Below are 72,089 nucleotides of genomic sequence, written 5' to 3' on the forward strand. Positions count from 1 at the left end.
TCATTATTAAATTATCAAAAATATCATCTTTATTTTTCGAGGCACCAAAACGTTTGCCATCCTTAATCACTTGATTGTACAGAAAGTCTGGCTCCTCATAAAAATGTTTCCATATACGACGATAATCTTTATGTTTAGAATTGGTAGTATCCTCATCTATGCCGAAACCATAACCATTTTCTTGAGTGTTTTGTGTTTTCGCTATAATAATATCTTGAAATTCCATAACATCTCTTCTTGTTAAACGGGCCCCTATAATACCCACTACTACTCCCGATCTCTCTATAAGAGATTTATTTTTCTCTATTACTCCACAATTCTGACGATTACCATTGTTAATCAGCTCCGTATGAGAAGAAACGCTTAACAAAGCCGATAACTTTAGGGGAAAATTTTTTCATATTAATATAATCTCACAGCTGGTTTGTGATCGCTTACCTTGACTTCATCATAGCTTAAAACATTTTTCAATATTAAAGGTGGTTTTTCATGTGCTTTGCCCACATCCATAAAACCACTGCAACCTCGCTCACGTGACAACAGTAAAAATTTATCATTACGACCAAAGAAACTGGCACAACGCTGTGTTAGAAGTCGTTGTATGAAAGTGGTCAGTGAGAGTTTTTCATAGAGTTCTTTTTCTAGGGCAGTGCCTGGAAAAGGATTTTCAATTAAGAGGGAAATATAAGCTGAAGAAAGTGTAAGTCAAATTTGCAAGAAAATCAAAACCCTTTATTGCAGCTAATTCAGTTTCAGTGATTCAGTTATAAGTTTCCAAAATAATCTGTACTTTTTATTCGATTAACAGTTTTGTGGTCATCTCAATGTTATATTTAAACTATTTGTGGTTTAAAAAGCTTTAAATGAAATCGGATTTGTAAAGTCTTTCAACATTATTTATTACATACAAATATGAATTCTTTATATAAACCGATAAAATAAACCAAATTCTAGAGTTTAAAGACGCTCGTTCTTAAAAGAATTAAATCCCCATATAAATTTCATGAACGCTATATTCTACTCTATAGTCTAGACTATACTTCAGCATATAACCCAGACTATGTTTTATTCTATATTCAGGACTAGAGTCTACACAATTTCCAATCGTATTTCAGAACTTTCTAATAGTATTTTAAAAATTGTATTTCAGAATTTTCCTTTTGTAGTCTAGTCTATAGTCTAGTCAATAGACTAGTCTATAGTCTAGTCAATAGATTAGCCTATAGTCTAGTCTATAGTCTATAGTCTAGTCTATAGTCTAGTCTATAGTCTAGTCTATAGTCTAGTCTATAGTCTAGTATAGTCTAGTCTATAGTCTAGTCTATAGTCTAGTCTATAGTCTAGTCTATAGTCTAGTCTATAGTCTAGTCTATAGTCTAGTCTATAGTCTAGTCTATAGTCTAGTATATAGTCTAGTCTATAGTCTAGTCTATAGTCTAGTCTATAGTCTAGTCTATAGTCTAGTCTATAGTCTAGTCTATAGTCTAGTCTATAGTCTAGTCTATAGTCTAGTCTATAGTCTAGTCTATAGTCTAGTCTATAGTCTAGTCTATAGTCTAGTCTATAGTCTAGTCTATATTCTAGTCTATAGTCTAGTCTATATTCAGTCTATAGTCTAGTCTATATTCTAGTCTATAGTCTAGTCTATATTCTAGTCTATAGTCTAGTCTATAGTCTAGTCTATAGTCTAGTCTATAGTCTAGTCTATAGTCTAGTCTATAGTCTAGTCTATAGTCTAGTCTATAGTCTAGTCTATAGTCTAGTCTATAGTCTAGTCTATAGTTAGTTATAGTCTAGTCTATAGTCTAGTCTATAGTCTAGTCTATAGTCTAGTCTATAGTCTAGTCTATAGTCTAGTCTATAGTCTAGTCTATAGTCTAGTCTATAGTCTAGTCTATAGTCTAGTCTATAGGCTAGTCTATAGTCTAGTGTATAGGCTAGTCTATAGTCTAGTCTATAGTCTAGTGTATAGGCTAGTCTATAGTCTAGTCTATAGTTTAGTCTAAAGTCTAGTCTATAGTCTAGTCTATAGGCTAGTCTATAGTCTAGTGTATAGGCTAGTCTATAGTCTAGTCTATAGTCTAGTGTATAGGCTAGTCTATAGTCTAGTCTATAGTTTAGTCTAAAGTCTAGTCTATAGTCTAGCATATAGTCTAGTCTATAGTCTAGCCTATAGTCTAGCCTATAGTCTAGCCTATAGTCTAGTCTATAGTCTAGTCTATAGTCTAGTCTATAGTCTAGTCGATAGTCTAGTCTAAGGCTAGTCTATAGTCTAGTCTATAGTCTAGTCTATAGTCTAGTCTATAGGCTAGTCTATAGGCTAGTCTATAGTCTAGTCTATAGGCTAGTCTATAGTCTAGTCTATAGTCTAGTCTAGTCTATAGTCTAGTCTATAGTTTAGTCTATAGTCTAGTCTAGTCTATAGTCTAGTCTAGTCTAGTCTAGTCTAGTCTAGTCTAGTCTAGTCTAGTCTAGTCTAGTCTAGTCTAGTCTAGTCTAGTCTAGTCTAGTCTAGTCTAGTCTAGTCTAGTCTAGTCTAGTCTAGTCTAGTCTAGTCTAGTCTAGTCTAGTCTAGTCTAGTCTAGTCTAGTCTAGTCTAGTCTATAGTCTAGTCTAGTCTAGTCTATAGTCTAGTCTAGTCTAGTCTAGTCTAGTCTAGTGTAGTCTAGTCTAGTCTATAGTCTAGTCTGGTCTATAGTCTAGTCTAGTCTAGTCTATAGTCTATAGTCTATAGTCTATAGTCTATAGTCTATAGTCTATAGTCTATAGTCTATAGTCTATAGTCTATAGTCTGTAGTCTATAGTCTATAGTCTATAGTCTATAGTCTACAGTCTATAGTCTATAGTCTATAGTCTAGTCTAGTCTATAGTCTAGTCTAGTCTATAGTCTAGTCTATAGTCTAGTCTATAGTCTAGTCTAGTCTAGTCTAGTCTAGTCCAGTCTATAGTCTAGTCTAGTCTAAAGTCTAATCTAGTCTATAGTCTAGTCTAGTCTATAGTCTAGTCTGGTCTATAGTCTAGTCTGGTCTATAGTCTAGTCTATAGTCTAGTCTATAGTAGTCTGGTCCATAGTCTGGTATATAATCTAGTATATAATATAGTGTATTTTATAGTCTAGTCTAAGTTTTAAAAATTTTAAAAAAATTTCATTTTTTTCGATTCCTACAAATATTGTTCTTTACATCTGGCAACTTTCTTTCTACACTTTGTTTTATTTTAAACAACAACAAAATTATTGTCATATATTGTGAAATTATGTTAAAACAACAAAAACATATTATTAATTACAATATTTAACAACCATTCTTAAACAGGTACTTACCATATTGACATTTATGTTCCAAGAAATCCAAATACAATTGTAAAACCCTTTCATGTATGACCGGATAGGCGGAGGCAATTTGTTTTTGTATAAATGGATAACGTTCCTTTGGTTGGCTTAAAACACGACAAGTATTTGTGCCAAACTTTAAATATTTAAAACATTTTCATTAATTCATAGAAAAAATCTCTTAACTTTTTTAATAAACTTACCTCCAAAGGAAAATTTGAAGATTTTCTTTTAAATTCATTAACATCCACTTCTTTGTTCTCCGGCTTCTTTATTGTTTCACATTGTTTCAATAGTTTACGTCCAAATTCGCTTAATTTTAATTGTGTACCGGCTTTGGGCCATATCTGTTCAAATTCTGCTCCAAACATTGACATTTTTTCTTTAGATTATGTTTTTTGTTTTTCTTTAAAAAAATGATGAAATTATTTTATTATAAATTTTATTTCTCCGATTCTCTTTTTGTGTTATTAATCGGTATAGCGATTTTTATAAATTAAACTTAAAATTAATTTTCAATTCATTTATGTATCTTATAGATTGCTTTAAAAGTAAAAAAAATTATAAATTTCTATATCAACAGCTGTTCCATAAAAGATTTTCTTTTGTTGATAAACAAATGAGGTGAGTTTGAAAAAGCTTTTTTTTCTTTCTCCCAGAGAGCACATACATAAGTATTGCTGACTGTAGCGGTTTTTGGGGGGGTTACTAAAACTATACTTAAAAATTACTTAATAGAAAAATAAGTTAAAAATCGTTTTTTAAACGCAAATAAGCTTTTTTCAATTTAAACGTGTTTAACTTCGTTAAAACAAGCAATTTTTTCATATTTTTTATTAACAAAAAAAAAAAAAAAATCCATTTTTGAAAGAAAATATCAATGATTTCAAAATAAACTTTATTTTTAATTTTTCAAAATTCACTTTTAATGCGACTTTTCGCACATTTTCAATGGTAACGCTGGAGTTACATACTTGTTTCCTATGGTAAAATTAATATAAAGAGCTTTTAATGCTAAAATAAGCTTTCAATGTTGGAATGACGAAATTATTTTAATATGTCCCTAAAATTTCTCATATCTTTCACACTTAACCTGGAATTGTAAGGTATGGGAAAACATGTTTCTTAATTTATATAGTCTAATATCTGGAATCTAGCCTTAGTCTGGGCTATAGTCAAGTTTACAGTCTGATCTGTAGTCTATCTCTGACTAGTCTATCTATAGTCTAGTCTATAGTCTAGTCTATAGTCTAGTCTATAGTCTAGTCTATAGTCTAGTCTATAGTCTAGTCTATAGTCTAGTCTATAGTCTAGTCTATAGTCTAGTCTATAGTCTAGTCTATAGTCTAGTCTATAGTCTAGTCTATAGTCTAGTCTATAGTCTAGTCTATAGTCTAGTCTATAGTCTAGTCTATAGTCTAGTCTATAGTCTAGTCTATAGTCTAGTCTATAGTCTAGTCTATAGTCTAGTCTATAGTCTAGTCTATAGTCTAGTCTATAGTCTAGTCTATAGTCTAGTCTATAGTCTAGTCTATAGTCTAGTCTATAGTCTAGTCTATAGTCTAGTCTATAGTCTAGTCTATAGTCTAGTCTATCTAGTCTATAGTCTATAGTCTAGTCTATAGTCTAGTCTATAGTCTAGTCTATAGTCTAGTCTATAGTCTAGTCTATAGTCTAGTCTATAGTCTAGTCTATAGTCTAGTCTATAGTCTAGTCTATAGTCTAGTCTATAGTCTAGTCTATAGTCTAGTCTAGTCTAGTCTAGTCTATAGTCTAGTCTATAGTCTAGTCTATAGTCTAGTCTATAGTCTAGTCTATAGTCTAGTCTATAGTCTAGTCTATAGTCTAGTCTATAGTCTAGTCTATAGTCTAGTCTATAGTCTAGTCTATAGTCTAGTCTATAGTCTAGTCTATAGTCTAGTCTATAGTCTAGTCTATAGTCTAGTCTATAGTCTAGTCTATAGTCTAGTCTATAGTCTAGTCTAGTCTAGTCTAGTCTATAGTCTAGTCTATAGTCTAGTCTATAGTCTAGTCTATAGTCTAGTCTATAGTCTAGTCTATAGTCTAGTCTAGTCTAGTCTATAGTCTAGTCTAGTCTATAGTCTAGTCTAGTCTATAGTCTAGTCTATAGTCTAGTCTAGTCTATAGTCTAGTCTAGTCTGTAGTCTAATCTATAGTCTAGTCTATAGTCTAGTCTACAGTCTAGTCTATAGTCTAGTCTATAGTCTAGTCTATAGTCTAGTCTAGTTTAGCAAAGTTTAATTTCCAGGAAATTATTGTGTTGTAATTTGAAGAAAACTATGAATTTTAAGTTTTTGACAAGTTTTTCCTCATTTTATGTTAAAAAAAACCAAAAAGTACTTTTTCTACTACTTTTTTTAAATTTGACACTAATATAAGCATTTAACTAGGTTTTCTAAGTCGTTAGTATGTTAAAATACCAAAAAAGTACTATTTTCCAAAAGTACTATATTCCAAAAGTACTTTTCCCCAACTTCCCTTTTCGCAAAAGTACCTTTTCTACTTTTTAAAACTCACTAAATTAAATGTTTTTAAATTGTTTATAAGTTTTCCATTGTTTTTAGCTTAAAACGTGTTAAAATACAGAAAAGTACTATATTTCCAAAAAGTACCAATTCTACTACTTTTCTTTTTAAACTATCGCAAAACTGGTTTCTTTTAAAATTTTACTATGTTTTCATCATTGTTAGTCTAGTCTATAGTGTAGTCTATAGTCTAGTCTATAGTCTAATCTATAGTCTAGTCTATAGTCTAATCTATAGTCTAGTCTATAAGTCTAGTCTATAGGCTAGTCTATAGTCTAGTCTATAGTCTAGTCTATAGTCTAGTCTATAGTCTAGTCTATAGTCTAGTCTATAGTCTAGTCTATAGTCTAGTCTATAGTCTAGTCTATAGTCTAGTCTATAGTCTAGTCTATAGTCTAGTCTATAGTCTAGTCTATAGTCTAGTCTATAGTCTAGTCTATAGTCTAGTCTATAGTCTAGTCTATAGTCTAGTCTATAGTCTAGTCTATAGTCTAGTCTATTAGTCTTAGTCTATAGTCTACTCTATAGTCTAGTCTGTAGTCTAGTCTGTAGGTTAGTCTATAGACTAGTCTATAGTCTAGTCTATAGTCTAGTCTATAGTCTAGTCTATAGTTTAGTCTATAGTCTAGTCTATAGTCTAGTCTATAGTCTAGTCTATAGTCTAGTCTATAGTCTAGTCTATAGTCTAGTCTATAGTCTAGTCTATAGTCTAGTCTATAGTCTAGTCTATAGTCTAGTCTATAGTCTAGTCTATAGTCTAGTCTATAGTCTAGTCTATAGTCTAGTCTATAGTCTAGTCTATAGTCTAGTCTATAGTCTAGTCTATAGTCTAGTCTATAGACTAGACTATAGTCTATAGTCTAGTCTATAGTCTAGTCTATAGTCTAGTCAATAGTCTAGTCTATAGTCTAGTCTATAGTCTAGTCTATAGTCTAGTCTATAGACTAGACTATAGTCTATAGTCTAGTCTATAGTCTAGTCTATAGTCTAGTCAATAGTCTAGTCTATAGTCTAGTCTATAGTCTAGTCTATAGTCTAGTCTATAGACTAGTCTATAGACTAGTCTATAGTCTTGTCTATAGTCTAGTCTATAGTCTTGTCTATAGTCTAGTCTATAGTCTAGTCTATAGTCTAGTCTATAGTCTAGTCTATAGTCTATAGTCTAGTCTATAGTCTAGTCTATAGTCTAGTCTATAGTCTAGTCTAGTAGTCTATAGTCTAGTCTATAGTCTAGTCTATAGTCTAGTCTATAGTCTAGTCTATAGTCTAGTCTATAGTCTAGTCTATAGTCTAGTCTATAGTCTAGTCTATAGTCTAGTCTATAGTCTAGTCTATAGTCTAGTCTATAGTCTAGTCTATAGTCTAGTCTATAGTCTAGTCTATAGTCTAGTCTATAGTCTAGTCTATAGTCTAGTCTATAGTCTAGTCTATAGTCTAGTCTATAGTCTAGTCTATAGTCTAGTCTATAGTCTAGTCTATAGTCTAGTCTATAGTCTAGTCTATAGTCTAGTCTATAGTCTAATCTAGTCTAGTCTATATCTATAGTCTAGTCTATAGTCTAGTCTATAGTCTAGTCTATAGTCTAGTCTATAGTCTAGTCTATAGTCTAGTCTATAGTCTAGTCTATAGTCTAGTCTATAGTCTACTCTATAGTCTAGTCTGTAGTCTAGTCTGTAGGTTAGTCTATAGACTAGTCTATAGTCTAGTCTATAGTCTAGTCTATAGTCTAGTCTATAGTCTAGTCTATAGTCTAGTCTATAGTCTAGTCTATAGACTAGACTATAGTCTATAGTCTAGTCTATAGTCTAGTCTATAGTCTAGTCAATAGTCTAGTCTATAGTCTAGTCTATAGTCTAGTCTATAGTCTAGTCTATAGACTAGACTATAGTCTATAGTCTGGTCTATAGTCTAGTCTATAGTCTAGTCTATAGTCTAGTCTATAGTCTAGTCTATAGTCTAGTCTATAGTCTAGTCTATAGTCTAGTCTATAGTCTAGTCTATAGTCTAGTCTATAGTCTAGTCTATAGTCTAGTCTATAGTCTAGTCTATAGTCTAGTCTATAGTCTAGTCTATAGTCTAATCTATAGTCTAGTCTATAGTCTAGTCTATAGTCTAGTCTATAGTCTAGTCTATAGTCTAGTCTATAGTCTAGTCTATAGTCTAGTCTATAGTCTAGTCTATAGTCTAGTCTATAGTCTAGTCTATAGTCTAGTCTATAGTCTAGTCTATAGTCTAGTCTATAGTCTAGTCTATAGTCTAGTTTATAGTCTAGTCTATAGTCTAGTCTATAGTCTAGTCTATAGTCTAGTCTATAGTCTAATCTATAGTCTAGTCTTTAGTCTAGTCTATAGTCTAGTCTATAGTCTAGTCTATAGTCTAGTCTATAGTCTAGTCTATAGTCTAGTCTATAGTCTAGTCTATAGTCTAGTCTATAGTCTAGTCTATAGTCTAGTCTATAGTCTAGTCTATAGTCTAGTCTATAGTCTAGTCTAAGTCTAGTCTATAGTCTAGTCTATAGTCTAGTCTATAGTCTAGTCTATAGTCTAGTCTATAGTCTAGTCTATAGTCTAGTCTATAGTCTAGTCTATAGTCTAGTCTATAGTCTAGTCTATAGTCTAGTCTATAGTCTAGTCTAGTCTAGTCTATAGTCTAGTCTAGTCTATAGTCTAGTCTAGTCTATAGTCTAGTCTATAGTCTAGTCTAGTCTATAGTCTAGTCTAGTCTGTAGTCTAATCTATAGTCTAGTCTATAGTCTAGTCTACAGTCTAGTCTATAGTCTAGTCTATAGTCTAGTCTAGTCTAGTCTAGTTTAGCAAAGTTTAATTTCCAGGAAATTATGTGTGTTGTAATTTGAAGAAAACTATGAATTTTAAGTTTTTGACAAGTTTTTCCTCATTTTGAGCTGAAAATATGTTAAAAAAAACCAAAAAGTACTTTTTCTACTACTTTTTTTAAATTTGACACTAATATAAGCATTTAACTAGGTTTTCTAAGTCGTTAGTATGTTAAATACCAAAAAAGTACTATTTTCCAAAAGTACTATATTCCAAAAGTACTTTTCCCCAACTTCCCTTTTCGCAAAAGTACCTTTTCTACTTTTTAAAACTCACTAAATTAAATGTTTTTAAATTGTTTATAAGTTTTCCATTGTTTTTAGCTTAAAACGTGTTAAAATACAGAAAAGTACTATATTTCCAAAAAGTACCAATTCTACTACTTTTCTTTTTAAACTATCGCAAAACTGGTTTCTTTTAAAATTTTACTATGTTTTCATCATTGTTAGTCTAGTCTATAGTGTAGTCTATAGTCTAGTCTATAGTCTAATCTATAGTCTAGTCTATAGTCTAATCTATAGTAGTCTATAAGTCTAGTCTATAGGCTAGTCTATAGTCTAGTCTATAGTCTAGTCTATAGTCTAGTCTATAGTCTAGTCTATAGTCTAGTCTATAGTCTAGTCTATAGTCTAGTCTATAGTCTAGTCTATAGTATAGTCTATAGTCTAGTCTATAGTCTAGTCTATAGTCTAGTCTATAGTCTAGTCTATAGTCTAGTCTATAGTCTAGTCTATAGTCTAGTCTATAGTCTAGTCTATAGTCTAGTCTATAGTCTACTCTATAGTCTAGTCTGTAGTCTAGTCTGTAGGTTAGTCTATAGACTAGTCTATAGTCTAGTCTATAGTCTAGTCTATAGTCTAGTCTATAGTTTAGTCTATAGTCTAGTCTATAGTCTAGTCTATAGTCTAGTCTATAGTCTAGTCTATAGTCTAGTCTATAGTCTAGTCTATAGTCTAGTCTATAGTCTAGTCTATAGTCTAGTCTATAGTCTAGTCTATAGTCTAGTCTATAGTCTAGTCTATAGTCTAGTCTATAGTCTAGTCTATAGTCTAGTCTATAGTCTAGTCTATAGACTAGACTATAGTCTATAGTCTAGTCTATAGTCTAGTCTATAGTCTAGTCAATAGTCTAGTCTATAGTCTAGTCTATAGTCTAGTCTATAGTCTAGTCTATAGACTAGACTATAGTCTATAGTCTAGTCTATAGTCTAGTCTATAGTCTAGTCAATAGTCTAGTCTATAGTCTAGTCTATAGTCTAGTCTATAGTCTAGTCTATAGACTAGTCTATAGACTAGTCTATAGTCTTGTCTATAGTCTAGTCTATAGTCTAGTCTATAGTCTAGTCTATAGTCTAGTCTATAGTCTAGTCTATAGTCTAGTCTATAGTCTAGTCTATAGTCTAGTCTATAGTCTAGTCTATAGTCTAGTCTATAGTCTAGTCTATAGTCTAGTCTATAGTCTAGTCTATAGTCTAGTCTATAGTCTAGTCTATAGTCTAGTCTATAGTCTAGTCTATAGTCTAGTCTATAGTCTAGTCTATAGTCTAGTCTATAGTCTAGTCTATAGTCTAGTCTATAGTCTAGTCTATAGTCTAGTCTATAGTCTAGTCTATAGTCTAGTCTATAGTCTAGTCTATAGTCTAGTCTATAGTCTAGTCTATAGTCTAGTCTATAGTCTAGTCTATAGTCTAGTCTATAGTCTATAGTCTAGTCTATAGTCTAGTCTATAGTCTAGTCTATAGTCTAGTCTATAGTCTAGTCTATAGTCTAGTCTTAGTCTAGTCTATAGTCTAGTCTATAGTCTAGTCTATAGTCTAGTCTATAGTCTAGTCTATAGTCTAGTCTATAGTCTAGTCTATAGTCTAGTCTATAGTCTAGTCTATAGTCTAGTCTATAGTCTAGTCTATAGTCTAGTCTATAGTCTAGTCTATAGTCTAGTCTATAGTCTAGTCTATAGTCTAGTCTATAGTCTAGTCTAAAGTCTAGTCTATAGTCTAGTCTATAGTCTAGTCTATAGTCTAGTCTATAGTCTAGTCTATAGTCTAGTCTATAGTCTAGTCTATAGTCTAGTCTATAGTCTAGTCTATAGTCTAGTCTATAGTCTAGTCTATAGTCTAGTCTATAGTCTAGTCTATAGTCTAGTCTATAGTCTAGTCTATAGTCTAGTCTATAGTCTAGTCTATAGTCTAGTCTATAGTCTAGTCTATAGTCTAGTCTACAGTCTAGTCTATAGTCTAGTCTATAGTTTAGTCTATAGTCTAGTCTATAGTTTAGTCTATAGTCTAATCTATAGTCTTGTCTACAGTCTAGTCTATAGTCTAGTCTATAGTCTAGTCTATAGTCTAGTCTATAGTCTGGTCTATAGTCTAGTCTATAGTCTAGTCTATAGTCTAGTCTATAGTCTTAGTCTATATTCTAAACTATATACTAAACTATATTCTAGTCTATAGTCTAGTCTATAGTATAGACTATAGTCTAGTCTACATTCTAGTCTATTGTCTTGTCTATGCGCTTGTCTCTAATCTAGTCTGTACTGTAGTTTATAGGTTAATTCATAGTCGATATTCAAGTTCTTGATTTTTTTAATTAAAACACCAATTTCCTTTTTACATTTTCTTTAATTTTATATATATTTTTTTCATTTAATAATTTATTATATAACTGTTTTTTACAATAAATATTTGTTTTTTTTTTTATTTGATGAACTTGTTTTTTTCTTTAATACCTTTTTGTTCTGCTTAAACAACTAAATTATGATGATTTTTGGTTTTGTTTTTAAAGATTTGTTAACATTTATTTATTTTTGTTTTTTGTATTATTATTAATTAGTTTCAGAGGTTTTTGTTTATTAATAACTAAATTAAAAATAAATTATAATTGAAAAATAGTTAGAATTGTTTGAGGAGAAAAAATTACAATAAGGCTTTTTTAATATTTAAAAAAGTACTTTTGTACAAGTTTTTCCAAAAATTAGTAAAATTAATATAATTTTAAAAGTACTTTTGGAAAAAAGTACTTTTTTGTTACTCTTTCTAAAATTTAGCAAAATTGGTGGCAAATCAAAGAAAAATTTATCTAAATATATTGTGTTATGTTCGTAAGGGAAAATTTGTTAAATTACCAAAAAGTACCTTTTTGCAAAAAAGTACTTTTTTTGTACTTTTCTTTTAAACATTGAAAAATTGTGATATTTAAGGTTTTAAATGGTTTTTGTTAAGGCCTTTACAAAAATTATTAAAAAAGTACCTTTTTAAAAAAGTACTTTTCTGGTATTTTTTTAGAAATTTCGAAAAATATTTGGTAAATTGAAGAAAAAATAATATAACTTTTTTGTTTTGTGTTATTTCTCAGTAATATTAAGTAAAAAGTTGTTAAATTACTAAAAAATACCTTTTTCAAAAAAGTACTTTTTTGGTACTTTTCTTTAAACATAGAAAAAATTGTGAAATTTAAGGTTTTAAATGGTTTTTTGTTAAATGTTATTGTAAAATCCCAAAAAGTTTCTTTTTCAAAAAGTAAGGGAAAATTTGTTAAATTACCAAAAAGTACATTTTTCCAAAAAAGTACTTTTTTGATACTTTTCATTTAAATGTAGAAAAATTGTAAAATTTAAGGTTTTAAATGGTTTTTTGTTAAGGCCTTTAAAAAAATTATTGAAAAATCCCAAAAAGTACCTTTTTCAAAAAGTACTTTTTGCTGCTTTTTTAGAAAATTTAAAATAATAATTGGTAAATTGAAGAAATATTAATATAACTTTATTGTTTTATGTTATTTTTCAGTAATATAAAATGCAAATGTGTTAAATTATCAAAAAGTACTTTTTGCAAAATAGTACTTTTTTGGTACTTTCCTTTAAAATATAGGAAAATTGTGTAATTTAAGGTTTTAAAAAAATTATATATAAATTTATTATTTGAACTGGTTGTTGGTAATATTAAGTGAAAATTTTTGGATTTACCAAAAATGTACCTTTTGCAAAAAAGTACTTTTTTGTTACTTTTTCATAAAATATTGGAAAAATTATGAAATTAAGGGTTTTAACTGGCTTTTTGTTTAAGCCTATTTGGGAAACTGTTGAAAAAAACCCAAAAAGTACCTTTTTCAAAACGTACTTTTTTTTGGTACTTTTTCTAAAATTTTGAAAAATTGTTGGAAAATTAAAGAAAAATGTATCTAAATACATTGTTTTTAATGTTTTTAAGTGAATATGTGTTAAATTACCATAAAGTACCTTTTGCAAAAAGGTACTTTTTTTTGGTACTTTTTCATAAAATACTGAAAATTGTGAAATTTAAGCTTTTAAATGGTTTTTTGTTGTGGCCTTTTAAAAAATTATTGAAAAAATCCAAAAAAGTACCTTTTAAAAAAAGTAAATTTTGGTACTTTTTCAGAAATTTATGAAAAATTGCGGGTAAATTGAAGAAAAATTAATATAACTTTTTTGTTTTATGTTATTTTTAAGTAATAAGTATTACATGAAAAAAGTACTTTTTTGCCACTTTGAAAAAGTTGACAAATTAAAGAAAAATTAATATAACATTATTGTTTTATGCTGTTTTTCAGTAATATTAAGTGAAAATGTGTTAAATTTCCTAAAAGTACCTTTTACAAAAAAGTACTTTTTTGGTACTTTTCTCTAAAATATAGGAAAATTGTGAAATTTAAGGTTTTAAATGGTCTTTTGTTAAAATTATTCAAAAAAATTCAAAAAGTACCTTTTTAAAAAAGTACTTTTTTGGAACTATTTCTAAAAATTTTGAAAAATTGGTGGCAAATTGAAGAAAAACACATTTTAAATGGTTTTTCAAAACAAATCTTTTGTAAATTATTATAATTAGCTATTTTTTTTAAAGTTATTTTATTAGTTTTAAAGAAAATTATTAAGTTTTTCTAGGGGTTTTAATTGTGTTTTTAAGACTAAAGAAATTATTTATTTAATTTTTTTCTTGTTTTATTTGAATTTATTATTATTATTTTTGTTTTTTTCATAAGTTCATACGCAGCGCAGGTTTTCTTTTTTATTATATTTTTTAATATTTTATTCATTTCTTTTAAAGATTTTATTAAAAAGTTTAGAATGATTTTCAAAGGAAAATTATAAATTTAAAGTAAATTTTAAGTTAGTTAATTAGAATTTTTTAAAATATATTTATGGGTTTTTTATTTAGTATTTTTTTTTTTCTTAATATTTTTTTTTATATCACATATAAAAGTTAATCCAAGTTTTTATATATATTTTTATTTAATTTTTTATTAATTAGCATTTTAAATTAAATATTCGTTATTTTGTGAAGCTTTAAGCAATATAAAATAATTAATTTTATTTATTTTTTATTCAGAAATTATTTAATTTAGTTTTGAGTTAGAGAAAAAAGCCTGTATAGTTTACAAAATAAAATATTATAAATTATTTGAGTTTTTTTTTGCTGATTTTCCATATATTTTTTTTTAATTTTATTTAATTTTTTTTATATATTTTGTTTTTCTTTTAAAAATAAATGCTTTTTTCTGTTAGAAAAAATTTTTACGGAAGAATTTTTTTAAATAAATATATTATATATTTATTTTTTTCAGTGTTAAGGTTAATTTTTTTAAGCAAAGTTTAATTTCCAGGAAATTATTGTGTTGTAATTTAAAGAAAACTATGAATTTTAAGTTTTTGATAAGTTTTTTCTCATTTTTAGCTGAAAATATGTTAAAAAACCAAAAAGTACTTTTTTCAAAAAAGTACTTTTTCTACTACTTTTTTTTTTAAATTTGACACTAATATAAGCATTTAACTAGGTTTTCTAAGTCGTTAGTTAAAAATATGTTAAAATACCAAAAAAGTACTATTTTCCAAAAGTACTATATTCCAAAAGTACTTTTCCCCAACTTCCTTTTTCGCAAAAGTACCTTTTCTACTTTTTAAAACTCACTAAATTAAATGTTTTTAAATTGTTTATAAGTTTTCCATTGTTTTTAGCTTAAAACGTGTTAAAATACTGAAAAGTACTATTTTTCCAAAAAGTACCAATTATACTACTTTTTTTTAAACTGTCGCAAAACTAGTTTCTTTTAAAATTTTACTATGTTTTCATCATTGTTAGTTGTAAATAAGTATAAAAACCTGTTAAAATATTTAAAAAGTTATATTTTTTAAAAAAGTACTATTTTTACTACTTTTTAACAATCTTCAAATAAAGTAGCAAAATACTTAAAATTCCTTGTAATCTTTTAATAATTCCTTTAGTATAAACTTTACTTTTATAGGATTTTTTTAATACGTATATTGTTGTTGTTTTGACAAAGAATTTAAAACACTCGGTAGAGCTCCCAGGATCATTTTCTTATGCCGATATATACTTTAGATACATAATAAGACTCAGATAATGTGATCCCAGAAATAAATATTTTCAGAAAATAAATAATTGAGAGACACCACCCTGTGGGACTGCTTGTTTAAGTCTATGGGAATAGATTGGATGTTAACTTCATCGTGATCCTAGCATGTTTCTTCATCGGGTTGGAGAGAGGTTCAACAACATCTACGCTTTCCATATGATCAGGCTGTTTACTGACTGGCTCACCAACCATTAAAACAGTATTGATGGACTTTCTCTCTCTGGGTGCTCAGTGAAATATCGCTACAGTTGGATATGATATTTGCTAACCTGTAACTCTTTTCGTTGGGTTGGAGAGAGACCACAACTTACCAACTTCTAAGTTTAGTTTGCTTCAGTTCATTAGATGAACAATTTCTTAAAAAAAAAAAAATTATTTTCTTCAAAAAGAAAATATATAAAAGGATTTCTACCAGAGACTCTGTTCTGTTTCATTACTACGGTTATATGATCATGTATGTCCTGCTCAATAAGTTATCGTAAAATACACAGACTATAGTCTTGACTATAGGTCAACCAAAAGACTCATATATTCCATATTATAGGCTCGTATATAGTCAATACCATAAACTGGACTATAGTCCATATTATAGTCTTGCCCATAGTCCATACTATATATAATATTTTACAGTCTCGTATATTGTCCAGACTAAATTCTCAGTCTAAACAATAAGCTCGCAAACAGTCTAAACTATATCCTATCGACCAACCATATACTCTAGTCCAAACTATAGTCTCCTCTATATCCTATAGGATCAGACTTGTCTATAGGTCAGAATATAGTCTAGCATATAGGCCAGACTTTGGTCGTCTATAGGCCAGACTATAGTCTCGACTATAGGCCCGTCTGTAGGCCAGACTATAGGTCCGTCTGTAGGCCAGACTATAGGCCCGTCTATAGGCCAGACTATATTCTCGTGTATAGGCCAGACTGTAGTCTCGTCTATAGGCCAGACTGTAGTGTCGTCTATGGGCCAGACTATAGTCTTGTCTATATGCCGGACTATAATCTCTTTTATAAGCCAAACTATAAGTCTCGTCTATAGACCAGACTATAGTATTGTCTATAGGCCAGACTAAAGTCTCGTCTATAGGCCTGACTATAGTCTTGTCTACACGCTAGACTGTATATAGTCTTGTCTATAGGCCAGATATAGTCTTGTCTATAGTCGAGACTACAGTCTGGCCTATAGACGAGACTACAGTCTGGCCTATAGAAGAGACTACAGTCTGGCCTATAGAATAGACTACAGTCTGGCCTATAAAAGAGTCTATAGTCTGGAGACTACAGTCTGGCCTTTAGACAAGACTATAGTCTGGCCTATAGAGGATACTATAGTTTGGCCTATAGACGAGACTATAGTCTGGCCTATAGACGAAACTATAGTCTGGCCTATAGACGAGACTACAGTCTGGCCTATAGAAGAGACTATCGTCTGGCCTATAGACGAGTCTACCGTCTGGCTTATAGACTAGACTATCGTTTGGCCTATAGACTAGACTATCGTCTGGCCTATAGACGAGACTATAGACAAGACTATATCTGGCCTATAGACAAGACTATATATAGTCTAGCGTGTAGACAAGACTATAGTCTGGCCTATAGACAAGACGATAGTCTAGCCTATAGGCCAGACGATAGTGTAGTCTATAAGCCAGACGATAGTCTCGTCTATAGGCCAGACGATAGTCTCGTCTATAGGCCAGACTGTAGTCTCGTCTATAGGCCAGACTGTATTCTCGTCTAAAGGCCAGACTGTAGTCTCGTCTATAGGCCAGACTATAGTCTTGTCTAAAGGCCAGACTGTAGTCTCCAGACTATAGACTCTTTTATAGGCCAGACTGTAGTCTATTCTATAGGCCAGACTGTAGTCTCTTCTATAGGCCAGACTGTAGTCTCGTCTATAGGCCAGACTGTAGTCTCGTCTATAGGCCAGACTGTAGTCTCATCTATAGGCCAGACTGTAGTCTCTTCTATAGGCCACACTGTAGTCTCGTCTATATGCCAGACTGTAGTCTCGTCTATAGGCCAGACTGTAGTCTCGTCTATAGGCCAGACTATAGTCTCGTCTATAGGCCAGACTATAGTCTCGTCTATAAGCCAGACTATAGGCCAGACTATAGTCTCGTCTATAGGGCATACTATAGTCTCGTCTATAGGGCATACTATAGTCTCGTCTATAGGCCAGAATATAGTCTCGTCTATAGGCCAGACGATAGTTTCGTCTATAGGCCAGACGATAGTCCCGTCTATAGGTCAGACTATAGTCTCGTCTATAGGCCAGATTGTAGTCTCGTCTATAGGCCTGACTGTAGTCTCGTCTATAGGCCAGACTGTAGTCTCGTCTATAGGCCAGACTGTAGTCTCGTCTATAGGCCAGACTGTAGTCTCGTCTATAGACTAGACTGTAGTCTCGTCTATAGGCCAGTCTATAGACGAAACTATAGTCTCGTCAATAGGCCAAACTATAGTCTCAGCTATAGGCCAAGCTATAGTCTCGTCTATACACCATGTTTGAAACTATTGTCTTGTCTATAGGCCAGACATTGTTTTCAAGGCTTTAGGGGTGTCTACAGGTCAGAATTTAGGGTTGTCTATAGGTCCGACTTTAGAGTCGTCTATAGACCAGACTATAGTTATCATTCAACAGAAATCAAAATTTTTTTTAGGAATTGCTAGAGCGTTACAAAACAAAAACAACTATTGCAAGGAAAACTAATAAAAAACCAAAATGTTTATTTTAAATTTAAATTATTTAAAATTATATTTTATTTAAATAAAAATTACAGTTTTGTAGTTATAAGCCCAGTGTTTTAAATTCTTAGTTTTATAGGTGGTTAAACGGAAACTCTTTAAATTTGTTTTGTATTTTATTTATAATTTTTTTATTATTATTTTTTATTTGTTTATAATCTGAGGGATGGTTGGTAGGTTTTTCTTTATTTGTTTTTGTTGTTATTTAAATACTGTTTTATTTTCTTTAATATTTTTTTTCAAAAGTTTTGTATTTTTTTTTTAATATTTGTTTTTTAAGACTAAACTGTTAAATTTATTATATGTTTGTTTATCATAAATTTGACTAGATTTCATTTTATTTTGTTTTTTTGTATAATCGGTGTATATTTGTTTGTTTTTTTAATGTTTTTGTTTTAATTAATATTGTTTTCAGTTGTCTAAATATATGATTTTTATTCATTTTTCTTAAACATTTTTTTTAGTTTTAAACTTATTTAATAATTCTTAAGTTTTTTCTTTTTAATTTTACTTAAATTTAATGTTTTTTCTTTCAACTTATTCTAAGGTTTTTATTTACTTTTTTCTTTATAAATAATATAAATTAATTAACAAATTAATTTATGTATTTTTTAGTTTCATAAATTACTTAAATTTTTAATATTTCGATTGCATATTTTTTCAAGCCATTTTCTAGTTAAAGATTTCCTTTTTTTAAAAAAAATGTTTTCTTTGGCTTTAAGGGGGGCTTTTTTTGTTTTTAGAAAAATATTAGCTGAGTCCCAGTTTTAGGTTTCATGTTTTAGTAGTTAAAATTATTATTATTATTATTATTATTGTTATTTCAGGGATTTTTATTAACATCCTCTGACATTGAATTCTAGGCAAAGAATTCAGATTTTCCTTGTAGTTTATAGGCCTCTTCTTCCACTTTGTACATGTCTAAAAGCTATAGGGGAAAGGAAAATAGAAATTTTGAATTTATTAATAAAATTTTGCAAAAATTTATTACCAACAAAGACATTTTAAAGCGTTTATTACTTAATAACTAATTAAAATTTTTTAATAATCTAGTTCTAACTACTATTTACAATTCAAACTAATGATAATTTAATAAATATTTCGTACTTTTACTGCCTCCCATCAATAGTCCAAGCTTCAATACGAACTATAGTCTAGAGTATATTCTCGTCCAGAATGTAGTCCTAACCATAATCTAATCTTTAGTGTATTTTCCATACTATAGTTATGTCTATACTCCAAACAAAACTCTCGTCTACAGCCTCAAATATAGTATCGTCTACAGTTCTGTCTATATATTGCCCTTTACTCTTCAGACTAAAACTTCGTGTATTTCCCAGACTATCATAGTCTCTACTTTCCTGAATATAAAGTCACGCCTATTGTACATGTTTTTACATATAGTAATGGGTACAGTCTATAACGAGAGCATAATCCAAATTTTACACTTTATATTGCATTTTAGATATTCTTCCATTCTTTAGACTTGTCTGTAGCCCAGATTATAGTCTTGTGTTTAGTCCTTACTATACTCTCATATACAATGTCATCTTAGTATTTAGACTATACTTACAGTGCTGTCTCGCCTATAGTACAGACAATAGTGTAGTCTATAATACAGATCTTGGTTTCGTCTATAGGCCAGACTATAGTCTCGTCTATAGTGCGGACTTAAGTTTTGTCTATAGTCCAGAATGTCTACAATCTCGTCTATAGTCCAGACTATATTCTCATCTTTAGTTTCGTCTATAGTCCAGATTATAGTTTCTTTTATAGTTGAAATTATAATCTAGTCTATAGTTCTGACTCTTGTCTCGCCCACTGTTCAGAATAGAGTCTTGTCTATAATCTAGCCTATAGTGTAGTATATAGTCTAGTCTATAGTCTAATCTTAGACAAGTCCATAGTCTAGTCTCTAGTCTAGTCTAGTCTATAGTATAATCTATAGTATAGTCTATAGTCTAGTCTATAGTCTAGTCTATAGTCTAGTCTAGTCTAGTCTAGTCTAGTCTATAGTCTAGTCTATAGTCTAGTCTATAGTCTATTCTATAGTCTAGTCTATAGTCTAGTCTATAGTCTAGACTATAGTCTAGTCTATAGTCTAGTCTATAGTCTAGTCTATAGTCTAGTCTATAGTCTAGTCTATAGTCTAGTCTATAGTCTAGTCTATAGTCTAGTCTATAGTCTAGTCTATAGTCTAGTCTATAGTCTAGTCTATAGTCTAGTCTATAGTCTAGTCTATAGTCTAGTCTATAGTCTAGTCTATAGTCTAGTCTATAGTGTAGTCTATAGTGTAGTCTATAGTCTAGTCTATAGTCTAGTCTATAGTCTAGTCTATAGTCTAGTCTTTAGTCTAGTCTATAGTCTAGTCTTTAGTCTAGTCTATAGCCTAGTCTTTAGTCTAGTCCATAGTCTAGTCTATAGTGTAGTCTATAGTCTAGTCTATAGTCTAGTCTATAGTCTAGTCTATAGTCTAGTCTAGTCTATAGTCTAGTTTATAGTCTAGTCTATAGTCTAGTCTATAGTCTAGTCTATAGTCTAGTCTATAGTCTAGTCTATAGCCTAGTCTATAGTCTAGTCTATAGTCTAGTCTATAGTCTAGTATATAGATAATCTTGTCCATAGTTTCGTCTATATTGCAGACTTTAGTCGCGTTTATATTAGTCTGTAATCTCAAATCGTCTACAGTCCAAACTATATACTTGTACCATATATATTCCAGACTATAGTCGTCACTATAGACCAGACTATAGTCAGGAATATAGACGAATTGAGTCTCTATAGTCCCGTCTATATTTATTACTATAGTCTAGTCTATAGTCCAGACTATAGCTTCATGTATAGTCTGTCTATTATCCCTTTTATAGTCTCATTTATAGTTTCGTCGATAGTGCGGATTGAATCCCAGACTAAATTCTCTTTCTTCTATATCCAATATAGAGTGTTGTGTGTAAACTCTCCTATGTTATTGTCAGTAGTATTTTCTATAGTCCGAAAAAATTCTATATTTTGTCTTTAGAAATCTTAAATTTCTTTTTATACCTTAAAAATATATATACATGTTAAGCGTGGAAATAACAAGTAAAAATTAAAAAAAAAATTTCGAAATTATATGCCGATTTTAGCAGGACTGTTTACAGAATACTTAAACTTTGAGTGACACAGTCAGTTTTCTAAAAAAAAATCTAGGAATAACAGCCTTGATGCCATCAAATTGATCCTTTCACGATGACCTGGAGTGTATTTACTTTCTAGCCAAACTATTTATTATGTCACACGAACAAAACCATATAAATGTTTAAATGTCCTGTTCTGGAAACCTCCCAAATAATCTTGGAATATGGATATCCTAACTGTCTTTCCCTTTCGTTTTTCAGCTGAAATTACTATCACAATAAAGTCCTCTATTAGAGAGTGTTAAATTTAGATATTTCTAAAAAAGTTCTAGGATCAATATTCCGTCCTAAAGTCAAACATTTTTGATGTCTTGAGTATATGTTGGAATATAAAAGTCTTAATACTATCAATCACTAGCTTTTAAGAAGTATTGAATATCCACTTATATAAAGGCTTCCTTTGGTAGAAATTTAGATTTATCCAGATTCTTCGCTTTTAGGTTCCGTTTACCAAATCAGGCTAACTTCATTTTGAGTTGGAATATGGAAGTCTTAACTATCATTCTTTTAAGATTTTCAGCTCTAACATAATTTATTTGAATATCCTCTTTTAGAAACAGTATGAATTGGATCAATATGGCAAAGTTCTTGGATCCATATTCCTCTTTAATTCCCCATCTTGCCAATTTCTTATCTTGTTATTCTCACGCTTATCATCAAATAAATAATAAATTGTTTAAATGTGTTTAAAATAATAATATGAGCATTACAATATTTATAGCCATTAACTAATTACTTTGATCTTTTTTAGAATTGTTCTTTTATATAGTGATTTGTGTGTTTTTATATATCTATATATAATATATGGATTTGAATGAATTTGAACTAAAGAAGAATCGAAAAAAGAACAAAATCTAAAATATGTTGTGATTTTTCTAAGCGGTAGTAGTAGTAGTAGTGGTATTATTGGTAGTAGTTGTGGTAGTAGCAGTAGCTGTAGTATCAACTAAATTAGTTAAACTGGCTACAGTGTCGTTTAGCGGCTGTGTATCAGTTAGGCTTAGTACCTTTTGTACATCAGTACTAAATTCCTCGACTTGTTTGCTATGGGCCAATTTAAGTTTTTCCATAGCACGACCCTGTTTAACGCCAATTTGCTGTTGATGAAAACAATACAATAAAAGTTAATAAAATATATCTCTGAAAGGATCTTCCAATAAATACCTTTTTCTCCTCCATAAAACGTTTAATATTATTTTGTCTCTTCTCTCTTAGACGTCGATCTTTTTCATTTTTAGTTTTTAAGGTTTTATCATTTTGCACCTCTTTGGCGGTATCGGCGGAGGTCTTTGCCTGTTTGGCATTTAAATCTTTGACATCTCTGTCAATGGAAGGGGAGAGTTATTACAAATTTGTTAAGGAATTCCTTTTAAGTTAACTTACTTGGCATGTCTTTCTTCCAATTGCTTGATTTGTTGAGCCTGCACTACCAACATTAAAGCCTTCATTGCTTCTTGTGAGTCTTGTACATGCTGGCGCAATAGATCCCATTCTTCTTTCTTATGACGGGCAATCATTTCAGTCCATTGTTTGGTTTGTTCTGCAATGGCAGTTTTTATTGCAGAATCATTACGTATTTCATCTTTGCTGTAAGAAAAAAATTAAAAACTTTTAAGAACCAATTCCAAATTGAAATAGTCAATTCCCTGCTTAAATGAGATTATTTCTAGTTCAGTTCTAGTTTAGATCTAGTTCAAGTTCTAGTTCAGTTCTGTTCTAGTTCTGTTTTAGTTCTGTTCTAGTTCTGTTCTAGTTCTGTTCTAGTTCTGTTCTAGTTCTGTTCTAGTTCTGTTCTAGTTCTGTTCTAGTTCTGTTCTAGTTCTGTTCTAGTTCTGTTCTAGTTCTGTCTGTTCTAGTTCTAGTTCTAGTTCTGTTCTAGTTCTGTTCTAGTTCTGTTCTAGTTCTGTCTAGTTCTGTTCTAGTTCTGTTCTAGTTCTGTTCTAGTTCTGTTCTAGTTCTGTTCTAGTTCTGTTCTAGTTCTGTTCTAGTTCTGTTCTAGTTCTGTTCTAGTTCTGTTCTAGTTCTGTTCTAGTTCTGTTCTAGATCGTTCTAGATCTGTTCTAGTTCTGTTCTAGTTCTGTTCTAGTTCTGTTCTAGTTCTGTTCTAGTTCTGTTCTAGTTCTGTTCTAGTTCTGTTCTAGTTCTGTTCTAGTTCTGTTCTAGTTCTGTTCTAGTTCTGTTCTAGTTCTGTTCTAGTTCTGTTCTAGTTCTGTTCTAGTTCTGTTCTAGTTCTGTTCTGTTCTAGTTCTGTTCTAGTTCTGTTCTAGTTCTGTTCTAGTTCTGTTCTAGTTCTGTTCTAGTTCTGTTCTAGTTCTGTTCTAGTTCTGTTCTAGTTCTGTTCTAGTTCTGTTCTAGTTCTGTTCTAGTTCTGTTCTAGTTCTGTTCTAGTTCTGTTCTAGTTCTGTTCTAGTTCTGTTCTAGTTCTGTTCTAGTTCTGTTCTAGTTCTGTTCTGGTTCTGTTCTAGTTCTGTTCTAGTTCTGTTCTAGTTCTGTTATAGTTCTGTTCTAGTTGTGTTCTAGTTCTGTTCTAGTTGTGTTCTAGTTCTGTTCTAGTTCTGTTCTAGTTCTGTTCTAGTTCTGTTCTAGTTCTGTTCTAGTTCTGTTCTAGTTCCGTTCTAGTTCTGTTCTAGTTCTGTTCTAGTTCTGTTCTAGTTCTGTTCTAGTTCTGTTCTAGTTCTGTTCTAGTTCTGTTCTAGTTCTGTTCTAGTTCTGTTCTAGTTCTGTTCTAGTTCTGTTCTAGTTCTGTTCTAGTTCTGTTCTAGTTCTGTTCTAGTTCTGTTCTAGTTCTGTTCTAATTCTGTTCTAGTTCTGTTCTAGTTATGTTCTAGTTCTGTTCTATTTCTGCTCTAGTTCTGTTTTAGTTCTGTTCTAGTTCTGTTCTGGTTCTGTTCTAGTTCTGTTCTAGTTCTGTTCTAGTTCTGTTCTAGTTCTGTTCTAGTTCTGTTCTAGTTCTGTTATAGTTCTGTTCTAGTTGTGTTCTAGTTCTGTTCTAGTTGTGTTCTAGTTCTGTTCTAGTTCTGTTCTGTTCTAGTTCTGTTCTAGTTCTGTTCTAGTTCCGTTCTAGTTCTGTTCTAGTTCTGTTCTAGTTCTGTTCTAGTTCTGTTCTAGTTCTGTTCTAGTTCTGTTCTAGTTCTGTTCTAGTTCTGTTCTAGTTCTGTTCTAGTTCTGTTCTAGTTCTGTTCTAGTTCTGTTCTAGTTCTGTTCTAATTCTGTTCTAGTTCTGTTCTAGTTATGTTCTAGTTCTGTTCTATTTCTGCTCTAGTTCTGTTTTAGTTCTGTTCTAGTTCTGTTCTGGTTCTGTTCTAGTTCTGTTCTAGTTCTGTTCTAGTTCTGTTCTAGTTCTGTTCTAGTTCTGTTCTAGTTCTGTTCTAGTTCTGTTCTAGTTCTGTTCTAGTTCTGTTCTAGTTCTGTTCTAGTTCTGTTCTAGTTCTGTTCTAGTTCTGTTCTAGTTCTGTTCTAGTTCTGTTATAGTTCTGTTCTAGTTCTGTTCTAGTTCTGTTCTAGTTATGTTCTAGTTCTGTCTAGTTCTGCTCTAGTTCTGTTTTAGTTCTGTTGTAGTTCTGTTCTAGTTATGTTCTAGTTCTGTTCTAGTTCTGCTCTAGTTCTGTTTTAGTTCTGTTTCTAGTTCTGTTCTGGTTCTGTTCTAGTTCTGTTCTAGTTCTGTTCTAGTTCTGTTCTAGTTCTGTTCTAGTTCTGTTCTAGTTCTAGTTCTGTTCTAGTTCTGTTCTAGTTCTGTTCTAGTTCTGTTCTAGTTCTGTTCTGGTTCTGTTCTAGTTCTGTTCTAGTTCTGTTCTAGTTCTGTTCTAGTTCTGTTCTAGTTCTGTTCTAGTTCTGTTCTAGTTCTGTTCTAGTTCGTTCTAGTTCTGTTCTAGTTCTGTTCTAGTTCTAGTTCTGTTCTAGTTCTGTTCTAGTCTGTTTCTAGTTCTGTTCTAGTTCTGTTCTAGTTCTGTTCTAGTTCTGTTCTAGTTCTGTTCTAGTTCTGTTCTAGTTCTGTTCTAGTTCTGTTCTAGTTCTGTTCTAGTTCTGTTCTAATTCTGTTCTAGTTCTGTTGTAGTTCTGTTCTAGTTATGTTCTAGTTCTGTTCTAGTTCAGTTCTAGTTCAGTTCTAGTTCAGTTCTAGTTCAGTTCTAGTTCAGTTCTAGTTCAGTTCTAGTTCAGTTCTAGTTCAGTTCTAGTTCAGTTCTAGTTCAGTTCTAGTTCAGTTCTAGTTCAGTTCTAGTTCAGTTCTAGTTCAGTTCTAGTTCAGTTCTAGTTCAGTTCTAGTTCAGTTCTAGTTCAGTTCTAGTTCAGTTCTAGTTCAGTTCTAGTTCAGTTCTAGTTCAGTTCTAGTTCAGTTCTAGTTCAGTTCTAGTTTTAGTTCAGTTCTAGTTTTAGTTCAGTTCTAGTTCAGTTCTAGTTCAGTTTAGTTCTAGTTCAGTTCTTGTTTAGTTTTAGTTATCATAGATATCTTCATCATCACCTCTACACTTACCTTTTTCCCTTGATGAGTTTATCGATAGCTGCATTCTGTGTCTTCTGCACACCCATACGCTCCTTGGTATGCTTCTTCTTCAACGTATCCAATTCTTTATTCTGTTTCTTGGCTTGTTTTTGGAAACCCTTTTCGCTGCGCAAAGATTCCAATGTCACCGGTTCAAATACCAAAGGCGCTTCCTTTTTCTCTTCTTCCTTAGCTTTGCCAGCATCTTTGGCTGCACCACTACTTTGTTCCTCAATACCCAAGGCCTTCATTTGTTCGTTTTGTTTCTGGGCAGCACCCGCAAAACCGCGAGGATCTGAAAGCATAGCCATGAAATCTTCAAAGCCATCGGGTACATAGATTTTCAATTCGATGTTGACAAACAGCATGGGCAGAGACATGGGAAAGTTGGCCTCAGTACGTAGGGAGACATGACGATAGCCCGCCTGCAGACCATCTAAAGGTAGTATACGTTGACCAATCATTTTGCCACTCTCTTCATAGACGCCGAAACGTAACACAGCCAAATCGGGCAAGACAACTTTACGGAATACAAAGGGATCTTCATTATACACAGGATTCAAGCCGTTGTTCGGCACCAAACGGGTTCTGAATTCTTTCTTTACGGTATCGGAGGGTAAGCCATACATATCGACTTCAACATAGGTGCCGACTTTTTTATCTGATAAAAATTGACCGGCTATGATTTTTACAGAACACTGAGCGGCAATTACACCGTCCACGGGAGCATCAGCAAATGGATCGAAATCTTTGTCGGAACGTCTCATGAAATCGGGTTTCAGCAAATAACCGCAACCACCGTTATACTCAAATTTGCCCTGATTCAATTGCATGGGCAAATCGGAGGTTTGGAAATTTAAAGACACCATTTGGCAGCCAGCATTCCAGAATACTTGAGGCATATAATTGGAAGAATCGGCACGTGTACCTTTAGGATAGATACGTGACATCTGACGTTTATTGTAATTGACAAAATCAATGGCATTTTGTTTTAGATAATTCATGCCCGCCGACTCCGCAAACGAGGACATGTTATGGGCAATATTTTTCTCGATGGCCTTATCAAAGCCCTGGAATTTAATGGGTTGGGCATAGTTGACCATAGACGACAACCAGGGATGGACATTGGTCGTTGAACCGCTATAGGCCACAGCCGCTTCGGCACCCTCCGCTGGAGCACCCTCTGCACCGGGCTCAGCAGGGGCGCCTCCCTCCGCTGCGCCAGGTGGTGGTGGAGCAGGCTCAGGTTCAGGTGGTTTTGCCGCACTGGCATCTTCTTCGGGATCATCGTCTGTCTTGAGTTCACCTTTTAAGAATAATTCAAGTTCGACTTTTTCCACTTCCGGTTTCATGCGTTTGTTTTTAATCATGATTTTCTTTAAAAGTTTATTAGGCGGTGGGAGTGGTAAACCAGGTTCAAGCTGTGAAATGGTTAGTAGAAATTTTCAGAGAAAGAGAGTGGTAGAGTTTGGTTATGGGTTTAGGATTAAGCTCATGGTACATATATTAATTTGAAAACTTACCGGATGATCTGGCAGAGGTTCCTTTAGTAAATATTCACCAAAGAAGTCATCACAGTACTTGGCTAATTTATATTGCTGGGCACGATTGCAATGATTTTCAAATGATAATATAACAGGATATTCTGAAGCCACAAAGGCGCAATCGGCTATGGCTTGTATGCAATCCTAATAAGATTTAAAATTGTTAAAACAAAGTGGGAATAGTTTCTACTATAAGTTACCTTAAATAATATTTCTGTACAGTAGGCATGACCGTGAGTAACAATTGGTTCTTCATCTTCTCCTTTGCCATTCCAACAGTCCAATTCAACGCAGCTGTAAACAATACTTAGATTAGTTCTCTTACATTTTTTCTGGTTCTCTAGATGATCTTACCGACATCCTGCCAACATAGTTTGTCGATACATTTCCACCGAAGATTTGCCACCAATTTGTCTACCCGATAAATAGGTATTATGTGAACTATTTATATAATAATGTGAAAGCGGTTGATCCATTTCCATATAGATATCTAAACGATCCAAAAACACAGGAGCATTTTCATCAGACATTAAGTAACGTTTAAAGCCATCCATAGATAGTTGACCTGGGAATGAGACATTTTTAGAGAATTTTTGAATTGAACTTTTATGTGAAACGGTTCTGCGATCACAAATCTAGTCTTTAAGTCTAGTCTAGTCTATAGACTAGTCTATAAACTAGACTATAGTGTAGTCTATAGTCTAGTCTATAGTCTAGTCTATAGTCTAGTCTATAGTCTAGTCTATAGTCTAGTCTATAGTCTAGTCTATAGTCTAGTCTATAGTCTAGTATATAGTCTAGTCTATAGTCTAGTCTATAGTCTAGTCTATAGTCTAGTCTATAGTCTAGTCTATAGTCTAGTCTATAGTCTAGTCTATAGTCTAGTCTATAGTCTAGTCTATAGTCTATGTAGTCTAGTCTATAGTCTCGTCTATAGTCTCGTCTATAGTAGTCTAGTCTATAGTATAGTCTATAGTCTAGTCTCTAGTCTAGTCTATAGTCTAGTCTATAGTCTAGTCTATAGTCTAGTCTATAGTCTAGTCTATAGTCTAGTCTATAGTCTAGTCTCTAGTCTAGTCTATAGTCTAGTCTATAGTCTAGTCTATAGTCTAGTCTATAGTCTAGTCTATAGTCTAGTCTATAGTCTAGTCTATAGTCTAGTCTATAGTCTAGTCTATAGTCTAGCCTATAGTCTAGTCTAGTCTACAGTCTAGTCTGTAGTCTAGTCTGTAGTCTAGTTTATAGTCTAGTCTATAGTCTAGTCTATAGTCCAGTCTAGTCTAGTCTATAGTCTAGTCTATAGTCTAGTCTATAGTCTAGTCTATAGTCTAGTCTATAGTCTAGTCTATAGTCTAGTCTATAGTCTAGTCTATAGTCTAGTCTATAGTCTAGTCTATAGTCTAGTCTATAGTCTAGTCTATAGTCTAGTCTGTAGTCTAGTCTGTAGTCTAGTCTGTAGTCTAGTTTATAGTCTAGTCTGTAGTCTAGTCTATCTAGTCTGTAGTCTAGTCTATAGTCTAGTCTATAGTCTAGTCTTATAGTCTAGTCTATAGTCTAGTCTATAGTCTAGTCTATAGTCTAGTCTATAGTCTAGTCTATAGTCTAGTCTATAGTCTAGTCTATAGTCTAGTCTATAGTCTAGTCTATAGTCTAGTCTATAGTCTAGTCTATAGTCTAGTCTAGTCTATAGTCTAGTCTATAGTCTAGTCTATAGTCTAGTCTATAGTCTAGTTATAGTCTAGTCTATAGTCTAGTCTATAGTCTAGTCTATAGTCTAGTCTATAGTCTAGTCTATAGTCTAGTCTAGTCTATAGTCTAGTCTATAGTCTAGTCTATAGTCTAGTCTATAGTCTAGTCTATAGTCTAGTCTATAGTCTAGTCTATAGTCTAGTCTATAGTCTAGTCTATTGTCTAGTCTATAGTCTAGTCTATAGTCTAGTCTATAGTCTAGTCTATAGTCTAGTCTATAGTCTAGTCTATAGTCTAGTCTATAGTCTAGTCTATAGTCTAGTCTATAGTCTAGTCTATAGTCTAGTCTATAGTCTAGTCTATAGTCTAGTCTATAGTCTAGTCTATAGTCTAGTCTATAGTCTAGTCTATAGTCTAGTCTATAGTCTAGTCTATAGTCTAGTCTATATCTAGTCTATAGTCTAGTCTATAGTCTAGTCTATAGTCTAGTCTATAGTCTAGTCTATAGTCTAGTCTATAGTCTAGTCTATAGTCTAGTCTATAGTCTAGTCTATAGTCTAGTCTATAGTCTAGTCTATAGTATATAGTCTAGTCTATGTGGTCTAGTCTATAGTCTAGTCTATAGGCAAGTCTATAGTCTGGTATATAGTCTGGTCTATAGTCTAGTCTATAGTCTAGTCTATAGTCTAGTCTATAGTCTAGTCTATAGTCTAGTCTATAGTCTAGTCTATATAGTCTAGTCTATAGTCTAGTTACGTCTATAGTCTAGTTTATAGTCTAGTCTATAGTCTGGTCTATAGTCTAGTCTATGGTCTAGTCTATAGTCTAGTCTATAGTCTCTTCGATAGTCTAATCTATAATCTATTGTATAGTCTATGGTCTATTGTATAGTCTAGTTTGTTATTTATTCTATAGTCTAGTCTGTGCGATTTGTGACCGAAAATCTGTAAGTCTTAACGGGTTTTTTTTACTCACCCGCTTTCTTCTTATCCTCACTCAGTTCATAATCATTAATGATCTCCGTACATCTCTTTTCATCGTATAGAGGATATAAAATTTCGTTCATGCGAGGATCACGTTGTTTCTCATTCATAAATTGTACTAACTGCACCAGTTCTATAACATCCGATTTGCCTTTGGTTCTGTGAATTAGAAATAAGTGTTAATAAAATGTTTTCGCTTTGTTTTTGTTTGTTTCAAGTTGAACTTACATGGTGGTAAATAACTCTTCAATATCATTTCTAGGACAGACTTTATGATACAGTGTATAAAATTTATCAAATGTGAATTCATCTCGTGTCATAGAGCCACCTTTGTCATCGGGCAAACCGAGATCTTTGAAACATTGATAGACTAGCTTTTCCGTTTTACCCGAAGCAAATGTTTTGGCCACTGTTTTGACGGGAATTTTACCATTTTTCTCCACTTGGAAAGTTAAACGCATCCAACTGGTAGAGGAGGGGGAAAAAAAGAAGGCGTATTAATAGGAGTAAAGGTCAAAGGTTAAGATAAATTAGAAATTACAATACATTAAGGCAAATAGGGAAAATGGAAAACAATACATACCTGTTTTAAAGGGAGTTAAATTTTTGCTTTAATTTAAGAAAAACTTACCAGTTTTGAGGTCCTATTTAGAGGACTTTTTACCAGACGTATTAAGTGGTCTTAATTTCTATAATCCTCACAGGAACTCTTATTTAAATTCATTTGCAACAAAAAGTTTCATAGTTTTTCTATACCCTCTAACCTCCCTCTTAACCATTTACCCGACTATCTTTAAGAATTCCATTAATGGCTTAAAGTGCTTGCAGAAGATATTGAAAGAAAAAAAATGACTGGGAATTTCTAAGTAACACAATAAAAATTATGCTCTGTGCAATTGTGTTCGGTACTTTTCCATGAAACCACAATATAAATGACATGCATAAACATGTTATATATACGAATACAATAACAACAATAAGAGAAAATGGCAATAAATAATCTCAACTAAAGGTTAAAGTTCATTGAAACTCAGTGCAAAAACAAGAGATGTGGTGAGTAGAAGCAGCAGCAGCAGGAAAATGTTGGCAAATATTTTCAACTGTATTAACTGTTTTTGAAATTTAGGTCAATATATTCTTTTAATGCACAATTTTAGAGTGGCAAAACACTCACACGCAAAATTGTATGTTGACAAGAAAAAATATATGATATTTTCTAAAGATTTCTATATAAATATCTTTAAATAAAAAAAGTAGTAAATCTACTAAATTTTTAAAATGCTGCGAAATTTTTAGAGAAAAAAGTTTATTTGAATGCTTCTTTACAAATTAAAGCAAAAATTTCTTCAAATTTCTACTACTTTTTTTAACATATAAGTAAAAGTACAAAAATTGGCTATTTTTGGATTATTCGTAATCATTACTAGCATTTGCCATAAAAAAACCTGTAAATTTCCTTACTTTAGAAAAAGTAGTAAATCTACTACTTTTTTAAATGTTGAAAAAATTAAAAATTTGTTAAATTTTTAGTTTACTTGCATCATCCTTGAGAATTTAAAGCTAAAATTTCTTTAAATTTCTTATTAAAAAAAGGTAGTAAATCTACTACTTTTTTAAATTATGAGTAAAAATTAAAAAAAATAATATTTCTGAATAATTCGTAATCATTGCTAGCATTTGCCATAAGAAAACCTGTAAATTTCCTTACTTTAGAAAAAGGTAGTAAATCTACTACTTTTTAAATTATGAGTAAAAATTAAAAAAAAAAAATAATATTTCTGAATAATTCGTGATCATTACTAGCATTTGCCATAAGAAAACCTGTAAATTTCCTTACTTTAGAAAAAGTAGTAAATCTACTACTTTTTTTAATGTTGAGAAAATTAAAAATTTGTTAAATTTTTAGTTTACTTGCATTATCTTTGAGAAATTAAAGCTAAAATGTCTTTAAATTTCTTATTAAAAAAGGTAGTAAATCTAGCCCTTTTTTAAATTATGAGTAAAAATTAAAAAAAATATATATATTTCTGAATAATTCGTAATCATTACTAGAATTTGCCATAAGAAAACCTGTAAATTTCCTTACTTTAGAAAAAGTAGTAAATCTACTACTTTTTAAATTTTACGAAATTTTTAAATTGTTTAAACTTCTGTTTTATTTGAATTCTTCTGGACAAATTACAGCTAAAATTTCTTATATTTTCTTATTTTAAAAAGTAGTAAATCTACTACTTTTTTAAATTATAAGTAAAAGTACAAAAATTTTATTTTTTTGGATTACTCGTGATCATTACTAGCATTTGCCATAAGAAAACATCCAATTTTCATACTTTATAAAAAGTAGTAAATCTACTACGTTTTTTAAATTTTGAGTAAATTTAAAAAAAAAATATTTTTTAATTATTCATCATCATTACTTGCACTTGCCATAAGAAAGCATATAAATTTCCTTACTTTAGAATAAGTAGTAAATCTACTACTTTTTTAATTGTTGCGAAATTTTTAAATTCTTTAAACTTTCGTTTTATTTGAAATCTTCTGGTCAAATTAAAGCCAAAATTTCTTAAAATTTCTTATTTAAAAAAGGTAGTAAATCTACTATTTTTCAAAATTATGAACAAAAATAAAAAATCTATATATTTGCGGATTACAAGTGATCCTTACAATCATTTTCGATAAGAAAATATATACATTTTCGTATTTTAAAAAAGTAGTTAATCTACTACTTGTTTAAAATCTACTACTTTTTATTAAATTTTGAGTATAATTAAAAAAAAATATTTTTTTAATTATTCATCATCATTACTAGCATTTGCCATAAGAAAGCTTTTGAATTTCCTTACTTTAGGAAAAGTAGTAAATCTACTACTTTTTTAACTGTTGCGAAATTTTAAAATTCTTTAAACTTTCGTTTTATTTGAAATCTTCTGGTCAAATTAAGGCCAAAATTTCTTAAAATTTCTTATTTAAAAAAGGTTACTACCTACATTTTCGTATTTTGAAAAAGTAGTTAATCTACTACTTTTTTAAAATGTTGAAAAATTGAAAAAAGTTTACAGTTTTAGCTTATTTGAATCTTTTTTGACTACTTTGCCATAATTTCATAAGCTTTCTTATTAAAAAGAGTAGTAAATCTACTACTTTTTTGAAATTATGTAAAAATTACTCAAAAACTAAAAAGAATTAAAAACCTCTGCGATCTTTCTAAATGATTTACTCCCACTTAAAACTATTTACCTTCTTTCTTTTTTTGCACTCTCCATGTTTCCATCTGAAAAAATTCCTTAATTTTTTTTATAAATTTCTACTTACTGCTTCATTAAATTTGTCGTGGGACACACATTAGAGCCTTTATTGTTATGGGTTATATAACGTAACCCATCTTGCCAACGCTATAGTTTTTGTTTTAAATTTTTTAGGAGGTTGTTTAAAACGAGTAATGGTGCAATTTTTATTGTTTAAAATAAAGTTGTTAATTGTGTTTTGTAATAAAGTAAAGTTGTTGGGTGCATTTAATAGAAAATAATTAGGAACAGACATGCAATAAAAATTTAAGTTGTAAAAGAAAGAAAAAGAAATATTTACAAAAAAATAGAAAAGATACAAAAATTAGAAAGAAAAAAGAAAATATCTTAATAATAAAAAGGATTAATCCTGAACCCAGTTTTCATAATAATAAAAAATAATAAAGGCTATACATTTTTACATTTAGTCTAGTCTACAGTCTAGTCTATAGTCTAGTCTATAGTATAGTCTATATAGTCTAGTCTACAGTCTAGTCTCTAGTCTAGTCTATAGTCTAGTCTATAGTGTGTAGTCTATAGTCTAGTCTATAGTCTAGTCTATAGTCCTAGTCTATAGTCTAGTCTATAGTCTGTCTAGTCTATAGTCTAGTCTATAGTCTAGTCTATAGTCTAGTCTATAGTCTAGTCTATAGTCTAGTCTATAAGTCTAGTCTATAGTCTAGTCTCTAGTCTAGTCTATAGTGTTCATAGTCTTCTATAGTCTAGTCTATAGTGTAGTCTATAGTGTAGGCTATGTCTATTCTATAGTCTAGTCTATAGTCTAGTCTATAGTCTAGCTATAGTCTAGTCTATAGTCTAGTCTATAGTCTAGTCTATAGTCTAGTCTATAGTCTAGTCTATAGTCCTAGTCTATAGTCTAGTCTATAGTCTAGTCTATAGTCTAGTCTATAGTCTAGTCTATAGTCTAGTCTATAGTCAGTCTATAGTCTAGTCTATAGTCTAGTCTATAGTCTAGTCTATATTAGTCTTAGTCTAGTCTATGTCGTCTATAGTCGTCTATAGTCTGTCTATCGTCTAGTCTATAGTCCTAGTCTATAGTCTAGTCTATAGTCTAGTCTATAGTCTAGTCTATAGTCTAGTCTATAGTCTAGTCTATAGTCTAGTCATAGTCTAGTCTATAGTCTAGTCTATAGTCTAGTCTATAGTCTAGTCTATAGCTATAGTCTAGTCTATAGTCTAGTCTATAGTCTAGGTCTATAGTCTAGGTCTATAGTCTGGTCCTATAGTCCTAGTCTATAGGTCCTAGGTCTAATAGTCTAGTCTATAGTCTAGTCGATAGTCGTAGTCTATAGTCTAGTCTATAGTCTAGTCTATAGTCTAGTCATAGTCGAGTCTATAAGTCTAGTCTATAGTCTAGTCTAGAGTCTAGTCTATAGTCTAGTCCTATAGTCTAGTCCTATAGTCCTAGTCTAGAGTCTAGTCCTATAGTCTAAGTCTATAGTCTAGTCTATAGTCTAGTCATAGTCTAGTCTATAGTTAGTCTATAGTCGAGTCTATAGTCTAGTCTATAGTCTAGGCCTATAGTCTAGTCTAATAGTCTAAGTCTATAGTCTAGTCTATAGTCAGTCTATAGTCGTAGTCTATAGTCCTAGTCCTATAGTCTAGTCTAATGTCTAGTCTAGTCCTAGTCTATAGTCTAGTCTAGTCTAAGTCTAGTCTAGTCATAGTCTAGTCTATGTCTAGTCTATATCTAGTCTATAGTCTGTCTATAGTCTAGTCTATAGTCTATCTATAGTCTAGTCTATAGTCTAGTCTATAGTCTAGTCTATAGTCTAGTCCTATAGTCTAGTCTATAGTCTAGTCTATAGTCCGAGTCTATAGGTCAGTCCTAGAGTCGAGTCTATAGTCTAGTCTATAGTCTAGTCTATAGTCTAGTCTATAGTCTAGTCTATAGTCTAGTCCTATAGTCTAGTCTATAGTCTAGTCTATAGTCTATCTATAGTCTAGTCTATAGTCTAGTCTATAGTCTAGTCTATAGTCTAGTCTATAGTCTAGTCTATAGTCTAGTCTATAGTCTAGTCTATAGTCCTAGTCTATAGTCTAGTCTATAGTCTAGTCTAGTCTAGTCTATAGTCTAGTCTATAGTCTAGTCTATAGTCTAGTCCTATAGTCTAGTCTATAGTCTAGTCTATAGTCTAGTCTATAGTCCTAGTCCTAGTCTATCTATAGTCCTAGTCTATAGTCTAGTCTAGTCTATATTCTAGTCTATAGTCTATAGTCTAGTCTATAGTCTAGTCTCTATAGTCTAGTCTATCTATAGTCTAGTCTACTAGTCTATAGTCTAGTCTATAGTCTAGTCTATAGTCTAGTCTATAGTCTAGTCTATAGTCTAGTCTAGAGTCTAGTCTATAGTCCCTGTCTATAGTCTAGTCTATAGTCTAGTCTATAGTCTAGTCTATAGTCTAGTCTATAGTCTAGTCTATAGTCTAGTCTATAGTCTAGTCTATAGTCTAGTCTATAGTCTAGTCTATAGTCTAGTCTATAGTCTAGTCTATAGTCTAGTCTATAGTCTAGTCTATAGTCTAGTCTATAGTCTAGTCTATAGTCTAGTCTATAGTCTAGTCTATAGTCTAGTCTATAGTCTAGTCTATAGTCTAGTCTATAGTCTAGTCTGTAGTCTAGTCTATAGTCTAGTCTATAGTCTAGTCTATAGTCTAGTCTATAGTCTAGTCTGTAGTCTAGTCTATAGTCTAGTCTATAGTCTAGTCTATAGTCTAGTCTATAGTCTAGTCTATAGTCTAGTCTATAGTCTAGTCTATAGTCTAGTCTATAGTCTAGTCTATAGTCTAGTCTATAGTCTGGTCTATAGTCTAGTCTATAGTTTAGTCTATAGTCTAGTCTATAGTCTAGTCTATAGTCTAGTCTGTAGTCTAGTCTATAGTCTAGTCTATAGTCTAGTCTATAGTCTAGTCTATAGTCTAGTCTATAGTCTAGTCTATAGTCTAGTCTATAGTCTAGTCTATAGTCTAGTCTATAGTCTAGTCTATAGTCTAGTCTATAGTCTAGTCTATAGTCTAGTCTATAGTCTAGCCTATAGTCTAGTCTATAGTCTAGTCTATAGTCTAGTCTATAGTCTAGTCTATAGTCTAGTCTATAGTCTAGTCTATAGTCTAGTCTATAGTCTAGTCTATAGTCTAGTCTATAGTCTAGTCTATAGTCTAGTCTGTAGTCTAGTCTATAGTCTAGTCTAGTCTAGTCTATAGTCTAGTCTATAGTCTAGTCTATAGTCTAGTCTATAGTCTAGTCTATAGTCTAGTCTATAGTCTAGTCTATAGTCTAGTCTATAGTCTAGTCTATAGTCTAGTCTATAGTCTGGCCTATAGTCTAGTCTATAGTTTAGTCTATAGTCTAGTCTATAGTCTAGTCTATAGTCTAGTCTGTAGTCTAGTCTATAGTCTAGTCTATAGTCTAGTCTATAGTCTAGTCTATAGTCTAGTCTATAGTCTAGTCTATAGTCTAGTCTATAGTCTAGTCTATAGTCTGGTCTATAGTCTAGTCTATAGTCTAGTCTATAGTCTAGTCTATAGTCTAGTCTATAGTCTAGTCTATAGTCTAGTCTATAGTCTAGTCTATAGTCTAGTCTATAGTCTAGTCTATAGTCTAGTCTATAGTCTAGTCTGTAGTCTAGTCTATAGTCTAGTCTATAGTCTAGTCTATAGTCTAGTCTATAGTCTAGTCTATAGTCTAGTCTATAGTCTAGTTTATAGTGTAATCTATAGTCTAGTCTATAGTCTAGTCTCTAGTCTAGTCTATAGTCTAGTCTATAGTCTAGTCTATAGTCTAGTCTATAGTCTAGTCTATAGTCTAGTCTATAGTCTAGTCTATAGTCTAGTCTATAGTCTAGTCTATAGTCTAGTCTATAGTCTAGTCTATAGTCTAGTCTATAGTCTAGTCTATAGTCTAGTCTATAGTCTAGTCTATAGTCTAGTCTATAGTCTAGTCTATAGTCTAGTCTATAGTCTAGTCTATAGTCTAGTCTATAGTCTAGTCTATAGTCTAGTCTATAGTCTAGTCTATAGTCTAGTCTATAGTCTAGTCTATAGTTTAGTCTATAGTCTAGTCTATAGTCTAGTCTATAGTCTAGTCTGTAGTCTAGTCTATAGTCTAGTCTATAGTCTAGTCTAGTCTATAGTCTAGTCTATAGTCTAGTCTATAGTCTAGTCTGTAGTCTAGTCTATAGTCTATAGTCTAGTCTATAGTCTAGTCTATAGTCTAGTCTATAGTCTAGTCTATAGTCTAGTCTATAGTCTAGTCTATAGTCTAGTCTATAGTCTAGTCTATAGTCTAGTCTATAGTCTAGTCTATAGTCTAGTCTATAGTCTGGTCTATAGTCTAGTCTATAGTTTAGTCTATAGTCTAGTCTATAGTCTAGTCTATAGTCTAGTCTGTAGTCTAGTCTATAGTCTAGTCTATAGTCTAGTCTAGTCTAGTCTATAGTCTAGTCTATAGTCTAGTCTATAGTCTAGTCTATAGTCTAGTCTATAGTCTAGTCTATAGTCTAGTCTATAGTCTAGTCTATAGTCTGGTCTATAGTCTAGTCTATAGTTTAGCCTATAGTCTAGTCTATAGTCTAGTCTATAGTCTAGTCTATAGTCTAGTCTATAGTCTAGTCTATAGTCTAGTCTATAGTCTAGTCTATAGTCTAGTCTATAGTCTAGTCTATAGTCTAGTCTATAGTCTAGTCTGTAGTCTAGTCTATAGTCTAGTCTATAGTCTAGTCTATAGTCTAGTCTATAGTCTAGTCTATAGTCTAGTCTATAGTCTAGTATAGTCTAGTCTATAGTCTAGTCTATAGTCTAGTCTATAGTCTAGTCTATAGTCTAGTCTATAGTCTAGTCTGTAGTCTAGTCTATAGTCTAGTCTATAGTCTAGTCTATAGTCTAGTCTGTAGTCTAGTCTATAGTCTAGTCTATAGTCTAGTCTATAGTCTAGTCTATAGTCTAGTCTATAGTCTAGTCTATAGTCTAGTCTTTAGTCTAGTCTATAGTCTAGTCTATAGTCTAGTCTATAGTCTAGTCTATAGTCTAGTCTATAGTCTAGTCTATAGTCTAGTCTATAGTCTAGTCTATAGTCTAGTCTATAGTCTAGTCTATAGTCTAGTCTATAGTCTAGTCTATAGTCTAGTCTATAGTCTAGTCTATAGTCTAGTCTATAGTCTAGTCTATAGTCTAGTCTATAGTCTAGTCTATAGTCTAGTCTATAGTCTGGTCTATAGTCTAGTCTATGGTTTAGTCTATAGTCTAGTCTATAGTCTAGTCTATAGTCTAGTCTATAGTCTAGTCTATAGTCTAGTCTATAGTCTAGTCTATAGTCTAGTCTATAGTCTAGTCTATAGTCTAGTCTATAGTCTAGTCTATAGTCTAGTCTATAGTCTAGTCTATAGTCTAGTCTATAGTCTAGTCTATAGTCTAGTCTATAGTCTAGTCTATAGTCTAGTCTATAGTCTAGTCTATAGTCTAGTATAGTCTAGTCTATAGTCTAGTCTATAGTCTAGTCTATAGTCTAGTCTATAGTCTAGTCTATAGTCTAGTCTATAGTCTAGTCTATAGTCTAGTCTATAGTCTAGTCTATAGTCCAGTCTATAGTCTAGTCTATAGTCTAGTCTATAGTCTAGTCTATAGTCTAGTCTATAGTCTAGTCTATAGTCTAGTCTAGTCTAGTCTATAGTCTAGTCTGTAGTCTAGTCTATAGTCTAGTCTATAGTCTAGTCTATAGTCTAGTCTATAGTCTAGTCTAGTCTAGTCTATAGTCTAGTCTATAGTCTAGTCTATAGTCTAGTCTAGAGTCTAGTCTATAGTCTAGTCTACAGTCAAGTCTATAGTCTAGTCTATAGTCTAGTCTATAGTCTAGTCTATAGTCTAGTCTATAGTCTAGTCTATAGTCTAGTCTATAGTCTAGTCTATAGTCTAGTCTATAGTCTAGTCTATAGTCTAGTCTATAGTCTAGTCTATAGTCTAGTCTATAGTCTAGTCTATAGTCTAGTCTATAGTCTAGTCTATAGTCTAGTCTATAGTCTAGTCTATAGTCTAGTCTATAGTCTAGTCTATAGTCTAGTCATAGTCTAGTCTATAGTCTAGTCTATAGTCTAGTCTATAGTCTAGTCTATAGTCTAGTCTATAGTCTAGTCTATAGTCTAGTCTATAGTCTAGTCTATAGTCTAGTCTATAGTCTAGTCTATAGTCTAGTCTATAGTCTAGTCTATAGTCTAGTCTATAGTCTAGTCTATAGTCTAGTCTATAGTCTAGTCTATAGTCTAGTCTATAGTCTAGTCTATAGTCTAGTCTATAGTCTAGTCTAGTCTATAGTCTATAGTCTAGTATAGTCTAGTCTATAGTCTAGTCTATAGTCTAGTCTCTAGTCTAGTCTGTAGTCTAGTCTATAGTCTAGTCTATAGTCTAGTCTATAGTCTAGTCTGTAGTCTAGTCTGTAGTCTAGTCTATAGTCTAGTCTATAGTCTAGTCTATAGTCTATAGTCTAGTCTATAGTCTAGTCTATAGTATAGTCTATAGTCTAGTCTATAGTCTAGTCTCTATAGTCTAGTCTATAGTCTAGTCTATAGTCTAGTCTATAGTCTAGTCTATAGTCTAGTCTATAGTCTAGTCTATAGTCTAGTCTATAGTCTAGTCTATAGTCTAGTCTATAGTCTAGTCTATAGTCTAGTCTATAGTCTAGTCTATAGTCTAGTCTATAGTCTAGTCTATAGTCTAGTCTATAGTCTAGTCTATAGTCTAGTCTATAGTCTAGTCTATAGTCTGGTCTAGTCTAGTCTATGGTCTAGTCTATAGTCTAGTCTATAGTCTAGTCTATAGTCTAGTCTATAGGTCTAGTCTATAGTCTAGTCTATAGTCTAGTCTATAGTCTAGTCTATAGTCTAGTCTATAGTTTAGTCTATAGTCTAGTCTATAGTCTAGTCTATAGTCTAGTCTATAGTCTAGTCTATAGTCTAGTCTATAGTCTAGTCTATAGTCTAGTCTATAGTCTAGTCTATAGTCTAGTCTATAGTCTAGTCTATAGTCTAGTCTATAGTCTAGTCTATAGTCTAGTCTATAGTCTAGTCTAAAGTCTAGTCTATAGTCTAGTCTATAGTCTAGTCTATAGTCTAGTCTATAGTCTAGTCTATAGTCTAGTCTATAGTCTAGTCTATAGTCTAGTCTATAGTCCAGTCTATAGTCCAGTCTATAGTCTAGTCTATAGTCTAGTCTATAGTCTAGTCTATAGTCTAGTCTATAGTCTAGTCTATAGTCTAGTCTATAGTCTAGTCTATAGTCTAGTCTGTAGTCTAGTCTATAGTCTAGTCTATAGTCTAGTCTATAGTCTAGTCTATAGTCTAGTCTATAGTCTAGTCTATAGTCTAGTCTAGTCTAGTCTATAGTCTAGTTAGTCTATAGTCTAGTCTATAGTCTAGTCTATATTCTAGTCTATAGTCTCTATAGTCTAGTCTACAGTCAAGTCTATAGTCTAGTCTATAGTCTAGTCTATAGTCTAGTCTATAGTCTAGTCTATAGTCTAGTCTATAGTCTAGTCTATTAGTCTATAGTCTAGTCTATAGTCTAGTTTATAGTCTAGTCTATAGTCTAGTCTATAGTCTAGTCTATAGTCTAGTCTATAGTCTAGTCTATAGTCTAGTCTATAGTCTAGTCTATAGTCTAGTCTATAGTCTAGTCTATAGTCTAGTCTATAGTCTAGTCTATAGTCTAGTCTATAGCTAGTCTATAGTTCCTATCTAGTCTAGTCTATAGTCTAGTCTATAGTCTAGTCTAAGTCTAGTCTATAGTCTAGTCTATAGTCTAGTCTATAGTCTAGTCTATAGTCTAGTCTATAGTCTAGTCTATAGTCTAGTCTATAGTCTAGTCTATAGTCTAGTCTATAGTCTAGTTCTAGTCTAGTCTATAGTCTAGTCTATAGTCTAGTCTATAGTCTAGTCTATAGTCTAGTCTATAGTCTAGTCTAGTCTAGTCTGTAGTCTAGTCTATAGTCTAGTCTATAGTCTAGTCTATAGTCTAGTCTGTAGTCTAGTCTGTAGTCTAGTCTATAGTCTAGTCTATAGTCTAGTCTATAGTCTAGTGCTAGTCTAGTCTATAGTCTAGTCTTAGTCTAGTCTTATCTAGTCTATAGTCTAGTCTATAGTCTAGTCTATTTGCTAGTCTATAGTCTATCTATAGTTCTAGTTCTATAGTCTAGTCTATATTCTAGTCTCTAGTCTGCTAGTCTAGTTCTATAGTTTAGTATAGTCTAGTCTATAGTCTATCTATAGTCTAGTCTATAGTTCTAGTCTATAGTCTAGTCTATAGTCTAGTCTATAGTCTAGTCTATAGTCTAGTCTATAGTTAGTCTTAGTCTAGTCTATAGTTCTAGTTCTATAGTCTAGTTATTAGTCTAGGTCTATTAGTTCTAGTCTATACGTCTAGTCTATAGTCTAGGTCTATAGTCTAGTCTATAGTCGAGTCTATAGTCTCGTCTATAGTCTAGTCTATAGTCTAGTCTATAGTCTAGTCTATAGTCTAGTATAGTCTAGTCTATAGTCTAGTCTATAGTCTAGTCTATAGTCTAGTCTATAGTCTAGTCTATAGTCTAGTCTATAGTCTAGTCTATAGTCTAGTCTATAGTCTAGTCTATAGTCCAGTCTATAGTCTAGTCTATAGTCTAGTCTATAGTCTAGTCTATAGTCTAGTCTATAGTCTAGTCTATAGTCTAGTCTATAGTCTAGTCTATAGTCTAGTCTATAGTCTAGTCTATAGTCTAGTCTATAGTCTAGTCTATAGTCTAGTCTATAGTCTAGTCTATAGTCTAGTCTATAGTCTAGTCTATAGTCTAGTCTATAGTCTAGTCTATAGTCTAGTCTATAGTCTAGTCTATAGTCTAGTCTATAGTCTAGTCTATAGTCTAGTCTATAGTCTAGTCTATAGTCTAGTATATAGTCTAGTCTATAGTCTAGTCTATAGTCTAGTCTAATAGTCCTAGTCTATAGTCTAGTCTATAGTCTAGTATATAGTCTAGTCTATAGTACTAGTCCTATAGTCTAGTCTAGGTAGTCCTTCTATTCCTAGTCTATAGGTCCTAGTCTATAGTCCTAGTCTATAGTCCTAGTCCTATAGTCTAGTCTATAGTGTCATTGTTCTATAGTCATCCGTCTAGTAGTCTAGTAGTCTAGATAGTCTTAGTCTATAGTCTAGTCTATAGTCTAGTCTATAGTCTAGTCTATAGTCTAGTCTATAGTCTAGTCTTATAGTCTAGTCTATAGTCTAGTCTATAGTCAGTCTTAGTCTAGTCTATCGTCTAGTCTATAGTCTAGTCTATAGTCTAGTCTATAGTCTAGTCTATAGTCTAGTCTATAGTCTATTATGTCTAGTCTATAGTCTAGTCTATAGTCTAGTCTATAGTCTAGTCTATAGTCTAGTCCAGTAGTCTAGTCTATAGTCTAGTCATATAGTCTAGGTCTATAATCCTATAGTCTAGTCTATAGTCTTGGTCTGTATCTGGTCTGTAGTCTAGTCTATAATCTAGTCTATAGTCTAGTCTATAGTCTAGTCTATTGTCTAGTCTATAGTCGAGTATATAGTCTAGGCTATAGTCTAGTCTATAGTCTAGTCTATAGTATAGTCTATAGTCTAGTCTATAGTTTAGTCTATAGTCTAGTCTATAGTCCTAGTCTATAGTCTAGTCTATAGTCTAGTCAAGTCTATAGTTTAGTCTATAGTAAAGTCTGTAGTGTAATCTATAGTCAAGTCTATAGTCTAGTCTATAGTCTAGTCCATAGTCTAGTCTATAGTTTAGTCTATAGTTTTAGTCTATAGTCTAGGCTATAGTCTAGTCTATAGTCTCGTCTATAGTCTAGTCTATAGTCTAGTCTATAGTCTAGTCTATAGTCTAGTCTATAGTCTAGTCTATAGTCTAGTCTCTAGTCTAGTCTATAGTATAGGCTATAGTGTAGTCTATAGTCCTAGTCAATAGTGTAGTCTATAGTCCTAGTCTATAGTCTAGTCTAGAAGACTTCTTATAGAATATTTTCTGTGCAAAAGTTTTATTGTCGTAATTATTTCTATAGTAAATGTTTGTAATAGCTAATCTTTAATTAAATTTGTAAAAATTCTTAAATTTAGTTTATTATTTAAAATAGCGTGTGACTTATTGCTTTAATTTTATTTCCTAATAACTGGGGGTGTTGAAAAATGCGTGCCACTAATTGCTTGGTGTGTATTTATCGTTTTCACTAATTTTTTTTTGCTCAGCTGTGAACATTTTGAGAAAATAATTCAATTATTTACACTTAAATTAAATCATATATAAGATGTTAACAATATGGCAACACTTATGTCACAATCAACACACCGACACCATTGGTAAAACGTCAAAACGCCACAACACAAAATAAAGACAAAGAAACCATAACAATGTAATAAAAACAATAACTAAAAGGAATACGAAATAGAAATATAAATAGTTAAAATATTAAATAAATGTTAATTTGACATGCGACATTAGTTAGTTATTTAGTTAGTTAGTGGAGAGAAATAACACAAGCAAACATGTCTGTAACGGAAGTGTGAACGAACGCTTAAGCGAATGCTTTAGAGGAAGTTAATTTTAATTATATTTTTATTTATAGTTTTGTTGCTATTTGTTGTCGTGTGACTTGTTGGTTAACTAGGTAAACTTACTGCTTTTTTAAACACATCATGGGACAAATATTGTTGGCCTTAACATTGTGGGTAATTTTGCGTATGCCATTTAACCAAATCTAAAATTGAAGGGGAAGTTGCAAATTTAAAAGTTTGCTTAAGTTTAAATTTGTTAAATAGTTGTTACAACAAATTATTTATTATAAACTTTGTTTTGTATTGTTATTTTCAATTTTGTAGTTTGTTACTTTCACTTGCTCATATTTTTCATCATAACAATAGTTTTCTTTGTTTTGCCATTATTTGAGTTTTCATGTCTGTCCTTCTAACTGTCAAATGTCTTCCTTGCCCTCTTTCTTAAGTCTTTTGTTTGCTTTAAAGCACAAAAAAAGTTTAATAAAATTTTATATACTTTTCATTTGTCTTCAAAAAGTTTTCAATTCTTTGTACTGACAGTATGCTGATGGCTTGGTTGTAAATGTCTATTGTTAGAATTGTTGATATTTTTTTTGCTACTTCTCTGTTTTTAGTTCTTTATGATCTGGCAACGTAGTACTTGCTATTATATGTATATTTTTGGTCGTAAAGTAGTTTTTAAAAAGTTTAGCATTTCTTTGCGTTGTAAACTTTCTTAAAAAGTTTTTTTTTTTTCGAAATTATTGTTTAAAATTAAATTTATTTTATTTAAGAACAAGAAAGAAACCATTTGGATATTAAATCGAACACAATGGCCATGAAATGGATTGGAATAGCTTGAAATTTAAAGTTTGAAAAGTAATCAAATTAAGACTGTAGACTAGACTATAGACTAGACTATAAACTAGACTATAGACTAGATTACATAATAGATTAATAATAGACTAGGCTATAGACTATACTATAGACTAGACAATAGACTAGACTATAGACTAGACTATAGACTAGACTATAGACTAGAATATAGACTAGACTATAGACTAGACTATAGACTAGACTATAGACTAGACTATAGACTAGACTATAGACTAGAATATAGACTAGACTATAGACTAGACTATAGACTAGACTATAGACTAGACTATAGACTATAGACTAGACTATAGACTAGACTATAGACTAGACTATAGACTAGACTATAGACTAGACTATAGACTAGACTATAGACTAGACTATAGACTAGACTATAGACTAGACTATAGACTAGACTATAAATTAGACTATGGACTATACTATAGACTAGACTACAGAATAGAGTATAGACTAGGACTATAGACTAGACTATAGCCTAGACTATAGACTAGACTATAGACTAGACTATTGACTAGACTATAGACTACTCTAGACTAGACTATAGACTAGACTAGACTAATAGACTAGACTATAGACTAGACTATAGACTAGACTATAGACTAGACTATAGACTAGACTTATAGACTAGACTATAGACTAGACTATAGACTAGGACTATAGACTAGACTATAGACTAGACTATAGACTAGACTATAGACTAGACTATAGGCTAGACTATAGGCTAGACTATAGACTAGACTATAGACTAGACTATAGACTAGACTATAGACTAGACTATAGACTAGACTATAGACTAGACTATAGACTAGACTATAGACTAGACTATAGACTAGACTATAGACTAGACTATAGACTAGACTATAGACTAGACCATAGACTAGACCAAGACTAGACCATAGACTAGACTATAGACTAGACTATAGACTAGAGTAGACTATAGAATAGACTAGACTAGACTATAGACTAGACTATGGACTAGACTATAGACTAGACTATAGACTAGACTATAGACTAGACTATAGGCTAGACTATAGACTAGACTATAGACTAGACTATAGACTAGACTATAGACTAGACTATAGACTAGACTATAGACTAGACTATATACTAGACTATATACTAGACTATAGACTAGACTATAGACTAGACTATAGACTAGACTATAGACTAGACTATAGACTAGACTATAGACTAGACTATAGACTAGACTATAGACTAGACTATAGACTAGACTATAGACTAGACTATAGACTAGACTATAGACTAGACTATAGACTAACTATAGACTAGACTATAGACTAGACTATAGACTAGACTATAGACTAGACTATAGACTAGACTATAGACTAGACTATAGACTAGACTATAGACTAGACTATAGACTAGACTATAGACTAGACTATAGACTAGACTATAGACTAGACTATAGACTAGACTATAGACTAGACTATAGACTAGACTATAGACTAGACTATAGACTAGACTATAGACTAGACTATAGACTAGACTATAGACTAGACTATAGACTAGACTATAGACTAGACTATAGACTAGACTATAGACTAGACTATAGAATAGTTTATAGTCCAGACTATAGTCTCGTCTATAATATAGTCCAGACTATAGTCTCGTCTATAGTCTAGTCCAGACTATAGTCTAGTCTATAGTTCAATTTATAATTCAGACTATAGTTTCGTCTATAGTCTAGTCCAGACTATAGTCTAGTCTATAGTCCATACTACAGTCTAGTCTATAGTCCAGACTACATTCTAGTCAATAGTGCAGAATACAGTGTAGTCTATAGTTCAGACTACAATCTAGTCTATAGTGCTGAATACAGTCTAGTCTGTAGTCTAGACTATAATATTGGAGTCTAGACAATAGTATAGTTAATAATCCAGATTATAGTATAGGTTATAGTCCAGACTATGGCCTTGTTAATAGTCCAGACTAAAGTCAAGACTATAGTCTTGGTTATAGTCCAGACTAAAGTCGAGACTGTAGTCTCGTTTATAGTTTTGACTATAGTCTAGTCTATATTCAAGTCTTTCTTCATTGTAGTCTGTAGTTCAGATTTTAACGTAGTATATGCACCAGGCTTTAGTATGATATATACATACGTAGTCCAGCCTATATGCTGAGACATAAATTTTGAAAAAGTTCTAGTTTCTTATATAGTCTAGCTTACCTTTGCCGTCTCGGCATCTGGACAAACGACATGATGATATGTTATATTTATATAATCTGTATTCGAGCATATAGTTAAAGACTTTTTATCCAGAGCATTCATATCGGCGCCACATTTTTTCTGTACTTTATCGAGAATTTTTGGATCCTGGAAAAAATTAAAACACATTTTTTTTTTAGAAATAAGATAGAAAATTTAATAATATGATTTGTGTCAATGTCATATGTATATATATATATATATTTTTATATATTTGTCAGTGCTGTTGCTTTTAATTTCTTTTCACAAAGTCTTGGGGCTGAGGGGAATGATAGCAAGTTATGACATGCAACTTTATTTCTCTGTTTTTATTTAACACCGGATATTTAGTTTAGCACAACAACCGGATGCAAAGTTGAAAAGAGATGAAAATAAAGTTTCATCATATCATTTTATTGTATAGTATTCTGTTACTTGTTTTTCCTGTTAGTTGTAGTATTTTTTCTTTTATGTTGTAACATCATGACATGATAAGAGTGATGAGATTAAATGTGACATATTGAAGTGAAAAATATGTTACTACTACTACTACTACATATTTTCTATTACTATTTACTCAGGGTAAAAAGTTTATAGATTGACAGCAAGGTTAGATTTGATGGCTTTTTAATAAGTTGTAGTAAAAATTAGTTTTTTCTTAAATTTCTTCACATTTAAAAATTTTAAAACTTTTTTTTAAATTACCCTATTTTCTCGAAATGCCTTAAATGTCAAAATCTTATCTATTTAATTAAAATTTTAATTTGCAATTTCCTGTTTTTTTTTTTGCTATAACTCAAAATTTTATTTTATATTTTTCATAAAATATAATTGAATTTAAGTTTATGTTACTGGACTTTTATTCAATAAAATTTTAAATTGACATGTAGTTTAATTTATTTTGTTTTATTTTAAACTAAAATAATTGCAAATTTATTTAGTTTTTTTATCTCAGTTTATGTATTTGTAAACGGATGCGAATTAATTGCTTTGCTACAGTGTAGTTGAAAGTAATAAATGGGTTAAAAGGTTAGAGATAACAGTTTGCTAGATATCCGTTTTAAACTACACACATTCTACCTACACACCTCAGGAGTTGATAGAAGGTTTGTAATGGAATTGAGAGAGAGGGATGTTAGCAGAATGTGGTTTACAGGTAAACGGTTAATAAAGTCAGAATAAAAATGTCAGAGAAATTTTTATATTTATAGAAAAACATGGAAAAACTATTTAAGCAAGAATATAGTCTAGCCTTTAGTCTAAACTAAAGTCTAGTCTATAGTCTAGTCTATAGTCTAGTCTATAGTCTAGTCTATAGTCTAGTCTATAGTAGTCTATAGTCTAGTCTATAGTCTAGTCTTAGTTAGTCGTCTATATCTAGTCTATAGTCTAGTCTATAGTCTAGTCTATAGTCTAGTCTATATAGTCTAGTCTATAGTCTAGTCTAAGTCTAGTCTATAGTCTAGTCTATAGTCTAGTCTATAGTCTAGTCTATAGTCTAGTCTATAGTCTAGTCTTATAGTCTAGTCTATAGTCTAGTGCTATAGTCTCGTCTATAGGTCTAGTCTATAGTCTAGTCTTATAGTTATAGTCTATAGTCTAGTCTATAGTCTAGTTCTAGTCTCGTCTATCGTCTTAGTCTAGTTGTCTATAGTCTCGTCTATTAGTCTAGGTCTATAGTCTAGTCTATATAGTCGAGTCTATAGTCTAGTCTATAGTCTAGTCTATAGTCTAGTCTATAGTCTAGTCATAGTCAGTCTATAGCTCTAGTCTAATGTCTAGTCTTATATCTAGTCTATAGTCTAGTCTATAGGTTCTAGTCTATAGTCTAGTCTATAGTCTAGTCTTATAGTACTAGTCTATAGTCTAAGTCTATAGTCTAGTATATAAGTCTAGTCTATAGTCTAGTCTATAGTATTAGTCTATAGTCTAGTCTAGTAGTCTAGTCTATAGTCTAGTCTAGAGTCTATAGTTCTAGTCTATAGTCTAGTCTATAGTCTAGTCTATAGTCTAGTCTATAGTCTAGTCTATAGTCTAGTCTATAGTCTAGTCTATAGTCTAGTCTATAGTCTAGTCTATAGTCTAGTCTATTCTAGCTATAGTCTAGTCTATAGTCTAGTCTATAGTCTAGTCTATAGTCTAGTCTTAGTCTAGTCTATAGTCTAGTCTAATAGTCTAGTCTATAGTCTAGTCTATAGTCTAGTCTATAGTCTAGTCTATAGTCTAGTCTATAGTCTAGTCTATAGTCTAGTCTATAGTCTAGTCTATAGTCTAGTCTATGTCTAGTCTATAGTCTAGTCTATAGTCTAGTCTATAGTCTAGTCTATAGTCTAGTCTATAGTCTAGTCTATAGTCTAGTCTATAGTCTAGTCTATAGCTAGTCTATAGTCTATATGTGTCTCTAGTCTAGTCTAGTCTCTAGTCTATATCTGTCTATAGTCTAGTCTATAGTCTAGTCTATAGTCTAGTCTATAGTCTAGTCTATAGTCTAGTCTATCTAGTCTAGTAGTCTATAGTCTAGTCTAGTCTAGTCTATAGTCTAGTCTATAGTCTAGTCTATAGTCTAGTCTATAGTCTAGTCTAGTCTAGTCTATAGTCTAGTCTATAGTCTAGTCTATAGTCTAGTCATAGTCTAGTCTATAGTCTAGTCTATAGTCTAGTCTATAGTCTAGTCTATAGTCTAGTCTATAGTCTAGTCTATATCTAGTCTAGCCTATAGTCTAGTCTATAGTCTAGTCTATAGTCTAGTCTATAGTCTAGCCTATAGTCTAGTCTATAGTCTAGTCTATAGTCTAGTCTATAGTCTAGTCTAGAGTCTAGTCTATAGTCTAGTCATAGTCTAGTCTAGAATCTAGTCTGTAGTCTAGTCTATAGTCTTGTCTATAATCTAGTCTATAATCTAGTCTATAGTCTAGTCTATAGTCTAGTCTATAATCTAGTCTATAATCTAGTCTATAGTCTAGTCTATAGTCTAGTCTATAGTCTAGTCTATAGTCTAGTCTATAGTCTAGTCTATAGTCTAGTCTATAGTCTAGTCTATAGTCTAGTCTATAGTCTAGTCTATAGTCTAGTCTATAGTCTAGTCTATAGTCTAGTCTATAGTCTAGTCTATAGTCTAGTCTATAGTCTAGTCTATAGTCTAGTCTAGAGTCTAGTCTAGAGTCTAGTCTAGAGTCTAGTCTAGAGTCTAGTCTATAGTCTAGTCTATAGTCTAGTCATAGTCTAGTCTAGAATCTAGTCTGTAGTCTAGTTATAGTCTTGTCTATAATCTAGTCTATAATCTAGTCTATAGTCTAGTCTATAGTCTAGTCTATAGTCTAGTCTATAGTCTAGTCTATAGTCTTGTCTATAGTCTAGTCTATAGTCTAGTCTATAGTCTAGTTTATAGTCTAGTCCATAGTCTAGTTTTTAGTCTATTCTGGTCTAGTCTATAGTCTAGTTTATAATCTAGTCTATAGTCTAGTCTATAGTCTAGTCTATAGTCTAGTCTATATCTAGTCTATAGTCTAGTCTATAGTCTAGTCTATAGTCTAGTCTATGTCTAGTCTATAGTCTAGTCTATCTCTAGTCCTATAGTCTAGTCTATAGTATAGTCTATAGTCTCCTATATCTAGTCTATAGTCTAGTCTATAGTCTATAGTCTAGTCTATAGTCTAGTCTATAGTCTAGTCTATAGTCTAGTACATAGTCTAGTATATAGTCTAGTCTATAGTCTAGTCCATAGTCTAGTCTATAGTCTAGTCTATAGTCTAGTCTATAGTCTAGTCTATAGTCTAGTCTATAGTCTAGTCTATATCTAGTCTATAGTCTAGTCTATAGTCTAGTCTATAGTCTATCGTCTAGTATATAGTCTAGTCTATAGTCTAGTATAGTCTAGTCTATAGTCTAGTCTATAGTCTAGTCTATAGTCTAGTCTATAGTCTAGTCTATAGTCTAGTCTATAGTCTAGTCTATAGTCAGTCTATAGTCTAGTCTATAGTCTAGTCTATAGTCTAGTCTACAGTCTAGTGTATAGTCTAGTCTATTGTCTAGTCTACAGTCTAGTCTATAGTCTAGTCTACAGTCTATTCTAGTCTAGCTATAGTCTAGTTTATAGTCTAGTTATAGTCTATCCAGTCTAGTCCAGTCTATAGTCTAGTTTATAGTGTAGTCTATAGTCTAGTTTATAATCTAGTCTATAGTCTAGTCTATAGTATAGTCTATAGTCTAGTCTATAGTCTAGTCTATAGTCTAGTCTATAGTCTAGTCTATAGTCTAGTCTATATCTAGTCTATAGTCTAGTCTATAGTCTGGTCTATGTCTAGTCAATAGCCAGTCTATAGTCTAGTCTATAGTCTAGTCTATAGTCTAGTCTATAGTCTAGTCTATAGTCTAGTCATAGTCTAGTCTATAGTCTAGTCTATAGTCTAGTCTATAGTCTAGTCTTAGTCTAGTCTATAGTCTAGTCTATATCTAGTCTATAGTCTAGTCTATAGTCTAGTCTATAGGCTAGTCTATAGTCTAGTCTATAGTCTAGTCTATAGTCTAGTCTATAGTCTAGTCTATATCTAGTCTATAGTCTAGTCTATAGTCTAGTTTATAGTCTATTCTATAGTCTAGTCTATAGTCTAGTCTATAGTCTAGTCTATAGTCTAGCCTATGCTCTAGTCTATAGTCCAGTTTATAGTTTAGTCTATGGTGTATCTATAGTCTTGTCTATTGCCTAGTCTGTAGTATATAGTCTAGTCTATAGTCTAGTCTATAGTCTAGTCTATAGTCTAGTCTATAGTCAGTCTATAGTCTAGTCTATAGTCTAGTCTATATCTAGTCTATAGTCTAGTCTATAGTCTAGTCTATAGTCTAGTCTATAGTCTAGTCTATAGTCTAGTCCTATAGTCTAGTCTATAGTCTAGTCTATAGTCTAGTCTATAGTCTAGTCTATAGTCTAGTCTATAGTCTAGTCATATCTAGTCTATAGTCTAGTCTATAGTCAGTCTATAGTCTAGTCTATTCTAGTCTAGTCTATATAGTCTAGTCTATAGTCCTAGTCTATATCTAGTCTCTATAGTCTAGTCTATAGTCTAGTCTATAGTCTAGTCTTAGTCTAGTCTATAGTCTAGTCTATAGTCTAGTCTATAGTCAATAGTCTATAGTTTATCTGTCTATAGTCCTGTTTTAGTGTTTAGTCTATGGTGTAATCTATAGTCTAGTTTATTGCCTAGTCTGTAGCCTAGTGCATAGTCTTGTCTACAGTCAGCTATGTCTGCATACACTTTTTTAAATTTACCAGATTAACACTCTTAAAACTCTTAATTTAAACCACAGAACGAAAAAAAAACATATTCTTATTTTTTTTATCACAATTCCATTTTGCAATGTAAAATAATATAATAAAGTGGAAAATTAAACTGGAGCAATATGGAATTGTATTTTCAGTTTTTTTTGTTATTGCACATTTCAACAGCTATTTGAATGAATTCATGCATCAGTTTATGAAAAAAATGCAATGTGTGCAAAAATAAAGTCAAAAGTACAAATGATATGAAAAAAAAAAGAAATTCTGCAAGGAAACTGATACCCAGAATATTTTTTTCTATAAAATTTTAACTTGTACTCATAATTTGCAATGCATTCAATCAATATGTAATGTTAGCATTTTTTCGGGGGGTATACAGTCTATTTGTGTATTTAACATCACAATTATTTTGAAAGGCAGCTAAAAAAGATTTAAAACTAAACAAATAAAGTATTTTAGTGATAAAAGGTTTTTGTTTGTAGAGAAGAATCTGCTTTTGTATGAAAAAAAATCCATATAGATTTTCTTTCCCTAACAATCCTGGTTAATTTGTTTAACTTTTCGCCTTTCGCGAGAGAAACTTTTAACAAATTTTCAAAATACAAATGTAATTTTACTCAACCCCCCTTACCACCGTTTCACCGTTTCAGAACTTTTCATCATTCAAATTGTAAATAGTTTGACGTGTTGTTGTATTGAAATTGGCAACACGTTTCTCACATTAAATATTAATGAACATTTTTGTTAACAAGTTGATGTAATGCAAAAAGTTCAAAATATTTGCCAAAGTGTGTACGTAATGGGGAAAAGAAAATTGGAGTAAAACGACAAATTTGAATGTCAAAAAAACGGTACAAAAAGAAAATGTTAATTTTTGTGACAACAACAGCATTACGTTGATGTTGCTGATAACGACACATACCCAATGCTGACAGGAACTTTTCGTGGAACAAAGTAATTGATGAAAGAAATAAGGCAATCATTTGCTAAATGAGATTAATTGTGGAGGATTTTTTTAATGGCGGTTAAGGGGGAATGTTACTTATGGAAAGAAATAAAGTTAAAGACTTCAGATTTCGCAACAGTTGTGATCGTTATTCTCGTTTATTGTATTGACTATAAAGTGCTCTGCAGTCTAGTTAAAGTCTTGTCTATAAAGTCATCTGAAAGCTTCGTCGAGTTAGTGTTGTCTAGGCTATATCTAATCTATACTCTAGTTAAGTCTATAGTCATGACTGCAGTGTCGTCTATAGTCTAATTTATAGTCTGTCTATAGTCTATTCGATAATCTAGTCTATAGTTAGTCTTCACTAACTATAGACTAATCTATAGTCTAGTCTTTAGTCTAGTCTATAGTCTAGTCTATAGTCTAGTCTATAGTCTAGTCTATAGTCTAGTCTATAGTCTAGTCTATAGTCTAGTCATAGTCTAGTCTATAGTCTAGTCTATAGTCATAGTCTAGGCTAGTCTATAGTCTAGTCTATAGTCTAGTCTATAGTCTAGTCTACAGTCTAGTCTATAGTCTAGGCTATAGTCTAGTCTACAGTCTAGTCTATAGTCTAGTCTATAGTCTAGTCTATAGTCTAGTCTATAGTCTAGTCTATAGTCTAGTCTATAGTCTAGTCTATAGTCTATAGTCTAGTCTATAGTCTAGTCTATAGTCTAGTCTATAGTCTAGTCTATAGTCTAGTCTATAGTCTAGTCTATAGTCTAGTCTATAGTCTAGTCTATAGTCTAGTCTATAGTCTAGTCTATAGTCTAGTCTATAGTCTAGTCTAGTCTAGTCTATAGTCTAGTCTATCTAGTCTATAGTCTAGTCTATAGTCTAGTCTATAGTCTAGTCTATAGTCTAGTCTATAGTCTAGTCTATAGTCTATCTATAGTCTAGTCTATAGTCTAGTCATAGTCTAGTCTATAGTCTAGTCTATAGTCTAGTCTATAGTCTAGTCTATAGTCTAGTCTATAGTCTAGTCTATAGTCTAGTCTATAGTCTAGTCTATAGTCTAGTCTATAGTCTAGTCTATAGTCTAGTCTATAGTCTAGTCTATAGTCTAGTCTATAGTCTAGTCTATAGTCTAGTCTATAGTCTAGTCTATAGTCTAGTCTATAGTCTAGTCTATAGTCTAGTCTATAGTCTAGTCTATAGTCTAGTCTATAGTCTAGTCTATGTCAGTCTATAGTCTAGTCTATAGTCTAGTCTATAGTCTAGTCTATAGTCTAGTCTATAGTCTAGTCTATAGTCTAGTCTATAGTCTAGTCTATAGTCTAGTCTATAGTCTAGTCTATAGTCTAGTCTATAGTCTAGTCTATAGTCTAGTCTATAGTCTAGTCTATAGTCTAGTCTATAGTCTAGTCTATAGTCTAGTCTATAGTCTAGTCTATAGTCTAGTCTATAGTCTAGTCTATAGTCTAGTCTATAGTCTAGTCTATAGTCTAGTCTATAGTCCTATAGTCTAGTCTATAGTCTAGTCTATAGTCTAGTCTATAGTCTAGTCTATAGTCTAGTCTATAGTCTAGTCTATAGTCTAGTCTATAGTCTAGTCTATAGTCTAGTCTATAGTCTAGTCTATAGTCTAGTCTATAGTCTAGTCTATAGTCTATCTATAGTCTAGTCTATAGTCTAGTCTAGTCTAGTCTATAGTCTAGTCTATAGTCTAGTCTATAGTCTAGTCTATAGTCTAGTCTATAGTCTAGTCTATAGTCTAGTCTATAGTCTAGTCTATAGTCTAGTCTATAGTCTAGTCTATAGTCTAGTCTATAGTCTAGTCTATAGTCTAGTCTTAGTCTAGTCTATAGTCTAGTCTATAGTCTAGTCTATAGTCTAGTTATAGTCTAGTCTATAGTCTAGTCTATAGTCTAGTCTATAGTCTAGTCTATAGTCTAGTCTATAGTCTAGTCTATAGTCTAGTCTATAGTCTAGTCTATAGTCTAGTCTATACTAGTCTATAGTCTAGTCTATAGTCTATACTATAGTCTAGTCTATAGTCTATCTGTCTATAGTCTAGTCTATAGTCTAGTCTATATCTAGTCTATAGTCTAGTCTATAGTCTAGTCTATAGTCTAGTCTATAGTCTAGTCTATATCTAGTCTATAGTCTAGTCTATCTAGTTCTATCTAGTCTATAGTCTAGTCTAGTCTATAGTCTAGTCTATAGTCTAGTCTATAGTCTAGTCTATAGTCTAGTCTATAGTCTAGTCTATAGTCTAGTCTATAGTCTAGTCTATAGTCTAGTCTATAGTCTAGTCTATAGTCTAGTCTAGTCTATAGTCTAGTCTATAGTCTAGTCTATAGTCTAGTCTATAGTCTAGTCTATAGTCTATCTAGTCTATAGTCTAGTCTATAGTCTAGTCTATAGTCTAGTCTATAGTCTAGTCTATAGTCTAGTCTATAGTCTAGTCTATAGTCTAGTCTATAGTCTAGTCTATAGTCTAGTCTATAGTCTAGTCTATAGTCTAGTCTATAGTCTAGTCTATAGTCTAGTCTATAGTCTAGTCTATAGTCTAGTCTATAGTCTAGTCTATAGTCTAGTCTATAGTCTAGTCTATAGTCTAGTCTATAGTCTAGTCTATAGTCTAGTCTATAGTCTAGTCTATAGTCTAGTCTATAGTCTAGTCTATAGTCTAGTCTATAGTCTAGTCTATAGTCTAGTCTATAGTCTAGTCTATAGTCTTGTCTATAGTCTAGTCTATAGTCTAGTCTATAGTCTAGTCTATAGTCTAGTCTAGTCTAGTCTATAGTCTAGTCTATAGTCTAGTCTATAGTCTAGTCTATAGTCTAGTCTATAGTCTAGTCTATAGTCTAGTCTATAGTCTAGTCTATAGTCTAGTCTATAGTCTAGTCTATAGTCTAGTCTATAGTCTAGTCTATAGTCTAGTCTATAGTCTAGTCTATAGTCTAGTCTATAGTCTAGTCTATAGTCTAGTCTATAGTCTAGTCTATAGTCTAGTCTATAGTCTAGTCTATAGTCTAGTCTATAGTCTAGTCTATAGTCTAGTCTATAGTCTAGTCTATAGTCTAGTCTATAGTCTAGTCTATAGTCTAGTCTATAGTCTAGTCTATAGTCTAGTCTATAGTCTAGTCTATAGTCTAGTCTATAGTCTAGTCTATAGTCTAGTCTATAGTCTAGTCTATAGTCTAGTCTATAGTCTAGTCTATAGTCTAGTCTATAGTCTAGTCTATAGTCTAGTCTATAGTCTAGTCTATAGTCTAGTCTATAGTCTAGTCTATAGTCTAGTCTATAGTCTAGTCTATAGTCTAGTCTATAGTCTAGTCTATAGTCTAGTCTATAGTCTAGTCTATAGTCTAGTCTATAGTCTAGTCTATAGTCTAGTCTATAGTCTAGTCTATAGTCTAGTCTATAGTCTAGTCTATAGTCTAGTCTATAGTCTAGTCTATAGTCTAGTCTATAGTCTAGTCTATAGTCTAGTCTATAGTCTAGTCTATAGTCTAGTCTATAGTCTAGTCTATAGTCTAGTCTATAGTCTAGTCTATAGTCTAGTCTATAGTCTAGTCTATAGTCTAGTCTATAGTCTAGTCTATAGTCCAGTCTATAGTCTAGTCTATAGTCTAGTCTATAGTCTAGTCTATAGTCTAGTCTATAGTCTAGTCTATAGTCTAGTCTATAGTCTAGTCTATAGTCTAGTCTATAGTCTAGTCTATAGTCTAGTCTATAGTCTAGTCTATAGTCTAGTCTATAGTCTAGTCTATACTCTAGTCTATAGTCTAGTCTATAGTCTATACTGTAGTCTAGTCTATAGTCTATACTGTAGTCTATAGTCTAGTCTATAGTCTAGTCTATAGTCTAGTCTATAGTCTAGTCTATAGTCTAGTCTATAGTCTAGTCTATAGTCTAGTCTATAGTCTAGTCTATAGTCTAGTCTATAGTCTAGTCTATAGTCTAGTCTATAGTCTAGTCTATAGTCTAGTCTAGTCTATAGTCTAGTCTATAGTCTAGTCTATAGTCTAGTCTATAGTCTAGTCTATAGTCTAGTCTATAGTCTAGTCTATAGTCTAGTCTATAGTCTAGTCTATAGTCTAGTCTATAGTCTAGTCTATAGTCTAGTCTATAGTCTAGTCTATAGTCTAGTCTATAGTCTAGTCTATAGTCTAGTCTATAGTCTAGTCTATAGTCTAGTCTATAGTCTAGTCTATAGTCTAGTCTATAGTCTAGTCTATAGTCTAGTCTATAGTCTAGTCTATAGTCTAGTCTATAGTCTAGTCTATAGTCTAGTCTATAGTCTAGTCTATAGTCTAGTCTATAGTCTAGTCTATAGTCTAGTCTATAGTCTAGTCTATAGTCTAGTCTATAGTAGTCTATAGTCTAGTCTATAGTCTAGTCTATAGTCTAGTCTATAGTCTAGTCTATAGTCTAGTCTATAGTCTAGTCTATAGTCTAGTCTATAGTCTAGTCTATAGTCTAGTCTATAGTCTAGTCTATAGTCTAGTCTATAGTCTAGTCTATAGTCTAGTCTATAGTCTAGTCTATAGTCTAGTCTATAGTCTAGTCTATAGTCTAGTCTATAGTCTAGTCTATAGTCTAGTCTATAGTCTAGTCTATAGTCTAGTCTATAGTCTAGTCTATAGTCTAGTCTATAGTCTAGTCTATAGTCTAGTCTATAGTCTAGTCTATAGTCTAGTCTATAGTCTAGTCTATAGTCTAGTCTATAGTCTAGTCTATAGTCTAGTCTATAGTCTAGTCTATAGTCTAGTCTATAGTCTAGTCTATAGTCTAGTCTATAGTCTAGTCTATAGTCTAGTCTATAGTCTAGTCTATAGTCTAGTCTATAGTCTAGTCTATAGTCTGTCTATAGTCTAGTCTATAGTCTAGTCTATAGTCTAGTCTATAGTCTAGTCTATAGTCTAGTCTATAGTCTAGTCTATAGTCTAGTCTATAGTCTAGTCTATAGTCTAGTCTATAGTCTAGTCTATAGTCTAGTCTATAGTCTAGTCTATAGTCTAGTCTATAGTCTAGTCTATAGTCTAGTCTATAGTCTAGTCTATAGTCTAGTGTACGGTCTAGTCTATAGTCTAGTGTACGGTCTAGTCTATAGTCTAGTCTCTGGTCTAGTCTATAGTCTAGTCTCTGGTCTAGTCTATAGTCTAGTCTATAGTCTAGTCTCTGGTCTAGTCTATAGTCTAGTCTATAGTCTAGTCTATAGTCTAGTCTATAGTCTAGTCTATAGTCTAGTCTAGTCTAGTCTATAGTCTAGTCTATAGTCTAGTCTATAGTCTAGTCTATAGTCTAGTCTATAGTCTAGTCTATAGTCTAGTCTATAGTCTAGTCTATAGTCTAGTCTATAGTCTAGTCTATAGTCTAGTCTATAGTCTAGTCTATAGTCTAGTCTATAGTCTAGTCTATAGTCTAGTCTATAGTCTAGTCTATAGTCTAGTCTATAGTCTAGTCTATAGTCTAGTCTATAGTCTAGTCTATAGTCTAGTCTATAGTCTAGTCTATAGTCTAGTCTATAGTCTAGTCTATAGTCTAGTCTATAGTCTAGTCTATAGTCTAGTCTATAGTCTAGTCTATAGTCTAGTCTATAGTCTAGTCTATAGTCTAGTCTATAGTCTAGTCTATAGTCTAGTCTATAGTCTAGTCTATAGTCTAGTCTATAGTCTAGTCTATAGTCTAGTCTATAGTCTAGTCTATAGTCTAGTCTATAGTCTAGTCTATAGTCTAGTCTATAGTCTAGTCTATAGTCTAGTCTATAGTCTAGTCTATAGTCTAGTCTATAGTCTAGTGTACAGTCTAGTCTATAGTCTAGTCTCTGGTCTAGTCTATAGTCTAGTCTCTGGTCTAGTCTAGTCTATAGTCTAGTCTAAAGTCTAGTCTAAAGTCTAGTCTATAGTCTAGTCTATAGTCTAGTCTATAGTCTAGTCTATAGTCTAGTCTATAGTCTAGTCTATAGTCTAGTCTATAGTCTAGTCTATTGTCTAGTCTATAGTCTAGTCTATAGTCTAGTTATTTTATAGTCTAGTTCTATATTGTGATCTGTAATCGAGTCTGTAGTCTAGTATATAGTCATGTTTACAGTAGTATTATTCTAGTAACTTACCTTGGGCACACCTCCCGCTCTTATATCACTGACTTGACATAATTCTATTACATCGCCTCCCTGTTAAAAGAAACAAAAAAGAGTAAAATTTTTTTTTATAAATTTTAAAAAAGTTTTTTTTAAATAATACTTACCCTACCCTCACTTTTCCAATACAAAAAGAAACCATATTCATCCACTTTAAATAAGGCATCCTTTTCAAAATCATTTTCTTGGTTTCCTTTTCATTCTCAAACCAACGATCGAATACACAACCGGTGGTTAATTCCGGCGGCACCGGTATTATCCAATCGAACTCGTACTTCTTGGTCATTTTGTATTATTTTACTAAATTTGTTTTCAAAACAAACAGGACTAAATACTAGATTAATTATTATAAATAAATTAATTTTTAAAATAACTGCCTTTTACTCTCACTGCTGCTCTAACAAGGATAACAGCTTCTCTTGACTTAGTTTGACTATTTCATTAATTACTTTTTCTGTTAGAAAAGTCTATTGTTAGAGTATTAAAGTATTAAAGAAAAACATTTCTTTGGAGTTTCTTTAGATAATGCTGCGATTTGTAAAGAATTCTCAAATTTATTTTAATAATGAGGTAAACATTTTCTTTTGTAAATTGCTGGCAGCACTTCTACTCTAACTATTAAAACGGCAACACTTTTATGATGTGCCCTGCCTCCCTCGTTACTTCGTACTCTCTTGATGCTGGAATGTTATTTGTAAACATGTGTTGTTGTTGTTGCTGTAATTGTTCTGTAAAGACTAGAAAACATAAGAAAATGTTAATTATAATTGATTTATTTGTTGTTTTTTTAAAGAAAATTACTTTAAATCTAAAAATTTTCTAAATATATGATAAAATTTAAGATGATGCTAATTATTTTGCTGTGAATGTAAATAATTTTTTTCAAATGCCGCCATATTTCTCTTAAATGACAGTTGCGCTTGGCATTTTTGAGGGTTTGTTGTCATTTCTTTTTTGAATTTTGTGCAGACAACCATTAAAAGTGTTATTAAACATTAAATATTATATATAATTTTATTTTAACAACCATTATAAACATAATGGCAGATGTTTTTTTTTTGTTTGTAAACAAAAAAAAAACATGCTATTAAATAGTTTGCCAACAAATGGGGTACACATTACCAGTTAAAAGACGACAAAGTATAATAAATTGTTAAAAGTTAGAATAGGAGCCCATAAGGGAAAATTAGTTTTATGCCAGCCCAAACCAGGGAAGAAAACGAAAAAAATTATAAAACAGTATTTAAAGGTAAGTATTTCTATGGGGAATTAAAAAGAAATAACTACAATTTGTAAGGTTACTGAAAATATGCATTTACTAGACATACAATAGACAAAATTATGAGGTGTAAATTAGACTGTTATAATACTAGGCAGAAAGTTGTTAGAGCTATGATCTAGATTATAGACAAAATTATAGACAAAACCATATATCAATTAGTAGACATCAATAAAGACCAGACTATAGAACAGACTAAAAACAAGGCTATAGAACAGACTATAGTCAAGACTATATAGAAGACTATAGAATAGACTAGACTAGACTATAGACTAGATTATAGGCTAGAATATAGACTGGACTATAAACTAGACTCTAGACTATACTATAGACTAGAATATAGACTAGAATATAGACTCTGTAGACTAGACTATAGACTAGACTATAGACTAGGCTATAGACTAGACTATAGACTAGACTATAGACTAGACTATAGACTAGACTATAGACTAGACTATAGACTAGATTAGACTATAGACTAGACTATAGACTAGACTATAGACTAGACTATAGACTAGACTATAGACTAGACTATAGACTAGACTATAGACTAGACTATAGACTAGACTATAGACTAGACTATAGACTAGACTATAGACTAGACTATAGACTATAGACTAGACTATAGACTAGACTATAGACTAGACTATAGACTAGACTATAGACTAGACTATAGACTAGACTATAGACTAGACTATAGACTAGACTATAGACTAGACTATAGACTAGACTATAGACTAGACTATAGACTAGACTATAGACTAGACTATAGACTAGACTATAGACTAGACTATAGACTAGACTATAGACTAGACTATAGACTAGACTATAGACTAGACTTTAGACTAGCCTATAGACTAGACTATAGACTAGACTATAGACTAGACTATAGACTAGACTATAGACTAGACTATAGACTAGACTATAGACTAGACTATAGACTAGACTATAGACTAGACTATAGACTAGACTATAGACTAGACTATAGACTAGACTATAGACTAGACTATAGACTAGACTATAGGCTAGACTATGGACTAGACTATATGCTAGACTATAGACTAGACTATAGACTAGACTATAGACTAGACTATAGACTAGACTATAGACTAGACTATAGACTAGACTATAGACTAGACTATAGACTAGACTATAGACTAGACTATAGACTAGACTATAGACTAGACTATAGACTAGACTATAGACTAGACTATAGACTAGACTATAGACTAGACTATAGACTAGACTATAGACTTGTCTATAGACTAGACTATAGACTAGACTATAGACTAGACTATAGGCTAGACTATGGACTAGACTATATGCTAGACTATAGACTAGACTATAGACTAGACTATAGACTAGACTATAGACTAGACTATAGACTAGACTATACTAGACTATAGACTAGACTATAGACTAGACTATACTAGACTAGACTATAGACTAGACTATAGACTAGACTATAGACTAGACTATAGACTAGACTAGATTACACTATAGACTAGACTATAGACTAGACTATAGACTAGACTATAGATTAGACTATAGACTAGACTATAGACTAGACTATAGACTAGACTAGACTATAGACTAGACTATAGATTAGACTATAGACTCGTCTATAGACTAGACTATAGACTAGACTATAGACTAGACTATAGGCTAGACTATGGACTAGACTATATGCTAGACTATAGACTAGACTATAGACTAGACTATAGACTAGACTATAGACTAGACTATAGACTAGACTATAGATTAGACTATATGCTAGACTTTAGACTAGACTATAGACTAGACTATAGATTAGACTATAGACTAGACTATAGACTAGACTATGGACTAGACTATAGACTAGACTATAGACTAGACTATAGACTAGACTATTGACTAGACTATAGACTAGACTATTACTAGACTATAGACTAGACTATAGACTAGACTATAGACTAGACTATAGACTAGACTATAGACTAGACTATAGACTAGACTATAGACTAGACTATAGACTAGACTATAGACTAGACTATAGACTAGACTATAGACTAGACTATAGATTAGACTATAGACTAGACTATAGACTAGACTATAGACTAGACTATAGACTAAACTAGAGACTATACTATAGACTAGACTATAGACTAGACTATACTAGACTATAGACTAGACTATAGACTAGACTATAGACTAGACTATAGACTAGACTATAGACTAGACTATAGACTAGACTATAGACTAGACTATAGACTAGACTATAGACTAGACTATAGACTAGACTATAGACTAGACTATAGACTAGACTATAGACTAGACTATAGACTAGACTATAGACTAGACTATAGACTAGACTATAGACTAGACTATAGACTAGACTATAGACTAGACTATAGACTAGACTATAGACTAGACTATAGACTAGACTATAGACTAGACTATAGACTAGACTATAGACTAGACTATAGACTAGACTATAGACTAGACTATAGACTAGACTATAGACTAGACTATAGACTAGACTATAGACTAGACTATAGACTAGACTATAGACTAGACTATAGACTAGACTATAGACTAGACTATAGACTAGACTATAGACTAGACTATAGACTAGACTATAGACTAGACTATAGACTAGACTATAGACTAGACTATAGACTAGACTATAGACTAGACTATAGACTAGACTATAGACTAGACTATAGACTAGACTATAGACTAGACTATAGACTAGACTATAGACTAGACTATAGACTAGACTATAGACTAGACTATAGACTAGACTATAGACTAGACTATAGACTAGACTATAGACTAGACTATAGACTAGACTATAGACTAGACTATAGACTAGACTATAGACTAGACTATAGACTAGACTATAGACTAGACTATAGACTGACTATAGACTAGACTATAGACTAGACTATAGACTAGACTATAGACTAGACTATAGACTAGACTATAGACTAGACTATAGACTAGACTATAGACTAGACTATAGACTAGACTATAGACTAGACTATAGACTAGACTATAGACTAGACTATAGACTAGACTATAGACTAGACTATAGACTAGACTATAGACTAGACTATAGACTAGACTATAGACTAGACTATAGACTAGACTATAGACTAGACTATAGACTAGACTATAGACTAGACTATAGACTAGACTATAGACTAGACTATAGACTAGACTATAGACTAGACTATACTAGACTATAGACTAGACTATAGACTAGACTATAGACTAGACTATAGACTAGACTATAGACTAGACTATAGACTAGACTATAGACTAGACTATAGACTAGACTATAGACTAGACTATAGACTAGACTATAGACTAGACTATAGACTAGACTATAGACTAGACTATAGACTAGACTATAGACTAGACTATAGACTAGACTATAGCTAGACTATAGACTAGACTATAGACTAGACTATAGACTAGACTATAGACTATACTAATAGACTAGACTATAGACTAGACTATAGACTAGACTATAGACTAGACCATAGACTAGACTATAGACTAGCCTAGACTATAGACTAGACTATAGGCTAGACCAGACTAGACTATAGACTAGACTATAGGCTAGACCAGACTAGGCTATAGACTAGACTAAACTAGACTATAGACTAGACTAGACGATAGACTAGACTAGACTAGACTATAGACTAGACTAGACTATAGACTAGACTAGACTAGACTATAGACTAGACTAGACTAGACTAGACTAGACTAGACTAGACTAGACTAGACTAGACTACACTAGACAGACTAGACTAGACTATAGACTAGACTAGACTAGACTAGACTAGACTAGACTAGACTATAGACTAGACTAGACTAGACTAGACTAGACTAGACTAGACTAGACTATAGACTACACTAGACTATAGACTACACTAGACTATAGACTAGACTATAGACTACACTAGACTAGACTATAGACTAGACTATAGACTAGACTATAGACTAGACTATATACTAGACTATAGACTAGACTATAGACTAGACTATAGACTAGACTATAGACTAGACTTGTTTTTTCTTTTATTTGCTCAATTTTTTGTCACTTTGTGCTTAATATTTAAAATATTTTTGTTTCTATTTTTTTTTAATTTAAAAAAAATTCTTTACTTAAGTATACACGACAAATACAATTTGCCTTAACTTTATTAACATTTCATATGTCACATGAAAGTGCCGCACTTTATTGAACTAAGACAAGAAAGCAGCAAGCATTCTTCTATTCAGAACATAATAAATATAAATATTTCATTTAAAAATATACAGCTATGTACATATGTATATAGTACTGTGTAGCTCTTTCACTCACATGCTCACCCAAGCTTTTAAAGGCTTTTTAAAATGTATATTTGTTAAAAAAAAACAACTTGAAAATGCTGCTACTTTTGCCTTCATGCCATTTTAAGGTTACTCCTACTCTTACACATTCTTATAAGAAAAATTTGTAACTGTTGTTTGTTTTTGCTTTTTCTACTTAATCCACCAGCAGTATTTGTTTTTGTAGTTAGAGTAATAAAAACAACAAAATGAGCAAAAATTTCACAAAAAATCAAACAGGGAACGAAAAATAGAGCTGCTGCTATGAATGAATATATGAAAGTTTATATGAGTTAAAATGTCTGTGTGTGTTTATAACTGTATTTCAATGATTCTTTAAGTGTGTATAAAAATATGGCGGCAACAAAGAAGAACGTTTTGTATTAGTTGGCGGGTATTAGAGTCGTAAAAGCAAAAGCATGCAGGCATTTTTTAAACACATAAGCATTATTATAAGGAAGCAAACTCTATTATAGCATACTTTTAGGCAACATTTACTTTCAACTAAGAAAAGCATAAATCTAGGAGGAAAAAGAAGAAGGTTTTTGAATAAAAATATAGCAAAAAACTGCTTTTATATTTGAGTTTAAGTGTTTGCTATATTTATAAGTATTTGTTTAAAAATTATATAATGAAATTTATTGGTGTGTGCAATTTATTGATTTTTTTCATTCGAATTTTCTTAAGCAGTTTGTTTTTGTTGTTTGGCAAATAACTACTGAAGTACAGCAGCTTGTAGGGAGAGAAAATTTATGAGGGTTTTATTTTCAATAATTTGAGCTTTTTTTCGAAAGTAATTTAAAAGAAAGGCCAAATTTGTTAGCAAAAATTATGAGAGCTATTAAATTTAACTGCGATTTTTGTATAAAAAGTTAAATGTTTTTAACATAAAAATTAAGGATTGAACATAAAATGTATAAAAAGGAATACATGCATATATTTAAAGAAAATTTAAAATTTTTCCAACAGTTTGGCTACTATATAGACTGGACTATAGACTACTCTATAGTCTGGACTATAGACTACTCTATAGTCTGGACTATAGACTACTCTATAGTCTGGGCTATCGACTACTCTATAGTCTGGACTATAGACTACTCTATAGTCTGGACTATAGACTACTCTATAGTCTGGACTATAGACTACTCTATAGTCTGGACTATAGACTACTCTATAGTCTGGACTATAGACTATAAACTACTCTATAGTCTGGACTATAGACTACTCTATAGTCTGGACTATAGACTACTCTATAGTCTGGACTATAGACTACTCTATAGTCTGGACTATAGACTACTCTATAGTCTGGACTATAGACTACTCTATAGTCTGGTCTATAGAATACTCTACAGTCTGGACTATAGACTACTCTGTAGTCTGGAGTATAGACTACTCTATAGTCTGGAGTATGGACTGCTCTATAGTCTGCACTATAGACAACTCTATAGTCTGGACTATAGACTACTCTATAGTCTGGACTATAGACTACTCTATAGTCTGGACTATAGACTACTCTATAGTCTGGACTATAGACTACTCTATAGTCTGGACTATAGACTACTCTGTAGTCTGGACTATAGACTACTCTGTAGTCTGGACTATAGACTACTCTATAGTCTTTACTATAGACTACTCTATAGTCTGGACTATAGACTACTCTATAGTCTGGACTATAGACTACTCTATAGTCTGGACTATAGACTACTCTATAGTCTGGACTATAGACTACACTATAGTCTGGACCATAGACTACTCTATAGTATGTACTATAGACTACTCTATAGTCTGAACTATAGACTACTCTATAGTCTGGACTATAGTAGTCTGGACTATATACTACTCTATAGTCTGGACTATAGACTACTCTATAGTCTGAACTATAGATTACTCTATAGTCTGGACTATAGACTACTCTATAGTCTGGACTATATACTACGCTATAGTCTGGACTATAGACTACTCTATAGTCTGGACTATAGACTACTCTATAGTCTGGACTATAAACTACTCTATAGTCTGGACTATAGACTACTCTATAGTCTGGACTATAAACTACTCAATAGTCTGGACTATAGACTACTCTATAGTCTGGACTATAGACTACTCTATAGTCGGGACTATAGACTACTCTATAGTCTGGACTATAAACTACTCTATAGTCTGGACTGTAGACTACTCTATAGTCTGGACTATAAACTACTCTATAGTCTAGACTATAGACTACTCTATAGTCTGGACCATAGACTACTCTATAGTCTGGACTATAAACTACTCTATAGTCTGGACTATAGACTACTCTATAGCCTGGACTATAAACTACTCTATAGTCTGGACTATAGACTACTCTATAGTCTGGACAATAGACTACTCTATAGTCTGGACCAAGACTACACAGTAGTATGGACTATAGACTACTCTATAGTCTGGACTATAGACTACTCTATAGTCTGGACTATAGACTACTCTATAGTCTGGACTATAGACTACTCTATAGTCTGGACTTCATACTACTCTATAGTCTGGACTATAGATTGTTCTATAATCTGGCCTATAGACTGCTCTATAGCCTGGACTATAAACTACTCTATAGTCTAGACTATAGACTATTCTATAGTCTACTCTATAGTCTGGACTATAGACTACTCTATAGACTGGACTATGGACTACTCTATAGTCATAGTGTGGACTATAGACTACTATATAGTCTGGACTATAGACTACTATATAGTCTGGACTATAGACTACTCTATAGTCTGGACTATAGACTACTCTATAGTCTGGACTATAGACTACTCTATAGTCTGGACTATAGACTACTCTATAGTCTGGACTATAGGCTACTCTATATTCTGGACTATAGACCACTCTATAGTGACGATACTTTAAAGTATGGTTTGGTATGCTGTTATGTTCTGCCTTAAAGCATGCTTTTCTTGCTCCAAAACGTATGCTTTAAAATTTAACAAAAAGTTTAAATTTTTCATTAATTTCAAATGATTTTATTGTTTTTTTTTTTTTGTCAATGGAATGCTTAATGTAATTTTTCGTTTTAACTGAATCAATTTTTTGGTCTAAAGCATTGACTACTACATTTTTTTTCTCCATTTAAACTAATTTAAAATTCAATTAAATTTTTGTTGTTGTCTACGTTTCTTTACTGCTGCAAAAGGAGACGCTTTGGGTACAAAGAGTAAATAGACAAGACTTTGTAGTATAAGGTTAGGTTTTAAGGTCTTTTGCAAAAAAAAACACAAGAACTAAATAAATATAAGGCGAAAGGAACGACTTGAAATATGTTTGTTAAACAATACAAACATTTGTGAAATAAAAAAAAAAAAATAATGGAAAGAATATGTGTCATTTGGGTAAAATTTCATATATATCGACTTTTAGAATTGTCATTGTTGTTGCTATTGAGTATGCCGAAGAGTAGCTATTGACAATTTTATTTAAAATTTAAGGAAATTGTTAAAAGGTTCTTTACAAAGCAAGGTCCCATTAGAATTTGTATAAATAACATCTTCTTGAAGTATTTCTTGTTGTTATATAGATTGCATGGTAAATATTGAAGTATACTTTTAGGTAAAATTGAAAATAATTTAAAATTACTGTTTGGAAATTTAGGTTTTAAAATATTCTTTAGGAATTAGTTAATATTGACTAGAAGTCAAACATTTTTAGTTTAAGTTTTCCACTTAACAGCACAAATCCATAGTATATTTTAAGGCTTTAAACTAAATGGTTGTTAACGGGTTGTCTTAAGTATTTGAGAATGGAATAAGAATGATCTGCAACTTAACCTCAATCTTCTTATTAGTAAAATCAACCCACACCTTCTTTCCCTACCTCCTACTCTCTCTTTCACTCTCTATGTTTATCTCTTCTTTTGTGTATTAAAGCTTAAAATGAAATTAACATTACAGCGTTATAGACTCATATACATTTTAAAGCATACTTTCAGGCATTAATCGTCAGGCAACAAAGCCTATAACCATATTTACTTTATGGCTGTGGGTGTAGTGGTAAAACATTGATAACATCTTTTGCATATTTATAGGGATACAAAGAGTCACAAACAGAGCCTATAAATTTTGTATATGAAGGCAGTTTTTCTTTCTTTTAATACTTAAAACAAGACACCAACCAGATAAAACAAATACATACAAACAAAGTTAACATAATGCTTTGGCTGTTGCTTGATGATTGTATGCAAAAGTTTGTGCAAAAAAACCAAAAATAAACATAAAATGTATTGCATACTTATACAGGTTATATTAACTAACTATATAGGATATGCTTACGTGTATTTTTTCAAGCTATATACATGTAGACAGTTTATATTGCATATTTTAAGGCTTTTTTTAATATTTTCTTTTTGTTTTTATTGCTGCTTGCCATTCTTCAGCTTTGTCGAATGACACTTGGATAAGTAATGAGTAAAACACTTAAATATTTAAGCTGATTATAATGCAATCATAATGAACTAAATAAGGAAGGGAAAGGGGGGTTAAACAACAAAAAATACTTAAAATTATATTGCAAATTTAAAGCATATTTTAAGGCAATATTTTTTTGTAAAGGCAGACAAATACAATTTGTAAATTAAAATTTGCCATCTTATAAAACAAATATTATTTTTTGGACAAAGTTTTTAGGCAAAAAAGATTTGCCTAAAGCCTCAACAATATACTAAACGATAGCCCTGACAATATAAATCAAGACTATATAGTAGGCTAAGCGCTATATACTGTACTCTATGCTATAGACAAGAATACAGTCCAGACAAAATACAAGACTATAGACCAGACGATACACTGTACGGGCAAAATACTAGCCAATAATCCAGACTAAATACTATACTAGAGTCCAGACAATGGCCTGGACTCTAGTCCAGACTCTTGGCTAGACTATAGTCCAGACTATAGATAAAACTAGCCTTTAGACTAGACTATAGACTAGACTATAGACTAGACTATAGACTAGACTATAGACTAGACTATAGACTCGACTATAGACTAGACTATAGACTAGAATATAGACTAGATTATAGACTAGACTATAGACTAGACTATAGACTAGACTATAGACTCGACTATAGACTAGACTATAGACGAGACTATAGACTCGACTATAGACTAGACTATAGACTAGACTATAGACTGGACTATAGACTAGACTATAGACTAGACTATAGACTAGACTATAGACTAGACTATAGACTAGACTATAGACTAGACTATAGACTAGACTATAGACTAGACTATAGACTAGACTATAGACTAGACTATAGACTAGACTATAGACTAGACTATAGACTAGACTATAAACTAGACTATAGACTAGACTATAGACTAGACTATAGACTAGACTATAGACTAGACTATAGACTAGACTAGACTATAGACTATAGACTATAGACTATAGACTACAGACTATAGACTATAGACTATAGACTAGACTAGACTAGACTATAGACTAGACTAGACTATAGACTATAGACTAGACTAGACTATAGACTAGACTATAGACTATAGACTAGACTATAGACTAGACTATAGACTAGACTATAGACTAGACTATAGACTAGACTAGACTATAGACTAGACTATAGAATAGACTATAGACTAGACTATAGACTAGACTATAGACTAGACTAGACTATAGACTAGACTAGACTATAGACTAGACTAGACTATAGACTAGACTATAGACTAGACTATAGACTAGATTATAGACTAGACTATAGATTAGACTATAGACTAGACTATAGACTAGACTATAGACTAGACTATAGACTAGACTATAGACTAGACTATAGACTAGACTATAGACTAGACTATAGACTAGACTATAGACTAGACTATAGACTAGACTATAGACTAGACTATAGACTATAGACTGGACTATAGACTAGACTATAGACTAGACTATAGACTAGACTGTAGACTAGACTATAGACTAGACTATAGACTAGACTGTAGACTAGACTATAGACTAGACTATAGACTAGACTATAGACTAGACTATAGACTAGACTATAGACTAGACTATAGACTAGACTATAGACTAGACTATAGACTAGACTATAGACTAGACTATAGACTAGACTATAGACTAGACTATAGACTAGACTATAGACTAGACTATAAACTAGACTATAGACTAGACAATAGACTAGACAATAGACTAGACTATAGACTAGACTATAGACTAGACTATAGACTAGACTATATACTAGACTATAGACCAGCCTACATTGTAGTCCCGACCATAGACTATAAACTGGACTATAGTCCAGACTATAGATTAGACTATAGTCCAGACTATAGATTAGACTATAGTCCAGACTAGAATAACTGCCCAGACTATCGACTAAACTTTAGTTCAAACAATAGACTAGACTACAGTCCAGACTAGGCTTCAACTGGAGTCTAGATTTTAGACGAGACTAAAGTGACGATAAAATACTATACTATAGTCCAGAATATAGAATGGTTTTTAATAATATAGGCTAGACTTTAGGTTAGAATAGACTATTACCCAGATTGTACGTTAGAATAGACTCTTGTGCAGCCAATAGATTAGACTATAGTCCAGACTATATTTTTTAGTATACTCCAGACTATAGCATAGACTTTTGTCAAGACTATGGACTAGACTACGGACTATAGAATAAACTATAGTCCAGACTACAGACTAGACTATAGTCCAGACTATTGATAGACCATCATCCATACTATAGATTATACTATAAAGTACACTATACAATAGACTATAGACTAGACTATAGACTAGACTATAGACTAGACTATAAACTAGACTATAGACTAGACTATAGACTAGACTACAGACTAGACTATAGACTTGACTATGGGCTAGACTATAGCCCAGACTATAGACTATAGACTATAGTTCGAGCTATAGTCCTGATTATATATTCCCATTTACGTAGATGAAAATACCATAAAAGAAAGTTAGTGAAATTGCTCAGAACTACCTAGCGGAGTTATATTGTTTTTCAATTATTTCATAGATTTCTGCAACAAAAGTTAATTCCCGATTTGTTGAAGAAAAATGCCCATTTTCAACAAAATGTACTCAAATTTCATGTAAGTAGTATGTGATTTTTTAAAAATTTTCATAGAATTTCAACAGAATTTTTAAATTTCCCATTTCTTTAAAAAAATCCCTTATGGGATTTAAAACTTTAGGTGTAGCTGCGTAGTAGATTGCTATTATGTATTAACTATAGTCTTAATTAGTTAAAAAATTTTTGCTTGTTTTGTTGTATTATAATTATATATTATATTGCTTCCCTTGTACCCCTGTCCCTTGTTATATTTTTAATTTAAAATTAAAAAGAAATTTTTAGAAAACTTTTTTCTTACTTAATTTATTAACATATTCAAAAGTATAAACTTTAACACAAGTTTAACGGCAAAACAAGTAAGGGAA

At 31.8% G+C, this 72,089-nt stretch overlaps 2 protein-coding genes across 3 annotated transcripts in view; both read right to left on the reverse strand.

Moving 5' to 3' along the window:
- LOC119604705 overlaps nucleotides 1-3,882 on the reverse strand; it is an 8,271-nt gene extending 4,389 nt beyond the window's left edge. The window contains exons 1-4 of one of the 2 annotated variants that reach the window (XM_037957491.1): nucleotides 3,535-3,873; nucleotides 3,323-3,467; nucleotides 439-653; nucleotides 1-379 (exon numbers count right to left, since the gene is read on the reverse strand). The exon at nucleotides 1-379 is cut by the window's left edge and continues 416 nt beyond it. In XM_037957491.1, the coding sequence (XP_037813419.1) occupies nucleotides 1-379; nucleotides 439-653; nucleotides 3,323-3,467; nucleotides 3,535-3,708 (913 nt within the window). In that variant the 5' untranslated portion in view covers nucleotides 3,709-3,873. Of the gene's footprint in view, nucleotides 380-438; nucleotides 654-3,322; nucleotides 3,468-3,534 lie in introns of both variants that reach the window. The other variant, XM_037957489.1, reaches the window with a different exon arrangement.
- A 14,664-nt stretch (nucleotides 3,883-18,546) lies between these two features.
- On the reverse strand, nucleotides 18,547-59,512 carry LOC119604708 (1-phosphatidylinositol 4,5-bisphosphate phosphodiesterase). The gene is given in 15 exon segments (XM_037957493.1): nucleotides 18,547-18,776; nucleotides 22,032-22,121; nucleotides 22,189-22,345; nucleotides 22,408-22,611; nucleotides 25,496-26,925; nucleotides 27,028-27,192; nucleotides 27,249-27,342; nucleotides 27,403-27,613; nucleotides 29,713-29,879; nucleotides 29,949-30,185; nucleotides 43,684-43,763; nucleotides 46,622-46,768; nucleotides 58,967-59,026; nucleotides 59,101-59,180; nucleotides 59,183-59,512. Coding segments are annotated over 15 exon segments (3,288 nt in total). The 5' UTR covers nucleotides 59,280-59,512; the 3' UTR covers nucleotides 18,547-18,707.
- Between the last annotated feature and the right edge of the window lie 12,577 nt (nucleotides 59,513-72,089).

This window comes from Lucilia sericata, unplaced genomic scaffold (genome assembly GCF_015586225.1).
Source record: "Lucilia sericata isolate MDLA Ls3-8-SP2 unplaced genomic scaffold, ASM1558622v1 Contig000419F_arrow, whole genome shotgun sequence".
Lineage (NCBI taxonomy): Eukaryota > Metazoa > Arthropoda > Insecta > Diptera > Calliphoridae > Lucilia > Lucilia sericata.